This window comes from Mytilus edulis, chromosome 11, assembly GCF_963676685.1.
Source record: "Mytilus edulis chromosome 11, xbMytEdul2.2, whole genome shotgun sequence".
Taxonomy (NCBI): Eukaryota; Metazoa; Mollusca; class Bivalvia; order Mytilida; family Mytilidae; genus Mytilus; species Mytilus edulis.
Genome location: NC_092354.1, coordinates 73,510,491 through 73,582,579, shown reverse-complemented (window position 1 = coordinate 73,582,579; position 72,089 = coordinate 73,510,491). Strand labels below are relative to the sequence as shown.

The window sequence follows — 72,089 nt, the reverse complement described above, 5'->3', positions numbered from 1 at the left end:
CCGGTTCTGAATTGGTACCAGTTCGAGCTTGACTGTTAATGATACATAGTATGGCCTATGTATTCAGTGTTTTATAATATAAAAAATGTTAATCTTTACTCCCCTGAAACCAGGGGGTGATGCGAATAAGACCCGACGTATTTGGGGATCATAACCCTCGTTCTCTTTAGAATTTAACCTGGAGGAACTTGAGCATCCATTGCTACCAATGGTGCACAGATTTGTCAGTTAAAACTAGCATGTCGGCATTCTGTAATCATGTCAGACCTCGTCATTCTAAGTGAACTGTGGCCGTTATTTCCACAATAGCTATTTGTTTGTTATGTTTTTGCCTAAAAATGGATTCTGTGATTAATACGGTTTATCGCTTTTATAAGATAAACCAATTTAATTAAAGAGAAATGATTGTTGCCTCATTCGGATCCGGTTCTTGTTTCCCGCCAATCAACGTCACATGACTCGTCAGCATTACATTGCACTAGCCAATCTTGTAGATATGTAAAAGTTGAAAAAACCCACCCACCTCCGCTTGCAATCTGCCATCTAATAACAATTCTTGTGTCTGCTGCTGTTTTTATTTATCTTTTCAGAATGACCAGAACATGCCGGATTCATAACTTTTTGGACAAAACAGAGGAGACAATCAAGCCGATGGATTTGCTAGCTGAATGATACGTTCGAGAACTATAATTATTATGTCAATGCTAATTTTCATGAATGGCTACAACCTTTATCTAAATATTTAGACACATTCAGTGTGAAAATGGAATTACCAATACCTGGTATTAGTTCTTCGCCTAGATGCATTTAACTTTTGACTTTATTTGGATAAAAATCATGCAGCATTTATTTTAATTACTCGATTCTAATTGTTCATTGTTTTGTAATAAAATCATTCGTCACAATCAAAAAGAATGTCGGGATCTGGCAAGATTAAGGGGTTATGATCGTTTCCCGTAATTGTACGTCGGATCATATTAGGTTTTTACTTTCCTGCGGTACCGCAGGAAGTTCTGTTGAGACCATCTCATGTCTACCCTGAGTGGCCGGTTCTGAATTGGTACCAGTTCGAGCTTGACTGTTAATGATACATAGTATGGCCTATGTATTCAGTGTTTTATAATATAAAAAATGTTAATCTTTACTCCCCTGAAACCAGGGGGTGATGCGAATAAGACCCGACGTATTTGGGGATCATAACCCTCGTTCTCTTTAGAATTTAACCTGGAGGAACTTGAGCATCCATTGCTACCAATGGTGCACAGATTTGTCAGTTAAAACTAGCATGTCGGCATTCTGTAATCATGTCAGACCTCGTCATTCTAAGTGAACTGTGGCCGTTATTTCCACAATAGCTATTTGTTTGTTATGTTTTTGCCTAAAAATGGATTCTGTGATTAAAAAGAAATGGTACCGGTGGTTTGAACGTGGTTTTATGTCTAGCCAAACCTCGCACTTGTTTGGCAATGTTAAATATAACACTAGCATGACATCATTACATGGCAGGAATACAGTACAAATAAATGCAATAACATTAAAGACAGAGACATACACAAATACACTATACACTAGTACAATTCGACATGCTAACCTCAGAATAAAAAATGAACACGTAAAACAGCATAGGACAGGATACAAAACAGCACAACAGAACCACAAACTCACTGTCATTCACACGATTTGTTCAACGCCACAAAAGTGACGTCGACCAAAGTTATACATATCAAAGACTAATCAATTTTACAGATGAGCCTGAACACAACCAAAGCTATACATATCAAAGTCATATTTTACAGACGAGCAGGGACGCCTGAATTTATACGTACCAGGTGTATATATTACAGAGGAGGACGCTTGGACACGACCAAACGGATTACTAGCTGTACAAGTAACAAGTCCAGATTTAGTTATGTTTGGTAGTGTAAGAGTTGTATGATCTGGTGAAAGTTCAGCATGGTATGTACTGCTAGTTGTTCCAACAAACTAAAAATATGAAAACTGATATTATTCTTCTAAAAATATCATGTTAAATTGTGTATTATATTCTCCTATACTAAAATAATTGTAACAGTTTTAATTCGTTTCATATATCGTTACTGGTATATATGTTATTCCAGTGCATTTTGAAAAAAAATACAATAGACATTTTTACATCTGCAACAAAGGAATATGCATTAATAATTTGTAATAAATTGAGTATGATGATTTTGTCAGTCCAGCAATCATCTTTAATTCCATTCAAAAAGATATCTAAATTCATCGTTATCAATAAAATCTAAGAAACACGAAATTGAGAATATTACAAGCATTCATTTGTCTTTACAACAATGCATGTTTTCTATACTCTCTAAAGAAATGAATATATTTTACCGGTTTAAACTCCCAAGTTATTGTAGGAGTAGGATCGCCGGATGCTCGACAGGTAAAGCTTGGAGGATTGTTTGGAGTCGCCATAACAGACTGTGGTGGCGTAGTTGTCAAACTTGGTGCAGCTGAAACATAGAACAGTGGTGGATACAAAAATGTTCAAAAGTGGGGGTCCCTGAATGCCTAAGAGGGTTTCAAGTCATGCTTCAGTGATTCCCTGAATAATCAAACCAATGTACCACAAAAAAAAAGGGATTAACCCTCTGGGCTTATTTGATATGTGATGGAGAATAATGCTACATGGATAGATTTGTGGTTTATCTTGCGGAAGTTTTGGCATAGACCTGGCCCATCATAGAAGTCCCAGAAATAAACCAATAATGTGGATGGAAAAAAAACCTCGACCAGGGCCGTAATTAAAAGTAATTGTCTAGTAATTCTTGATTTAACATATTTTCAAATGTAGACAATTATAGGGTCAGATTTGGATACTGTTGTTATTGTTGCACATCAAAGTTTAGTATGTTCTTTTCGAAATCAAAATTAGTCATTCGATGTTCAAATTAGTCCAAATCAGTCGTTCGATGTTCAAATTAGTCCAAATCAGTCATTCGATGTTCAAATTAGTCCAAATCAGTCATTCGATGTATAATTAGTCCAAATTAGTCATTCGATGTTCAAATTAGTCCAAATCAGTCATTCGATGTTCAAATTAGTCCAAATCAGTCATTCGATGTTCAAATTAGTCCAAATCAGTCATTCGATGTTCAAATTAGTCCAAATCAGTCATTCGATGTTCAAATTAGTCCAAATTAGTCATTCGATGTTCAAATTAATCGCTTAATCTGTATTCAAAAAAATATTATGGATGAAAATTATAGTAGTAAATAAAATCTAGATGATTGTAGCATGTTATGGACTTACTGCCGTGAACTATAAAAACTGCATCAGTCCTACTAGTACCAGCGTCATTCGTTGCCTCACATGTATAAGCTCCCATTTCTGCTAACGTTGCATTCTGTATTTCGTATTTATTTGTTTTTGTTGACAAAGCTTTCTACAAAACATGACGTGTTGAAATCATTACAGAAAATTATACTGGTCTCAATATGAATTTGATGCAATATGGACAATGTAGTAGATTTTGATCATTAATTCTTTTTTTTTATAGCAAAAGTTAAAATCACAAAAATACTGAACTGTGAGGAAAATCCAAAACGGAAAGTCTCTAATCAAGTAAACGCTATGTATATATGAAATACAAGAAACAAAGTAAAATTAACTCTACACTTATATTCAAAGAAAAGAAAATGTTATAAAGAAAAGTACATTGACTGTGGACACATTCCATTAGTTTATCTACAAGATCACTATGGATTAAAATTGAGAATGGAAATGAAGAATATGGCAAAGAGACGACAGCCCGACCAAAGAGCAGATAACAACCGAAAGCAACCATTGATTCTTCAATACAGCGAGGGAATTCCACACCCAGAGGTGGGTCTCAGCTGGTTCATAACAAATGTGTACTTGTCCAGTGGAAATGGACGTCATACTGAACTCCAAACCATATAAATGAACTAAAATTAAAAAAATAAAATGCAAGACAAACAAATTCCGGAGGCTCCTTACTTGGGACAGACGCAACAATGCATCATGGTTTAATATGTTTTGTGAGATCTCAACCCTTCCCGTATACCTCTAGCCAATGGTGAAAAAACAAACAGACATCAGTGCATACAGTAAACTAAGTTTCAAAGAAGTCCGAGTCCAATGTCAGAATAGGTAAAAAAAGAAACTGAGCAAAATGACAATGATAAATAAATTACCAAAGGACTACAAGCATCTACTGATATACATACACATTTAATTCACGACCAATCCAATGAGAAAGTTGGAAGATCAGTAATAATTGATTTTTGCGGCGTATTAATGATAATAGGGTAATTCACATTCTAATCATACTGTCTTTTTTAGCCCGTGTCAATACATACTAAGGATTGGACTTCCTTTTATTTCCAGAAACAGATTACCGAAAATCACAATTGATGCAAGCACTTGGCAATATTGATCAATTAGCGCCAGAAAGTAAGTTGCAGCCTCTTAACCTGGTATATTAAAAAAGATAAGAAGTTCCACCTATATTGACATAGAAGTCTTACAGCAATATTGCCAATAGACTGAAAATAGACTTACGCCATTAAAATACCATTTAATTGTTGGTGTTGGATATCCCGTCACGTTGCATGTTAATGTTATAGTTGTACCGTATGTTCCCTGTAAACTTGGCGGTAATGTAACTGTGGGTTTCACATGAGCTGCAATAAGGTAATATATATACATTTAACGATGTATTTGGGTAAGGGTTTGGAATAACTGTCAAATGTTCGGACTCCTTGACGTGTTTTCCTTACGATACAAGATAACATATTTTGCCCCATAACACCTATTTATCTTTTAACATAAGACTTTTATAAATAGCTCATAAAAGGTCATTTGACAAAATATAAGCAGATTCTTGATTTTCTTTTTTTAGGATTTGGGACCTAAATAATACCATTGCAAATATAAGGTAAAAGTCCGAGTCAGCCTTTTCCCACCATATTTTATAAATCAAATATCTCGAAAAGGAGTTCCATGACCTATCAATATTTTTAAGTTATTTTTATCCTTAACTAATACTCTTCCAGCTTAAAGTATCCATTTTGAATTCTTGATTTATGTAATTTTACCAGGGCCGTAAATTACATAGAGGCATGTAGGCAGTTGCCTCCTATTACGGCTGACAAAAAAAAATGGAAAAAAAAAACACTAAAAAGAAAAAAATGGTTAAAATCATGCATTATTTTTATAGCGTTAGTTAAAACAACAAGGTGGTTAATTATAATGGCATGTAGGTGTGTTCAATATTAGGATCTGAACGGTCGGTACCCAACTCAACTCCTTTGCACACATAAAATTTTCCGACCAAATACTCTTGCATCTGCATACATAGAAGTGACAATGTTGGCAATATTGAATGCATAGAAGTGCTAAAAAGATTGGATTCACTCAGTCAGAAAAAATCACCTTAGCATTTGACAAAGCCAGTATAAAACTTTTGGTGTATAAAAACATTGTTACGTTTTAATAATTTGAACTTGATAGATAAAATTATGAGTTATTGAGTATGCATTTTCATTTAAAGGTTTGAAAATTGTGTCTTTAAAAAAACGAAGTCAAAATTAGCTTGATTTGGACAGCTAAATAAGCCGGATAAACCACAACAAATGACCAACTTCAGGGGGCTTTCATTTTAAGTCTTTGCAAAAGTTTCCCTTAACTCAAGTAAAAATAGCTTGCAAAGAGTCATAAAGCAGGATAAAGCGAAAACAAATCTTTCTCTACCTGGGCATGTAATCTTACTCTTGTTTATAACTTTTTAAAATATATTCCAGGCGCATATTTATTAAAATGTAACAAAAAATTAACAAGTCGTGTATTCTCGGGAGGTACATTGCATACAAGGAAAAGGCCCGAAAAAATATCCTTTTCTGCATGGAATGGGGCCAAAATGTTTTTGCCTCGCTCCGCTCGCCGATAACAAACTGCCTCCCCTTACAGGACAGGCAATTTCATCTAAGGACAGACTTAAAACACCAAGGAGTCCGAACACTTGACACTTATTTCAAAACCTCACCTAAGTACATCCTTAAGTAACTTAAACATGTTAAAACTTACTCAAGATTAACTTTAGTAAATGAATCAGGTTATGTTATAATATTAACAATTGCCGAATTCTTATTATTCGCGATGCTTTTTTAAACGTCATACAAAAGTTTTTTCTCGTGCAGATCGAAGTCAAATGATTCAAATTGAGATATATGTTTTTGTCATTTCCAAGTCATTTTACTGGAAAGAACTTTATCAATATAGTCAATGCAGGTCTATATGTGTGTGCTTTCTGTTAACTTAGACAAATACTTTGAAAACATTTTATAGTTAGAATAACTGTCCATTTCTTTTGTTTATCTTCAATACATATAATGGTAAACGAAAAGCCTTGGTTAATCATATCGTATTCAGAGATCAGCTTGAATAACACAACATATTTTTGTTTTGTAAAAATGATTGGTTATTTTTTTTTACATAAATAAGGCCGTTAGTTTTCTCGTTTGAATTGTTTTACATTGTCTTATCGGGGCCTTTTATAGTCAGCGGTATGGGCTTTGCTCATTGTTGAAGGCCGTACGGTGACCTATAGTTGTTAATGTCTGTGTAATTTTGGTCTTTTGTGGATAGTTGTCTCATTGGCAATCATACCACATCTTCTTTTTTATATTGTGTAATTTTGGTCTTTTGTGGATAGTTGTCTCATTGGCAATCATACCACATCTTCTTTTTTATATTGTGTAATTTTGGTCTTTTGTGGATAGTTGTCTCATTGGCAATCATACCACACCTTCTTTTTTATATTACACGAACAAAGTATCTATAAAACATCTTATGTATAATATTGCTGCCTGACTAACGTTTTGGATGTACTATTATATGAACAGGTTTAGAGGCGTGGCCTTCTGAGTTAGTAGCTGTACAAAGGTAGTACCGACTGTCATCTAGACGGATATTACGGATAATCAGAAATTGTTGATACTGAATAGCATTGGATGGCATGTTGGACTACAAGAAAAACATGTAGGTATATAAGAACAAGTAATATAATAAGGGAGATTTATTATAATCGTCCAATGTGTGCATTTACATAATTTTCAAAAGTTGTTTGTTTTTAAGAATACGTCGGTTTCTCTTGGACATATACCCTTCAAATATCATGTTGTTATGTATGCATCCTGCGGTTGGCTCCAAATCTTTGGGTTTGCACATTCGTGATCTAGATTTATCAAAGAAAGCGCTTTGTACGAACCAAATTTATATAGTGCTTTTTTTCATTTCCAATGTAATCAAACATTTTTGTGTTAATTTATTCTGGTATAATATGATCTATTTGTGGATATGTGTCCTGGTTTCTGAATATGAGCAAAATTTTTATTGTATTAATGAAGCATATCAAGTACATGTCTATATATATTATTTAATTCTTATTTCAAGAACATGAATTTTAAGAGCTTTTCATTTATTGTAAGTCAAAATGTTAAACTAGAAAGATTTTTCAAACCTAGTGTTATTGGAAACCATACATTGCGTTACAGTTTATGCAGCGTTAATGTTTAGACATCATTATCGATATGATATACAAAATATTCAAATTTATTCACTTGTCCTCGTAGCCTAAACACTTATGTTCCACGGTCGTCTGACAACTACAGCTAATTTCATTATAGCATTACTATATTGATTAATAAATAAACCAATCTATAAAAAAACCTGACTTAACATTGCTAAAATCTACGTCATTTAAACTCTATTGGATAGTTTACTCGTTCGCAAACACACCTTATCAGCTTATTTCAATACTTACCAATTGATTTTTTTAAAATAAAAAATAAAAAAGGACATGAATTAACAAATAATGTATTAAAACTCTGTCCGTTCGGAGAGTATCTTGTCATCAAACAAATTAACCCACCCCTATAGCTGACCACGTGATTTTAGGATTTGGTATTCCGTCTGCAGCACATGGTATTGCCAGTATAGAGTCACCTTCAGTCACGTTATGTTCCGTGTATTTTAGGAAAACATCTGGTTTGATCCGCATTGGGATGATAGGCGGTGTAGTAATTAAAACTGGTGCCTTGCTTGTTACTGTAAAGAAATACTACAACTGTTACAAAAGTCATTAAAGATACTAGGGTAAAACTTAAGAATGTCAATCGCAACAGTTTCGGCAGTATAATTATTGGCATTCGGGTCAGATCAATCTAAACAAAAGCGGACAATTCAGAAAGGAAACAAGCCAACAGATTAGATATGAAGTTATTTTTGTAATATGCTATTTAAACAGTGACTTAGTTAAAATTGTTTTTATATCTTTAATAACCTTACGTTTTTGCATCAATTTTCACAAATATTTCCACATATAACAATTTCTAGTGTATTTGCCCCGAAGGAACATTTAGTGCACTGAAAAGAACCACCACCTCTTTTAATTCTGAATATGAATCTTTTTAAAACAACAAAATGCACATGAATATATAATAAAGATCTAACCAGCAAATTGTCAGTGGTTTATTATCAGTGCTAAACATTTTTTTCATAAACAACGTTGAATCACAACAATATTAAGAAACCATTAAGAAATCAGAGTTTAAGATGATAGAATAAAGGAAAGAGTTCTGAATTTATGTTTACACTGCTACTTTGTTTTTTTTCTAAATGAAATCAATGTAAATATAAAAAAAGATGATCTGATGTGATATGATTGCCAATGAGACAACTCTCCACAAGAGAACAAAATGACACAGATATTACCTACTATAGGTCACTGTTCGGCCTTCAACAATGAACAAAGACATACCGCATAGTCAGCTACATAGGACCCTAGATCAAAATAAGTTATATTGACTTACTTCTTCCATACTTGACGATATATGTGTACGATGTAGTTCCTAATGAATTGTGTGCCAAACAAACATATGATCCATGTAGTTCTTTAACCATATTTTGTATTTCTAATTCTACATTTTCAAAGTGAAAACTGACATGGCTCTTGACCAATGGACTCTAAATAAACGGCATAAAAGAAGATAATACATTAATGGTTATAAAGTATGAGTGGTTCCGTTATAATATTTTGTTTTACCCTAATTCACTTGACGTTTTGTATAATTGATGAATATAAATATATTATTAACAGATATGGCGATATTTTGTGTATTTCGACCTCTTTTTATTCTACTATACTTTGGTGTTGATACTTTGACTCTTAATCCCGTTCATCTACCTATAAAGTTCATTAAGCATTATACTAAGTATTCTTTTTCAATTGTCATATATATTTTTTTTGACAATGAATTCGAAATCAGAGCTTCATTGTTAACGAACAATAATCCATATAAATGTAGTTACATTGCAACATCATATTGTTAACTCTTTATTTGTTAATGTCAGCAATTGTTTTTTTATATAGTGTTTGGATTTTCATTTTTGTAATCGAACTCAACTAATGAATGATACACCAGCAAAAAAAAACAACCCGTGTTGTTAGCATGGACATTATATGGTACGGATTTTTCTCATTGCATGACGTCTAACCGTGTCCGGCGATTAAACAAAAAAACTTACATTTCTCGTCAGATTACCGGGGAGATGCCACGTGACCTGGGGTTTTGGATTGCCTTCTGGAACACATTTTAATCCAATGTGGTCGCCATCAGCTACGAACACTTCACTGTTCTCTGATACTGGGAAATATGGATGTATGCCAGTATCTGAAATAAACAAAATTAATTTTGAATTTTTGAATTTTTGTTTAGACTTACGTTTAAAAGGAATATCCTTAAATATTTTTTTTATTCTATAATATAATATACATACAACATAATGCATGGTGAAAAATTATAAGTCTTAGATCTTGAAGTTTACTGTATTACAACGCATACACGCTACAACTCTGTAAAAAAGATTAACCAATGCGACAGCAACCTTTATTTCATTCAATTTCTATTTGAATATCGAGTTTTTTTCCATCTATTAAATGTTTATTTTTATGATTTAATTTGAATGATTAATTTTGTATTTGAATTTGATTCTTATTTACGGCATTCATAGAGTCTTTCGTGTATTTGTTGCTTACCGACAAAAGACATGATATTAAAGTCAATAGTAGTATACAGCTGTTCAATGGTTATAAATCGATTGAGCAAACACAAATCCGATGCCAAACAACAACAGAGGAAGCACATGAATCATAAGACACAAAAGAAACCAACACAAAAACCACACAAAACAATAGAAAATGCAACAAAACAAAGGCCAACACTTAGCAACAGACTAGTTGATAACACAGCCATAGTCCTGACATGGTACTGGACCTTTTTAAGAAAAATGGTTGGTTGAACCTTCGGCAAGAAATATTTTAAAACTTATCTGCCTCTTCTCTCTTATAATATACATGTTTGTACATTTCATCTACTTGTTTTACTCTTTCTAACAAAACATATCTGACATTAAATGAAAGGGGGTTACACTGTAAAATCTAAATAATAGTATTCGATGTTTTGCACAGGGATCAAGAATATTTTACCATTCAGCATTACTTGAATGCCAACGCGTTGATAGTGGAATGCTTGCAACCCACTTCCTATTGACCTTTTCCTTGTAGACATAGCATTGTATTTTCATCGCCTTCTCTCGATTTGCATATGCTTCTTTGCATATTTCTATCTTTTATTATTTTAGTACATATGTAACGTTTTTAATTTGGAGTATATAGATATGATACTTTTGTAAAATATGAAGTTACACATTACTTAAAACGTAATTCTGAACAGAAAGCAATACCCTTTATATAAAGTCTCTACACAAAAACTACGAAATCGAGCCATCTGTAACATAAAAAAAAAGAAAAGAAAAACCACAAGAAATAGTTATTAGTGTTGTTTATGAATAAAAGAAATCATGTAAAAAAGATAGGGATTAAACACTAACCTGCATTTCCGGTACCAAAGATAATGTATCCGACGAGATTATCTAGAAAAAAGTAAAACCTTACTTTTGCAATACAAAAGATAAAGTTATAAATTATACTTTGCAAATTTAAATTATAATTTTCAAACATATTGTCTATTTGATTGGTTAGACTATCAAACATTTAGTCAAATTGTGTCGTCTACCTTAATTTGTTCTGGCCGACAAATACTATCATGGTTGCTGGTCAAACGTTATAACCACCCTCAATGAATCGAAGTGTTTTGTTAAAGAGGCGCAGGGTTATCGACACCTATTTACAAATATTTATCTTATTTTGTCTTTACTCTTAATGAAGGTATATATGTATGTTTTTTTTTTATACGTCTAATTTTCCATTTGTAAATAAAACCTGGTGATGTATATTCAACAGTGTAGAATCTGTCTTATTTTACGGATCAAACGTTAATTCACAGAATGCATTGCAGACCATTTGGCTTAAATAAACAGTTGAAAAACGACATCTCAAGTCAGACCAGTTCAAATAATGTCAAACCAAGTGCTGTCACAAAGTGTTTTATTGTTGTTCTTTTATCTCAAAGCTACACAAAGGCCTCTACATTCACAAACAATGTCCAATATCATTGTTAGCTCGAGAAGACATAATAACTACTTTGAATAAAATTCACATGCACCCTATGGAACGTGGTTTTGTTCTTCTAATAAATCAATATTAGTCCAAATGTTGTTCATGTTGTTAGAGTTGTACCTACTAGAAACTTCTGAACTAAAAGAAAAAGTGTATGTGCCCCTTCGTATATGTCAAAACTTTCAATATCTTCTATAGTAAATACTCACTCACATATTATTAAATTCATGTTCCCTTTGTTGACTATATTTGACCTAGTCTAAAGATAAGGCTGACATTTTATGTGTAACAAGACAGAAGTTTAAGTAATCTTATGGACCATGATACTTCTTTGACACAGATAGCTTGATAATAGATATTATTAAATATACTATAATCGAATAACTAAAATGGAATATTCGTTTCACTTGCAATCAAATGTTTATTGATTTTGTAACTATATCTTCTTTGTAATATATTACAAATGTATAGACTTTATCTACGAAAGAAAGGTCTACGACAATACATCGAATCTTTATGTCAAATAAATACAAATACACATAAACAAACGTTAAGTAATGAACAAATTATGTATAGATATAAGAAGATGATAGTGATAGTGAAATGAGTGCCACTGAGAAAACTCTCCATCCAAGTCAAAATTTGTAAAAGTAAACCATTCCAACATGATATAAAAAAAAGATGTGATAAGATTGCAATTAATCAACCTTCTTAGACACGAAATGACACATTAATTAACAACTATAGGTCACTATACGGCCTTCAACAACGAGAACAGCCCATACCGCATAGTGAGATATAAAAGGCATCAAAATGACAAATGTAAAACATTCAATCGAGAAAACTAACGGCCTAATTTATTTACCAAAAAGTTTGTTATTTGGAAGTGTCTAACGACTTATCATCAGAATATAGAATTTCAGGTTAATCAATAGCTTGGTACCTCATCATGAAACAGGCCGAAAAAGAACAATGATAGCAAAACAAGAGTACATATAAAAAAAACAAAGCATACAGCATAACCTATTTTGAAAACATTAATTCTAAAACGAGTTGTTGGCATGACAGGGGTTTTGTTCTTCTCATATATATACTGATGAAAAAATACCAAACCAGAGGGAATGTGCTTGATACTCTTATGATGAAGACATGATATTTCATAATAGTTGAGCTGCCATATCAAAAACTGATGGTAGTCCTTTGTTAATTTATGTAGCATTGTCATTTTGCTTATTTTCTTTTGTTATCTATTCTGACATCGGACTCGCGCTTCTTTTAAAATGAGTTTTTCTGTGCGTATTGCCGAGTGTTTGCTTTTCTACATTGGCTAGATGTATACGCATAGGGTTAAAATGTCACAAAACATGTTTAGTTTTTTGATTGAGTTAATCCTGCCAATTGATAGTTTATCGTGTGTTTTTCTATGTTGTGATGTTATGCTATTGTTTCAGAAAAAGGGATAATGTTTGGTACCATTAACACGGTTAATCCCGCTGCAAATGTTTGCACCTGTCCTAAGCCAGGAATCTGATGTACAGTAGTTGTCGTTTGTTTATGTAATTTATACGTGTTTCTCGTTTCTCGTTTTTTTATATAGATTAGACCGTTGGTTTTCCCGTTTGAATGGTTTTACACTAGTAATTTTGGGGCCCTTTATAGTTTGTTGTTCGGTGTGAGTCAAGGCTCCGTGTTGAAGGCCTTACATTGACCTATAATGGTTTACTTTTTTAATTGTTATTTGGATGGAGAGTTGTCTCATTGGCACTCATACCACATCTTCCTATATCTATTGACCCCGTCGCATTTTTGCGCCTGTTCGAAGTCGGGGGCCTCTTGACTTTGTTAATCTTGTATAATTTTAATTTAAGTTTATTATACATTTTGGAGTTTAGTATGACGTCCATTATCACTGAACTACTACATTTGACATGTTTGGGGAGGGCGCAGTTGAAGCACGTACCTGGGTGCGGAAGTTTTTAGCAGTGATGAATATATATTGGTGGCCTTTGGCTGTGTTCTGCTCTTTGGTCGGGTTGCTGTCTCTTTGAAACATTCCCCACTTCCATTCTCAAAATCATTATCATACTAAGACTCATAAATTAGCAACCAATCAAAAATACAAAATAATGTTTCCCGGTAGGACTGGTTCGATATCAGGCTCGGTAAGCAATTTTCCTAATTATACAGACATACATATTTGACTTGTATTTTAGTCAGAATCGCATTTGAAACATCCTCAAGATATGGATGGTAAAAAGGGAACTCTAACAACGACTTTATGAATCTCATACATTATTAGTTTTTAAAGAACAAATGATTTAAAATGTAACTACTACATACAGTCGTTGTGAGTATACGTAACTAAGAGAACGGACATACTCTGTAATATGTTTTCCTCTATTTAAGAAATAATTCATTGGCCCTTTATGACAAATATTTTACCCTGAGCGATAGTGAGGGGTAAAATATCGGCATAAAGGGACAACCCGTTGTAAAATCACGATATATTCAAGCCCCCATGAATAATTTCGATTGTAATAGGACACATACGGCAACTGTTTTGGATCGAAGCGCCGCTCTAGGTGAAGGCATAATTTGCCGTTCCCATAAATAAACGCACTACTAAATTGACGTAAAAGAACGGAACAAACTGAATAAGTGACATGCTTAAACTATTTACAATTACATATTTAGATAGGTTTGGATAAATCTAAATAAGTGCTCCACGAAACCTCTTTCTAAATTATTAACATCTATTTTATCAGCAATCAAAGACGGGCTTCAAAGTTATTGTGAAACTGCCTATTCTAGAGGTGGCGTGAATCAGATGTGGATACTTAAAAATTCAAAAGATCTTTTAGAGTACATACAATCTAACTCTCTTTCATCTTGTAACAGTATTAAAACATTTGACTTTTCTACCCTGTACACAAGTATTCCACATTCCAAACTAAAAGACAAATTAAAAGAGTTGGTATTACTTTGCTTCATAAAAAAGAATGGCCAACGTAGATACAAGTATCTTGTCTTAGGGAGGGATAAATCCTACTTTGTAAAGAATCACTCTGATTCAAACAAAAAATTCTCTGAAACTGATATTATCAAGATGCTTGATTTCTTGATTGACAACATATTTGTTACGTTCGGAGGACGTGTTTTTCAACAGACTGTCGGCATTCCAATGGGAACAAACTGTGCCCCTCTACTCGCCGACTTGTTTCTTTATTATTATGAGGCTGACTTCATGCAGGAACTTCTTAGGAAGAAAGATAAGAAGTAAGCAATATCCTTTAACTCTACTTTCCGCTATATAGATGATGTTCTTTCACTAAACAATTCAAAATTTGGTGACTATGTGGAACGCATCTATCCAATCGAACTAGAAATAAAGGATACTACAGATACAGTTAAGTCGGCTTCATTTCTTGACTTACATCTAGAAATTGACAATGAAGGTCGGTTGAAAACAAAACTTTACGACAAAAGAGATGATTTCAGCTTTCCAATTGTGAACTTTCCATTTCTAAGTAGCAACATTCCAGCAGCACCTGCATACGGGGTATATATCTCCCAATTGATACGATATTCCCGTGCTTGCATTTCCTATCATGATTTTCTTGATAGAGGTTTGCTGCTCACAAGGAAGTTATTAAACCAAGAATTCCAAATGGTGAAGTTGAAATCATCCCTTCGTAAATTTTACGGACGCCATCACGAGTTGGTTGACCGTTATGGAATAACCGTTTCACAAATGATATCGGATATGTTCCTTACGTCGTAACTACAATCCCCTTCCCTTTCATGAATATGACCTACCGAATTAGACTATTTACCGGATTTGTAATCACATAAGCAACACGACGGGTGCCACATGTGGAGCAGGATCTGCTTACCCTTCCGGAGCACCTGAGATCACCCCTAGTTTTTGGTGGGGTTCGTGTTGTTTATTCTTTAGTTTTCTATGTTGTGTCGTGTGTACTATTGTTTTTCTGTTTGTCTTTTTTATTTTTAGCCATGGCGTTGTCAGTTTGTTTTAGATTTATGAGTTTGACCGTCCCTTTGGTATCTTTCGTCCCTCTTTTATACTTATATATGTCTTATATATATACAAAAATGGCTTATATAACACATTTTAGCATCGTTTGTTTACGATTCTTTGTTGTGATGATTTTCGGTTTCAAAATCGTGTATTTTCCCGTAAATTGCTTATATTCTGAAGTCATCGTTCTCTGACGTCAGGTAGCTCATTCATAAAAAAGCATATGACGTGGGAGTACGATCGGAATAGCCCAAACAATATATTCATATTTACATCAAGCTAGAGATAAAGGATACTACAGATACTGATACAGTTAAGTCGGCCTCATATCTTGACTTACATCTAGAAATTGACAATGAGGGTCGGTTGAAAACAAAACTTAACGACAAAAGAGATGATTACAGCTTTCCAATTGTGAACTTTCCATTTCTAAGTAGCAACATTCCAGCAGCACCTGCATACGGGGTATATATCTCCCAATTGATACGATATTCCCGTGCTTGCATTTCCTATCATGATTTTCTTGATAGAGGGTTGCTGCTCACAAGGAAGCTATTAAACCAAGAGTTCCAAATGGTGAAGTTGAAATCATCCCTTCGTAAATTTTACGGACGCCATCACGAGTTGGTTGACCGTTATGGAATAACCGTATCACAAATGATATCGGATATGTTCTTTACGTCGTAACTACAATCCCCTTCCCTTTCCTGAATGTGACCTATCGAATTAGACTATTTACCGGATTTTTTATCACATAAGCAACACGACGGGTGCCGCATGTGGAGCAGGATCTGCTTACCCTTCCGACGCACCTGAGATCACCCCTAGTTTTTTGGTGGGGTTCGTGTTGTTTATTCTTTAGTTTTCTATGTTGTGTCGTGTGTGCTGTTGTTTGTTTGTCTTTTTCATTTTTAGCCATGGCGTTGTCAGTTTGTTTTAGATTTATGAGTTTGACTGTCCCTTTGGTATCTTTCTTTTACCACGGGTGTGTACTCAAAGCGTTTGAAGGATGTCATGTTAGAATCAACGTTATACACAAGATTCAGGTTCTTTTTGGAGAAAGGTAATTCACAATTTAATTTAGCTACATTTAAGAGAGGGTTTTCAACGCTGACAACTTTAAAAACTGGTTAATGGAAACACATGCTACAAATTATTCATTTTAATCTAAATCTATATTCATATTAGTATATGTTCATATGTTTCTACGTTTGATCATCTAATTCGATCGTCGTGTTGATGACTTTGTTCGTCGTGTTGGTGACTATGTTCGTTATGTGCCAACCAAGGAAGATGGTGCTGATTAGCAAGCTGGTCAAGTCCCAGTAATCCTGGAGGCCATGGCGCCTTCTTTTGTGTTAATGGATAAAACACTGGTACTAAAGCGTATCCTACAACATGTACAAAGCATAGAATATCTGATGAAAATGAGGTCAAAGAATTATATCATTGCATAAAAAGATAAGAATGTAAGTGCATGCGGCAGAATTGACCTTAAGGTCCTGATAATAATATAATCAGTTGATTTATATACAGTCAATTTTTAAGTGGTATGGAATTTCTAAAACGTTATAGTATCGAGGTTATCCCCTGAAAGCATAATATATGAGATTTTGCTCTATACAAAACAGATAAAATTATAATTAACCTGATAAATGATTTCATAATGTTGTCTATCGTTTTATCTTGTATACTGGATCTGTATTGTTTATAACGTGAACCCTAAAGAACGAACCTAGAATAATATATCTTTATACTTACTGTTTTATTTATTTATTTCATCTTGTACAATATCTGATATGACTTTATGTAGAATTTATTATATTGAATAACGATTTTGAAATACGAGTTGCAATCGATAAGTGTCCACAATCTATTTATCATTAGTGTTTGCCTCTAATAAAAAATGTACCAGGTGACTTAATTAAATTCTATCGCTTCCAACTTTAAAATCTGTGTGTGATGCATTCTTGATAAATGTAATAAAACAACATGCAATCAAAGGTATAATGAAATGAACATTACCGTACGGAATTAATGTTTTTGAAATCTCTTCCAAACTACAAGGCTGTTTGGTAAGCTTGCTGCCTTCTGTTTTAATAATAAAAAAATCAAGTGAATATTATTTAAAATATACTGTAATATTTTTTCTGTCTATGAAGAAACAACATAAAAAATGTGGTGCACACTGAATAACCCCCGTAGCGGGTTATCTAAAAGTGTGCACCACATTTTTTTAATGTTATTTCGAATAGGCAGAAAAAATATTACAGTCATTTCTTATAGTTTAATTCCGAATTCCATTTTATACAGGAGTACAGGAGGAAAAAACATTGATGACATCATTGTCACATGACAAAATTATGTCTATGAGCTAATAAACAAAACAACGTCAGCCAATAAGAAGACGCGTTACAACCAAAATTAAATTATTACAATAGAACAACACTTCCAGTATGGCAATTATTTCATCTGGTTGGTGAGTTCCAGTGAATCTTCTATTCTAAATAATGCATGCGTGTTTTATTTTGAAGCTTGAAATTAGTCATTGGTAAATAGAGAAATTGTGCTTGGGATCTGTTTTTCACGATACAATTATAGCAGTATACCAATTTGGACCTTTTTATGAATGAGTTATTGTAACACCGGTTTATCTTATGTCACTCGGAGAATATCAATCAATTGAACCTTCAACCATTACTGTAACGTAGTAGCATTTATAAGCATTGTGATATGTGGAAATGTACGGAAAATGTACGGATGTATAGTCCCATCTTGTTAATTGAAAGACTTACTTGCAACATTACAAGCGTCATCTACTATCCTGTCATTAATAGTAGCCAACTGGTCAAAATCCGTAACATTAAAAACATATTCTGGTTTCGAGGCGATAGCGAGTAATTCCGACATCAACACCTTCGGTCCAACACCAATTACAAATATGGTAACACCATCGTACTTCAGTGCTTCAGCTTGTGGTTTTGGCAAGGCTCCAAGATTATGTTTTCCATCAGTAAGTAGTACGAGGAATTTGTTAGCACATAGACGTTCTCCACCATATTTGGGTAGGAAACTTTTTTCTCGCACAAACTGTAATAAATGTAATATTAATTGATACAGACAAACTGTAATAAATGTAATATTAAATGATACAGACAAACTGTAATAAATGTAATATTAAATGATACAGACAAACTGTAATAAATGTAATATTAAATGATACAGACAAACTGTAATAAATGTAATATTAAATGATACAGACAAACTGTAATAAATGTAATATTAAATGATACAGACGAACTGTAATAAATGTAATATTAAATGATACAGACAAACTGTAATAATTGTAATATTAAATGATACAGACAAACTGTAATAAATGTAATATTAAATGATACAGACAAACTGTAATAAATGTAATATTAAATGATACAGACACTGCTAGATTACATCACCAGTATGTGGCTTCACTTTTTGGAATTTTAAGTACTCAAAGATCTTCAACTTATTACTCGTTTGGCCTTCTAACTATTTTAATTTCAACATTTAATACACGCACTTACGTCATGTTTGTTTGATAGATATCAAAGCCAACACGGATAAAACCGGTAAAATAACGCTCTTAACAAAGTTATATTCAGGGTTGAATGTTTTATCCATTGCTTATATATTGATATACGACAGTTTATCCAGTCGCTCCATTGGTAAATAATGTCGAGCGTTTGGTTTTGTCTCTTTAATTTACATTTGAGGTCGGTGTTTTTGTTATTGCATTTTTTAACCACTTAAGGTGGTACCTAACACTACAGGGAGATAACTCTGTAAAGTCAGCTAAACGTTTTAATTACGTTGTGTTGCAAACTGAATATTAAGCTTCTCAATGATCAAAATAAGTGTTTGTCAAACTCCTATATAACCAGTGTATTTTTTCTGATTAAACGGTTGGTTCAATTTTTTTGATTTTTTATATTTTTGTCAAAGGGTCAAAGTAAATATTTTGTCAAAATTTCATGAAAATTAAACGAGCCAAATAAATTTTAGTCAAGGTGTTGGGTACCACCTTAACTTTGCATTGTCATTTTTTCAAACGACATTTAGATCTAATGTCAAATCGTATGAATATGATAATTTTACATGTAAAACAAGAAACTTAATACATATAAAAAATTTAACCCTCAAATAGCATTAGATTTATTTCTAAATTGAAGAAGCGCTAACTGATTTTTGTAGAGAGAATATTTATCTAAGTTCAGACTTCAGTGAAATCAAATAAGATAAGAAAGATCGAAATTAAAAAAAAAAAATACTTGTAGGTAATCGAGCATAATACTTTTAAAATATTTTGAGTCAGTTATTTGGTGATACAGGATCAGCTACTTAATGCAATTAAACATAACCTCAATGAAATGTGTTGTATCAAAACTGTTACTTTAACGTTCCATGCTTCAAGAGATAAAACTATTATAACAAAGAATGATCTTTAACTAAAGTGACTTAGGAATGTGACAGAAAAAGATCGAAAAACGGAGAAACTAACCTTTAGTCCTTCACCTATTGCTGTAGCACTTCCTTTAAGTTCGGGAAATATTTTCATGTGGTGCACTATATCTGCTTCTTGTGTGAAGTTGTTAAGGTAAAAATAATTTCTGACAGTGTGAGCTACCAATACCACGGAAACCTGGACCCCATTTGGTGGACCAAAATTAGTGAATGATTGGACCACTGCCACCATGAAATCTTTCATTTTATGGAATCCGTGGGGATCTGCTACTGGTATAGATGAAGAATCGTCGAATAGAAAGACTATGTCGGCACAGATATCACATCCATGGTTAGCTATAGATACAAAAGTTGGAGCACATTTATAGAAATATAAACAATTGTATATAGTTATAAATATTACAATGCGAATGATGTCGTATAAAACATGCTGCGTTTGCAAATTTTATGATTCGTCACGATAAAAAAAACGATGTCTGCTTTTCTCTTATCTCAGAAGTGTCTATCCAATAACGTATAATAATTTAGCAACATTATATTCAGCAATCGAATTGAACACAACATATAGCTTAATCTGATACCAGTACCTTTAATACAGACTGCATTACGTCTAAAATACAGGTCAAATTTATTTTAGAGTAGATTTTCAATTTCATCCTTTTTTCCATCTGGCAACTAATCTAAATAAATGGTTCTTTCTCAATGAAAACTGACATGTCTTGAATTTTGAAGGTGACTTTTCCAAAATATCTGACAACAATTGATTTATATCGTTACTATAGTTGTTTTGTGAACTTAATACAAATACTTTAATTCATGAACAATAAACGTAGTAAATGTACTAAGAGGGAATCAGTCCTGAACTGCATAATTTTTCGAAACTGCTCAAATGCGTGTAATTTGACGAAACTGTATCTTGTGGGGAGAATATGAAACACAGAGGTACGTGTGTTTTGTTTGAACATAAGCTTGATAAATGACATTCGATTTCATGTGACAAAAAAAACATATTCTATTTTATAATTTGTACTGGATTCTACTCACAAAATATATCATTCGATATACAATGTATATGTCTTTTAAAAATCTATTACAGTACTTTGGAAATTGTAATACCTCACTCCTTGAATTTTGTGGAAATTGTGTTGCATAATCTATACTTGTATCAGTATTGCTATACGGACTCTAGGTGATGTTTTTATTTGGCTATGGTATTTCCTGCTTTTCTTTGAGTTATTGTAAGATATAGAATCTTTTTTTTTCTAAAGCACAAATTGTGTTCTCTTAATTTATCTAGAAGAACTTTGCACGATCAAGTAAAAAATATTAGATATTATCAGGATGACGACTAGCCAGAAATCATAAAAATGTCAGATAATCATATAGTGTTGCGAAATACATTTCAATGTATGAAGATGTAGAGCTGAACATGGCTACAGCCTTGTTAGGAGGTTGCAATAGAAATAGAAACAAAGTAATAATCTTTAGAAAATTATACATTCTTCAGCGATAGATTTACTCCCATTTTCTCAAAGCACAAGACAATACAATACCCTAAGAGGGCATACTTACATTTAGAAGATTGAAAGTGATGTGGTAACTTGAAAGGAAACCCGATACACAGACTCAGGGAACATATCTACAAAGAAAATATATGGTGTAATGAGGAGCTAAACTATGAAAATTAAAATTTGATTGGCAGTTTTGTTGTTTGTTGTTGCTTGCTTAATGTCCAATGAAAAAAATATCATCCATATTTAGGACCAAAGACAATTAAACAAAACCCAGCAGGATACAGGTTGGGAAGAAAGACTGCTACTTGAAAATAAAATTATGTTGGGTATGGGTAAGAAATTGTACCTTGTACGGTAGGAACCATCAAAAAGATATTGAAAGATTTGTGACCTCATTTCCTGACATAAATATTCTGACAATACGTGACTGCGTGAAAGTACAACTCGTACAGCAAAACGTGTACCCCTTTTTTGCATCGGTTATCCCAGGCATAGATTACCTTAGATGTATTTGGCACAACCTTTTGGAATTTTGGATCCTCAGTGCTCTTCAACTTTGTACTTGTTTGGCTTTATAAATACTTTGATATGAGCGTCACTGATGAGTCTTATGTAGACGAAACGCGCGTCTGGCGTACTAAATTATAATCCTGGTACCTTTGATAACTATTTACTGCCAGACTGGAGAATTCCAGGAATTAAAGTATTTCTTAACGCCAATCGGTCAATGGGTGGTAGTTTGCCGCATAGATATGAGGTATACATTTTTACATATTGTCTCTGATAGTGTATTGAAATGCTAAAAATGGTCAGCTAAAGATAAAGTATAGGGATCGATTTAGTTGATATAATCGATACGATGTAAAGCGTTGTTGACTAACTTGATTCAGGTCATTTGTGTTCCGCCGATCTCTTTGAATCTGATGCAATGAACGCAGAATGACATCAAATCTGTATCGCCTATATTGATTTTTATATAAGTCTATATTCCTGTGTTCAGACTCCTATCATATCTATCCTTTAAGTAGACGGACTAAATTCATGCATCGTCATATCATGTCTGTAAGGGTTGCATACCGAACTATGTGTAAAATGTTTTAATTATATAAACCACTGTCTCACAAAAAGAAGGTTGAGCTAGCTTGTAGCAAGCTATAAAATCAGGTTAAATTCACCATTGACTTCGGAAAATGTCCCAAGTCAGGAATATGGCGGTTGTTATGTATCAAGTCGTTCTGTTAGTTGGTCATGTTTATATATTCTAACGTTGCAAATCCCATACCTGAATTTTATGTAAAATTAGGAATCTTAATCATTATGAGTTATCATTACTAACTGCTATTTAAACTAACGTTTGTCAGTTTTAATGAACGTACGTTACCGCATTGAATTAACTTGAGTTCAATATATTTGTTATACATTTTATTCATATCCTCACAGCACAAAATCAATAGCCTTATGCAGAGCCAGAATCATATCTTTACCCATTACACGGCCGACACTCGGCTAACCGAGAGATTGGTCGGTTAATCTATATTGAGTATGCGGCTATATGGGAGATTGGTCTGTTAATCGGGTTGGCTAAAGTCTGTTAATCAGGTGTTATCGAGAAAATCATTGAAAGTTCAGCATGTTTCACTATATAACTTTTTAAATATATGTTTATCATACAAAATATTCATGTCTAACAAAACAATTCAATGTACTGAATCCAGTGGTGTAATTATTATTTTTCTAGCTTCAATGTACGATCTATAAAATGAAAAGGCGGGTTACTCATCAATAAATGTATACACATTTTACACACACAAACTGTACACAAAATGACACGTTGGTTGAATTTACGTGCATGCAATATTTTAAACATCGAAAAAAGACAGGCATTATGTTTGTTAACCATACTGAAATCATTGTGTGAAAAATCTTCACGAAAATCTGTATTTTGGTGACATAAATCAATCTTTAATTAAAACCTGGTCTGTTAATGGGTCGGATGTATAAAACCCGGTCTGTTAATTGGTCTGTTAAGAGTTATGAATTGCAATAAAAGTAAAAAATTTTTGCTAAATGGGGTGTTATCGGATCAAATGGGTAGGCTCAAGGCGAGCGGCTAAAATATACGGAAACAACACATGAGGAATGAAACATAAAATATACGGAAACAACACATGAACCAGTGGCGGATCCAGGGGGGGGGGGGGGGGTTCCGGGGGGTTGGAACCCCCCCTTTTTTTTTGCCGATCAATGCATTTGAATGGGAGCATATAGTTGGAACCCCCCCCTTTTTACTCTGGGTTGGGACCCCCCCCCCCCCCTTTTTTAAAATGGCTGGATCCGCCACTGTGAACAATGAACAATTTAAACTATGGAAATATAAAATTGATAAAAACGGTTTCAAAAAGTGTTATATTATTAATGTAATGTTAATTTCATCCAAGAATGGTCGCATATGTCATGTGGATTCTGTTTAATTGTCATGCATGACACCAACTTGTCATCTACATTGGTAACCAGTATATAAATCAGAGATAAACGTCGTAATGTACCTAAACATCAGTAAGTAAAATATATTGGTATGCTAAAATATAAAGAATAGAGAAAGAATAATGAGTAAGATAAATAAAAGGTAAAAGGAAAAAACGTCACGGAAGAAACGTGACATAACAATTTAAAGAATACAGAAATAAACAACACCCCCAATCCGAACCCTCATGGTATACACGATAATCTGGATGGAGTAGCAGAATATAGAATAATAGATAAGGACAGTAGAGAGTGATGCATTGCTAAAAAAGAGAAAAAAAATAATAATTGTTTAAGAATACACACATGAAACACCCCTGGGTGTTGAAACAGTAACGGATTGCGATGTACTATTATTGGTGACAAATGCTAGAAGTTTACATGCGGACAACTGCCGTTCTCCTCTACACTTATGAAGAAAGGAACTAAACGGAATAAAATGTATTAAAACTTAAGATGACCAAATGTAGCTGCATTCGCTCCTTTCCATTTACTTCTTGAGAATGACTAACATTGCCTATGTGAAATTTTAAAATCGTTTGTATGCACATTGAACGACAAATGTATGTGACGTACACAATTTTCTGATGTCAGACACTCAAATCAATGAATGTGTTCGTAGATAGTAGATGTTTTTGTGTTCTGTTAAATTGTTCCTTTTAAAATTGTTATACGATGATGACTGATGTACCCATAATTTGACTATTTTATTTATTGTGTCTGTTTATTTAACGCCATCAATGTAAATATAACGGAATTTATGAGACTGTCATTAAAAAGTGAGAGGGTTAGCGCTATAGAACCTGTTGAACAACACACTAATCATATGATTAATTTTAATCGAATGATTAAGAAATTTTAACGAGTCGTTAGCACTAACGACAAGTTGAACAACAGACCCCAGGTTTAATCCACCATTTTCTACATTTGAAAATGCCTGTACCAAGTCAGGAATATGACAGTTCTTGTCCATTCGTTTTTGATACGTTTTGTTATTTGATTTTGCCATGTGATTATGGACTTTCCGAATTGATTTTCCTCTAAGTTCAGTATTTTTGTGATTTTACTTTTTTTTGTAAACAACATATGATTAAGTAATAGAAATAAAGAACCAATTGGAGGATGCTTACGAATTAGGGTTTTTCGTCCAGTGACAAATATCATGTGCATATGAGAATGACAACACGTTATATGCACTGGACAGATGTACAGTTTATATTTATTTTACCGGTACCCTGTGTTGTATTAGAAAGACACTTTCAGTAGGATTTGAAAACGTTCTACTTTGAACAGACACAAAAATTGAGGCTGATTGAAAACATTAATAATAAATTCATGCATATTCCAGCGGCCAATTTATATCACGCTATATTGAAGTGACACCCTTCAATAAAATGCAAAGAAAGTCAAAATAAAAATGCTCTTACTAGTAAATCACAACCGAAGTGAATGACAGACGGACATTTTTTACAAAACTTAATGAACAATTGCAATCAAGATATTTGAGGTTTACAACGCAAATATAGGAAGAAAAATTTAAAAAAAAATGTGTGGCGCTAATTCGCTTCCGTAGGATACTGTTGCACCGTATTATCATTTTTTTATTACTTAGGAACATCTCATTCTTAACTTTTTCTATGGAAAAATATAAAGGTAGCAAAAATAACTGTGGCTAAATAACTCTTAACTGACACAATTTCAATTGTCCAACCCATTAACAGACTTTATTCCCATAATTTTCACTAAAACGTGGTAATATTCACGTTATATTACAATTATGAAATATTCACCAATGCAAATTTATTTTTTAGACCCAAAGTACTATTTTGTGTCCTTTAAATGATATCTAAAATTGTTTGTTTCGACTTTTATTAAAAAATTCCTATGCGTATAAGCATAAATACTACATACTTGCGCGACGCCTTTTAATTTTACTGAAAACTGCGTAGACTATGAAATGTTTTTACAAGTGGAAAATGTTCTATGATAGATATCATTTTGTCAGACACTTTTCTTTTTTTGATTTGGTTCTTATAATATGCCAAAAATCTGTATATTTGATACAGTTTAACATTAAATTGTGCGTTTTACTCTTAACAGACGTATAACCAACCCGATTAACAGACCAATCTCCCATATAGCCGCATACTCAATATAGATTAACCGACCAATCTCTCGGTTAGCCGAGTGCCGGCCGTGCATTATGCATTCTCAAAAAGGTTTGATTGGTTTTTTAACAATGAATGCTACTTATAATTCCCGTAGCTTAACTATATTAAATAGTTTAGTTATAGGTTGCATTTCTATAAATATTGACAATGCAATTTCCCATAGGAACTCCTTTTACGGCTAAAACAGTACCACTTTTACTATGAAGTTTTGAAAAAAATCTTATCCTAGAATTGAAAATTTATATGCACCACAATTTTTTCAAAAGTCAAAATATAGGGCTGTGCGGTTTATTTCAATGTTTATATCCCTGAACTTCTCAGAGTTTAAACTAACACTAATTTTCTTAACTATCCCTACCTCGAATAAAAGGTTACCACAGATGTCAATGATAACAATATGCACATGTTTATTTTCTGGTAACATTCCCAAGTTATGTCTCTGTGAGATGGAACACAGAACGCATAACTTGGAACCAGTGTGTAAACACAATTAATTTTCTATGAATATTCAAGATCTCCCCCCAAAAAAGGCCTGTTTTGAGAAACAGCTGTATTTACAAAGTGCAACCTATAAAGATCAGAATATCTTCAATCCTTTCCCTTTCTATATTGTTTCAGAAAATTAAAAAAATAATGATAATCTTTTGTTTCATGCTGTGAATGATCTCTTCGTAATGGAATTTTCGGGAATTATTCGCAAAGAAATGTATTTACGGAAAACGTCCAATATAAACTTAACTTCGGTAAATCGAACTTTTGTCATGCTTTATATAGATTTCAAAAAATGGAAACATCCATCGATTATCAATTCGACATCCGAGATTTCCGAAGCAAAGCAAATATAAGGTTCAATAGGCATACATCACGATGCTAACTAATATCCAACCAAAAGCTGACATTTGCATTCATTTTATATTCTTTTTAAAAAAAAAGCGTTAAATTGCATGAATATATTTATATATATGAATACCAGTACCTCAAATTGGTCTGTTTGTTTCATTGCAAATAACAAAAAAAAAATTTAAAGAGACAATTCCGTGAAAAAAAACCAGTACACCAAATGGAAGAAAACGATTAAAAGAAGGTTCACTACCACACGCATTACTGGCCTAATAATAAAATGTCATCGTGTACTCTTGGAAAGACCCGTTGTCAGTTTGTTAACATGTATATTAAGGAGTTATCTTACCATGGAAAAGGATATATCACTTACTATGATTGAAATATATGCTAAATAAACCATATCTATGTGCAAATATACAAGTGCTAATTTCCTAATGGAAGAATACGTAACAACACCGATATAAACTGTATGCCCTTTGAAAGACAAACTATGTTTAATCTACAGCTCGTTGGCTAAAGCATTGATGTTATATGTAATATAGATATTTTGTTCATAAACAAGATTTAGTAAACACGTGGATTATTTGTCAAAGCGTAATAATAAAATCCGAAGAGGGCGGGGAATTATTTTTTATTAACTGAAAATTAATGGAATATCAAAGGAAAATAAAAGAAATTATTAAATCTTCTTAGAATTTGTCGAATTTAATTACTTTTTGTACTATGAAGTCAAACGCAACCGTAATGATTAATAGATCGTTATGCAGCTGGCCAAGGTTTTACTCAATAGAAACCCAAATAATAACCAACGAAAAAATATGTGTAGCTAAAAGTGTGCGTTTGTGTGGTTTTGTTTTTATCGATATTTTCATACTTGGATATATTGTTGTTTATGCAATATTGCACTCATGTATAAGCATGTTAAACGGTAACCTTTAAAAATTAATCACAAAAAAAAATTCAGATACTGTATACAATGGAAAAATTCTCAGAAAATCGGTATTCACTCTACGATTAAACACTATAATCTGTGCCACGTGGCCCTTTTGTTGAAGCTATTTGGCGAGTGGCAGCTCAGATTTTAAGTACAACAGTATAGGGTCTGTCTGGCCAATTGAACGCCTGTCTTTTTCTTGGATTTTCTGTCAGATTGGAAAAGAAAACATAAACAAATTCTATGGCCCTGTAAACCGTTTCATTTTGAAGATCAATAAATTATAAACAACGTTTTAACAAAGAGAATTCATACTTTCATAAATAGTCTGCATGTTTAAATCGAATGAACGTTTCAGAAGGCGTATAAAATTATAATCCTGGTACTTTGAAAACTATCAGAAGAAACGATTTTAATGTAACTATGAAAGTAAAATGCTGACTTCAGGGATCTCAGCTACGTGGGTTTGGCAGCGTTAAAGCGATAGCTAACAAGCTTCTGACACTTTTAAGACATAAGGTTCACAACTCACTTGAAGTAATGCAAACTCTACATAACACGAAACCAATTCCATAGACTGAGAAACTTTCCATTCAAACGAAAAAGTTACCGTTTTTGAAAAATGAAACTAAGTTTCAAAACAGCAATCCTGACTGAACAACTATATCTATTTGTCAAATTCCTCATGACTGGGATTTTTTAGACGATTTGCACAAGATATTTTGAAATCGTGCGTTGATCCTATATAAAACAGCCTTGCTTTGTTATGGTATACTTGTGGAGTTTTTGTAGAATAGTATTCTTTCCCGGAAGTTTATCTAGTCAAAAAGACATGCATTGATGACATTTGTAAATGGCCCCTTAACACGAATGACATTAGTTTTGTAGTTTCCAATAAACTGTTATCACAGAGATATGTCTCACTTTTTTGTAATTTCGGTATTGCAAATGTTGAAATTAAAATAGCCACTTTAGCATGGAAGTTTGGAAAATATTCAAATTCAATGAACCATCACACACGGCTAGACAATCTCCATGGAAATGCGATATGCCAATGATAATACAACTGTATACCAATGATAATACAACTGTATACCAAATACAATTGACTTATCTAAAGAAGTTCCCTTGAAACAAACCTAAACAAATACTATTTATAGATATCAACTTAGCAAAATTTCAAAGTCAATAAACCATATCTGAGGGGACGTGGTCAAATAATCTCCATGTTAATGAGATGTGCCAATGCTTATACAACTGAATACAAATATCATTGACCTACCATTTTTCCCCATAAATAAACTCATCATAGATACCCGGAATAAATTATGTATTTACGCCAGACACGCGTTTCGTCTACTACAAAAGACTTATCAGTATAAAAACAAATATAATCACAAACTAATACATGACAAGAGTGCACACGCTGAAATGTCTCGCCTTCTATACTAATCATTGATATTATGTTGATAGTCCTAAGTATAAAGCTAAGCTTTAATACAACTGTCACATAAACTTAACATTAACCAATATAACTAAAAAAAGACCAATGAACCTTGAAAATGAGGTCAAGGTCAGATGAACCATGCCAGGCAGACATGTACAGCTAACAATGCTTCTATACAACATATATAGTTGACCTATTACTTATAGTTTAAGAAAAATAAAAAAAACACTGTGCAATGAACCGTGAAAATGAGGTCACGGTCAAATAAAATCTGCACGACTGACATAAAGATCATAAAATATTTACATACAGCAAATATAGATGACCTATGGCATATAGTATTAGATAAAAAGACCAAAACTCAAAACCTTAACTTTGACCACTGAACCATAAAAATGAGGTCAAGGTCACATGACATCTGCCCGCTAGATAGGTACACCTTACAATCATTCCATATAACAAATATAGTAGACCTATTGCATATAGTATGAGAAAAACAGACCAAAACACAAAAATTTAACTATAACCACTGAACCATGAAAATGAGGTCAAGGTCAGATGACACCTGCCAGTTGGACATGTACACCTTACAGTCCTTCCATACACCCAATATACTAGCCCTATTGCTTGTAGTATCTGAGATATGGACTTGACCACCAAAACTTAACCTTGTTCACTGATCCATGAAATGAGGTCGAGGTCAAGTGAAAACTGTCTGACAGACATGAAGACCTTTCAAGGTACGCACATATCAAATATAGTTATCCTATTACTTATAATAAGAGAGAATTCAACACTACAAAAAATCTCAACTTTTTTTTCAAGTGGTCACTGAACCATGAAAATGAGGTCAATGACATTGGACATGTGACTGACGGAAACTTCGTAACATGAGGCATCTATATACAAAGTATGAAGCATCCAGGTCTTCCACCTTCTAAAATATAAAGCTTTTAAGACGTTAGCTAACACCGCCGCCGCCGCCGAAGCCGCCGGATCACTATCCCTATGTCCAGCTTTCTGCAACAAAAGTTGCAGGCTCGACAAAAACTAAGCAAAAGTTTCGAAGTCAATAGACCATGACTGAGGAGTCGGGGCCAAATAATCTCCATGGAAATGAGATATGTCAATGCTTATACAACTGCATACCAATTATCATAAATGTACCACTGGTGTTTCCCCATAAACTGACCTTATAGTGGATAGTCATAACTGATAGGGTGGGTCCAAGAAATTAACAAAAAAGCACAACCTCATACAATGGTGCCGCTGCTGCCGACGACAGAAACAGCATACTTATGTCTACCTTTTTGACTCTGTCAAGCAAGACAGTAATATTACTTTGTTGAACTTGCGCCAACCAAATTTTAAATACGTCTGTTCGGCAAGTTCTCTACTATCAATCTACATTGTATATTGTGTTTTTTCCCTTGTGCAATGAAAAATTCGTACTGCAATTAACACTTAGATAGGCACACTTCATTAAATATTAAAACATTTAAAAATTAGTCGACATATTTCCAAAAGGTTTGAAAAATAATAATAGAGATATTGAGATCATTAAAGCTGTTCCCTTGTTATTAGGGCATCACAATGTGCAACAACTGGTCATCAAATTTTTAATTTGCTATGATTAACTGAAAGAGTGTCGCAAGTGGAGAAAGAAATTCTTACTTTCCTTTGCACATATGTTCATCCCTTACTCTTGTCGACTTTTGTTTGTCTTTTTCGTTTTTTTTACTTACTGCCATTTCAACTGATGTTATTACTAACATTATTTTGTACTTTTTATCAGTGTGGCCATTAAAATACTTATGTAGTTTGATATTCTTTTTTTTATTACTTCCCGATTGCAAAAAGGACAACGAATTCATGTATATCAAAATGATGCATATATAATATTTATAAGTTTTATAAAAATAAGCATCAGTGAGTAAAATATAAATATAAAAATAAAATCACAAATTGCGTCCGACAAACTAACACAGCATATAACATGTATTACAAAATAAAGAAAAATATTTTTCTGTAACCATACAGCCTATCAGAAAGCAGCTCTTATGATTTGGTGTGAAATTCGTTCATTTAAATTATCATTTCAAATAATTATAAAAGTTATGTTATTTTTCTTCATAGTAAACTATGTAGCAATTTCAGCAAGTGATATTGAAATATCAAATAATTTACACGTTTGCTTAAAACCATTTCATGCAATAAATAAAGATGGCATGTGCTTAGAGTATCTTCAAAAAAGTTCCTTAATCACCAAAACGTAATGTAAACTAAGGAAATAGGGTTTAGGTGATATTTTTTCTTCCTAAAGTATCTGAGAAAGGAACCGAGTCATGAAAACTTTAAGTTAATCATATGAGCTTATGAAATGAGGTGAAGACGGTATTACGAATATGAGTATACATAACAATGATTATTTCACAATATATAAACGTCATATTACTTATAATAAAAAATAATAGTATCCCTATTTTTATCAGAGGTACCAAAAATTAAAAGTGTAAAAGCTAAGAAATTCAACATAGGGACAAAGCGATTGCAATTTGACATGTAAACAATATTGAGCATCAACAATCTAAATACAATAATGTGTCAGTAGAATCAATATTATCACAACTATACGTACAAAGAATCATAAGATTGGCATGGCACAGAATGACAAAGATCATGAGTTTAATGTCCATTTCATTATGCATTCTGTGCAAAAATGTAATGATATAAATTTCAGGTAAAATGAATCAATAAATGTAAATACAGAAATTATTGCATGCATTAACATGATAATAATTGAGATATAAGAAAAATTGACAAAAATTGACAAAATGTGAGATTAGTTATTGCATTTCTCTGATACAGATATACAAATTATATATCAGAGTGTGAGTTCTTAACACTGCAAATAATAAACCCTCATAGATACCAGGATGGAAATTTTGTATTTGCGCCAGATGTGCATTTGGTCTAAGAAAAAAGACTCATCAGTGATGCTCGAATAAAAAAAAGTTAAAAGGGCCAAATAAAGAACGAAGTTGAAGAGCATTGAGGACCAGAAACTAGTACTTTTAAAAATTCAAAGTTTTGTAAACAGTTAATTTATATTTATTACCATATTAATAATAATTTATGTCAACACAGAAGTGCTGACTACTGGGCTGGTGATACCCTCAGGGAATAAATATTCATCATGGCGCATTAATCACATTAATAATGTTAGACCATGAACTTATTTTCTGTAATTACAGTACTAGAATAATGTGACATTCCTGAAAATAATTTTTAAATAGTAATACAAATGAGATTATAATAAAAACTGTATTTTTTAGCTGTAGGAAAAAATTATGGCACTAAAATAATTTATGGCAAATTTCCTGAACAATAATTGCTAATCAATGGCATTTAAACAAAACACAATTATCAAAAGAACAATCAGTTGTGTTTGAATACAAACTATAATTATAGAAAATAAAAGTACTGGTAAAACATGATTCATATGTTACTGTATGGCTATGCAATATTATATCAAATAAAAGAATATCAACAAATAAATCAACTATAACTAATTCACATGTATAAAAAGTTAATATTATGCAAATCAAGATACTAGATATCATGGATATAATGGATACATTATTCAATACAATAAGCGTAAAAATTTTCAAACCTAATGTACTAAATAAAAAATTCTTGATATATTAAATTGACCATGATCCTAAAAATAATTTGAACCGTTGTTGAAAAGGTGCAAGTATTGAAGATGAAACCAAAGATCTGTATGAGGGAGACATTTTCCTTAAAAAAGGTTGCTTAATTAGGTATAATTAACATTCTGGTCAAACTTTTTGGGTAACATTTATGAAAAGTAAATTCTTCTTAGCAAAGTTACTGATTTGAAATGTTTCTGTTTAATGACAAACTATACTGATCAATTTAAATAAAAACAAGCATTCATCCACTTAACGAAAAGAGACCAAAAATAGTCTTAGTCCTTCTTAGGTATCCATAGATGATAAATGTCAATAACATGAATATTGAGGAGCTCAAACAATTTAAAATTAACAAGTTCAAAAATACATTCATATGTAAAATAATATAATATATGAAAATGATATGATATGCATAGGAATACAACAATTGTAATGGAATTCAAAATCCTTCAAAAAATTATTTACAAGTCATCATAATAAGCATGATATATACATGATAAATAACAACCAAAAAATATATTAAACGCTTTAAAAGAACGGCTAAAAATCTCAAACAAATATGAGCAGATACATGTATTTATCAGACTGTCCAGTATGGTACATTAACAAATACATTTATCATGTTTATCAGATAACAAAATCTCACTCTAACATTGGGACAACAATTTAAATTATATAAACATTGTTAATACAAAACACATATAGAACGAAAAATCTGCATAAATACAGTGTATGGACATCATGTATTATCATATTATATTATGTAAAAAACACTTTTTTTCCCTGAGTATCTATCTTGAGATTTTCAAACTTGTATTTAGACTACAGTGTCAAAGTGTCCTGTCTGAGGATATCATAGACAGTGTTACATGTGTTATTGTTGGCTTTTTTCAAAACTACCTCTACCCTATTTTATTGGGAAAATATGCGTCATTTTTATCAAATTGGAAAATTTATAATAAACCATGAATTTGTATGGAACTTCAATTTGCAGACCCCCTTTGTAGAGGTAAACCCTCTTTTAAGACCCCTTATTATCAGTGATGATACATAAATAGACCCTCAAGTCTGCACAAATAGCCATTTTAGTCATGAAAAATTAGTATTTTTCAGTTTGTATTCATGCACAATTACTACTAAGACTGCATTTGTTTGGGAAAAAAGTTGTCTTTTTTGGAATAATTTTAAGCCTTTTTTTTCAAATTGGGATTCTTCTCCAGGGGAAAAAGCCTTTATTCTCCATATAGTTAATGCAAACAAGTTCACTTATAGAAAAGATATTGGAATCGTTGATGAAAAGGATTTAACTTATACTTACTTAGAAGATAACACAATAATTTCTATCACTTATTAAAGGTTGATACACATAAAAAGATCATTCTTTGAGCATCAGCAGCAACACATATTTCTTTTATACATCCCTGAAGAACTTTTGCTAATAAATTTCATGCACATTTATAAACATGTTGTGTTAAGGAACAACACATTTAACTATCAAGTCTGTCCAATGGAACGTAGGCACCTTTGTAATAATTGTTTCTCTTATAAACTGGTACCTTAAGTATTGATGATTCCTTTGCCTGGTTCTTCTTCAAACTATTTTTCATCAAATCTCCAACAATTGAACCCATTTTATCTTTCAATTTCTGTATGATGCATGGTTTCACAACTTCATTTTTGTCAGCGTTTTTATCATTCTTATTTGTATAAATAGTTGAACATGTTGGATGAAAAGTACTTCCCATATTTGTGTCTTTTTTATTCATACCTTTATTCAGTTTTATGTTTCCACTTTTATTTGACACAATGTTTCTTTTTTTATTTTCAACAGCTGTTTTTAAGTCCTCTCTTACATTATCATGTGTTATTTGCATTTCTTTCATTAACTTCTCTCGTTCCTTACATTTAGAACGAGTATTTTCAACAGTGGGTACCACAAATTCTGACACAGCTGTCTTATATCCTTGTATATTGTATGGTAGTGCTTGTTCTGACTGACAGATTTTATCATTCTGTTGTCCATTTGCCATTTGTATAGTGTTTTCATTTATTCCTCTACGTAACAACGGCATGGTTAATGTTTCCAGCTGTGAACCTGTTTTGTATTTTTCAAACTTATTTCTTTCCTCAGTTTTTTTCTGACCCGCCATGTCTAAATTTCGTCCAAATAATTTTAAATCAGACATGTATGTATCACAGCCTCCATTTTTAGTAAAATTTTCCTGAGAATCTGAAGACTCATTGCCAATATATCTGTCTAAATCAACACCTTCATAAACTGCTATACTACCTATGCTACTTGTATCATAACTTTCTTGTCTCTTAAGTTTGTTTCTCATAGAGCAATTTTCATCAAGTTCTTTTTTCTTCTCTGACAAATTGTTGGTACATTCTTTATTCAACTTATTTCTCTTTCTTTTAGGAGACAATGTTTTATTTTTTTGATTAAGAAAGCTAATTTTATCAGTTTCTCTGATTTGATTGGATAGTATTGTTTCGGCCTCTTCAATACCAATGACTTCAAAGTTTTCCATGTTGTTTCTTGATAAATCTTTCTGTGTTTTTCTTATTGAGTTGTTCCTTGTTTTTCTACTTTTGCTCTTTTTCTTTTCTTTCTCTGGAATATCTAGGAATGGGGTATCCTTTTGCAAATCATTGCGTTGTAATCTTGTATACTTTTGTCTTGGAACCCTGTTTAATTTCACAGTACATTCACTTATCTTTTTATATCTGTCAGGAGATTTTACAGGTCTGCCACTTCGGGTTTTTGGTACCGTGGGATCTACAAGTGTATTGCAGGTTTCCAAATTACTTTGTGATATAAGTTTTGGTATTGGCACTTTATGTACATGACCATTTTGTTTTGGCGGTTTCCTACGACATGCAGCATCATCTCTTTTTCTTGGTCTACTTCTTGGGCCTGTTGATTGTGACTTACTTTTGACGTTTTTTGTAACATTTGATAGATCTTCATTCTTTGTTGATAGTTTTCTTTTCTTTGTTTGAATAGTTCCTACTGATGTCGGTGTTGGTCCATAAACAATTCCTTTTGGAGGCTGTTTTGTATTGAAATTCGTTAATTTTCCTGACTCAATTGCCATTCTTTTCTGTGCAATTCGGCGAGTTGCAAATCTTGTCTTATATATTGGACTTTTCAAATTAAAGAATGGCCCTAATGAGGCATATTGAGTGCTGTGTATTGGACTTGTTAGTCTAAATGAACCTTGAGACTTGTGTGATGAGGCATATTGAGTGCTGTGTATTGGACTTGTTAGTCTAAATGAACCTTGAGACTTATGTGATGAGGCATATTGAGTGTTGTGTATTGGACTTGTTAATCTAATTGAACCTTGAGACTTATGTGATGAGGCATATTCAGTGTTGTGTATTGGACTTGTTAGTCTAATTGAACCTTGAGACTTATGTGATGAGGCATATTCAGTGTTGTCTCTTTCATTCCTCATTCTTTTTTTAGCTAGCCTTTGTGATGCGTATCTGGTCTTATATCTTGGACTCTTTATATATAGCGGACTTTTTATAGAAGATCCTTTAACACTTCGATTATCTTCAGAAATGTTCCGAGTAGATTGCTTCAAAAGCCCTTGTTTACATACATAATTGTCAAAAATATCGGGTGGACTCAAAATACAGACTTCTTCAGTATGTGATGCTTCATTCTCTGATGTACCAACATCTGAACTACCAACATCTGAATTATGATTTAGTTTTTTCTTTGCTATCTTTACCTCTGCATATCTTGTTTTGTGTATAGGACTTTTAATAACAGGCATTTTTCCTGATGCAACGCTAGGTGTATCTCCATTGTTTGCCCTTTTCTCCACTAAAGGCTGACATGCTCTAGTTGTTGGTTCTTTCATCATGTTCATAGGATGTATATCTAACTTTGGAGAAAGGGTTTCAGTAAACGAATAATCTGTATCTCTACTACTTTCTTCTAACGACTGAGAATTTTTCTTTTTCCTTATTCTATTCATGTTTAAACATTGAGAGACTTTCGTTGGGGATGTTTTTTTATGGTTTTTAAGTTTAACATTAGATGACGGGGATGCCTTTACAGGAGAAATTTTATTTGTGCTACTTTCTCTACTACTGTTAGCACTTGATTTCTTTTTCATCTTGAAATATCTTCTTTTTACTATTTCCCTAATGTTGGCAACCTTGTCTTCTAATATAGAATTATTCTCACCATATTTTTTTCTAATTTTTGAGACAGCTGAACGAAGTGCTCTAGATTCGTCAACTGAATCCTTTTGGTAGAAGGCATTAGATATAAAAGGTCTATTATTAAATTTGCTGATCTCAAATTTGAAATTCCTTTTCAACCACATTTTTTTCTTCTTCATACATCTTTTAGAATGTAACTTTTGATGTGGAATGTCAATTTCTATGTCACTTTCTATACTAGAACAGTTATCGGTCATTAAATTGTCATCATCTAAAATACTACCATCCTCAGATTGACCACTTGCAGGACTATACATACAACTAGCACCCTGGAGGGTATTTTCCATGCTTGAGTTTTCGCCCTCATAACCAAGATCCCATAAATAATCATGGTCGAAGTTGCTTTCTATGTCTGATGAGCTACTATTTTCTGAAGGTGTCCTCTCTGGTGTATCATCATCATCAGGAACAGTACTATCATCAGCAAGATAACTTCCATGGCTACTCATTGATTTACGATCATCGCTATCTATACTACTACAATCTTCAATAGTAGTCTGATCAGCCAGGTCGTTATCTAAGCTGCTACATTCTTCAACAGAACTGCAATACCCCAACATTGGTTTTGCAAGAAAAAATGACACATTTTGATCAGCTTTGATAAAAACACCATCTTTATGTTTTTTCTTCTTACTAAAACTAATTTCATTATCACTGGATTCAACATTCTTATCAGCTTTAATAAAAACACCATTGTTTTGTTTTTTCTTCTTACTAAAACTAATTTCATTATCACTGGAATCAACATTCTCATTTGTTTCCTTTGGTGCCCTAATAGTTATTTTAATATTTGGCCTCTTAAAACTTATTTCAACTTCACTATCACATGTATCAGACTCTCTAGTTTTATCAAAACCTCTTTTAGAAGAACTTTCTTTTTTCACAATGTTTGGCCTTGCAAAACTTATTTCATTTTCACTGTCATATCTTTTAGAATTTAGATGACCATTTCTAATCTTTTTCTTGATGTCTGAATTCTGAAACATCCTTTTTTTGTAAGATTGAATGAAGGATTTAAATGGGCTATGTTTGTTATCTTCTTGAATGTTTCCATGGTAATCTGACATGTCTGAGCTATAATTAGACTTTGGAGAGAGACAAGCACTTGATTGAAGTTTGGGTTGAAATTGCTTACAAATTTCAGTTTTGCCTGAGAAATATTTTCCTGATAAGTTTTCTGACATGTTTTGACTAAATTTCCTGTCGCAATCAGTTACATTTTCATGAAGGAGACTTGACCCCTTTCCAGTAAATTGTCCCTTGAGATTGTCATTAGGTTTCATACCATACATTTCTAGATTCTGATTGTTCATCCTAGACTGAGAAGAAACATCATTTCCAATGATATCTTTAGTAAATCTGCCTTTAGTGGCAACAGTGTGCTTAGACATGTCTGGAAGTAGACTAAAATGTGAAACACCCTTTTTTACATCCTCTTCTCTTTCAGAATGGAATTTAAGCATGGTATCCTGTTTATCAATAGCACTTTTTAAGTGAAAGTTAGGTGTGTTAGAATTTTTAGCATGGTCAAGCTGGCTTAAATCACTACCCAAATTCTCTTCTTTGGTCATGTAAGTACTATTATCTGGGTTTACAGCTTTCAAACCAATATGGCTCCCAGAAGACATAATACTTCTGCCGGAGAATTTCCTTCTTCTAGGTTTTGAATCAGTACTATCATCAGAAAATTCACTTATATCAATGTTTTCAAACAATGTGATATGCTGTGGTGATGGCCAAGATAATAAATTGTCAGTTCCTGCATAATTAGACAATTTCGGCAAATCTATCATTTGATCACCAGCCTGATTCAATCTTCCATATTCACTTAAACCTGATGAATTAAAACTTCCTTGTAATGACTGATTTATTTTATTCATATGAAATGATCTGACAGTACTACTTACTCCATTTTCCCATAGTTCAAAATGTTCTTCAAATTTGTCGTACCGATTCAGACTGATATCTGGCTGAGTTGAAATTTTGGGATTTGTTCTATTTCCATATAAAAATTCATTCTGTTTAAGATCCTCTAGCTTTCCAAACAACAAAAATGAAACTGGACCTTTTTGAGAAGAATCTATTTTTTTTCCCATTTCATCAGCTTCTCTTTGCCTACTTTTTGACATAGGATTGAAATGTTTGACGGCTTCATTGTCTGTATCCTCATCATCCGTAGACACGGTAGATATACCCTGTTCATCAGAGGTGGCGAGAACATAAATGTCTGTCTCAGAATCCACCACAGAGGAGACTGTTACAGTATCTGATTCATTGTCTTCTGTTGATGTGTCTTCTGTGGAACACGTTGAAGGTGACCTTGTCAACTGAATCCTACTCAAACCAGTATGCATATGTCTGATGTGAGTTTTTAATTGATTGTGCTGTCCAAACCTTGCATGGCAAAGTTTACAAGAAAATGGTCTTGGATGTTTGTGTGTCCTCAAGTGCATTTGTAATTCATTGGCAAATTGAAATGAACTTGAGCAAAAGTTACACCCAAAAGGCTTCTGGCGCGTATGTTGTAATACATGAGCATCTAAAAGAGGCTTTTGAATGAATTCTTTGTTGCAAATGTCACACTTGTATGATTGAATATTATGATTTCCTTCAGAAAGTTTTGACGAGTTTCTGTGTGTCAAATGATCATCTATTTCATGTTGTTTAAGATCAGAAATACTTTCAAAGAATCTGTCACAAAAACTACATGGAAACATTGTTATTTCATGTATTTTCTTGTGATCTTCTAACCACCTTTTATTTTTAAACATCTTATTGCAGATATTACACACATGCTGTTCAGGTGTGGAATTTACTAGCTCAGATGATTCACCCGACAACTCATCTGAATCAGTGGGGTCATCAAAATGTTTCATTCTGTGTATATTTAGTTTGACCATTGAAGTGAAAATCTCAAAACATTGATCACAGCGATGCTTCTTACTGTTTTTATGCATTCTATTTTGATGTATGCGTAGATTTTTTATAGTTGAATAACTTTTAGAACAGAATCCACACTGATATGGTGTATTTCCTGAATGAACTCGTTCATGGATAAGGAGATTTTCCTGATTTAGGAATTTTCTATTGCAAAGATTACATTTGAAGTGATCTTCTCCATTCTCATGCCATTTCATGTGTGTTCTAAAATTACCTACCCTTATAAAACTTTTATCGCATTGATCACATTTATAAGCCTTTTCTTCCTTGGAACTTCTTATTTGTTCTGAACTTGAGGTGTCCTGTTCAGTGTGTGCGCTGGCCTGATGAATTATAAGAAACTGTTTATTAATAAATGAAGCTGGGCACTGTTCACATCTAAATCTAAATTCAGCTGGCTGATTTTCATGACTGTCACGATGGCTTTTCAGTTCATTCAGCTTAGAAAATCCAATGTCACATAAGTGGCAACCATATGGCTTATCCATTTTTTAAATATGCTGCTAGTTTTGTAGTTCCTGTAAAAAAATGTAAAGATCAATTATTCATTGTTTTTCTAGGATATCAAATAAATGTGTTGTCAAATAAACAGAAATTTGAGAAACCTTACTTGACATAAACATAATGCTGTTCAATAATATAATTATCTTGTTTTTGAGATATAAGCCATTCAGAATTTCAAAAACTATGAAAAATAAATGAAAAATTTGTCCATGGGACACAGATGATGCCCCACATGAATATAATTTTATAAAGTGGCATATTTGGAGAACAGTAGAAGTGATGCCACTTAAATTTGATCTAGATTTTAATTTTCTAGTAATTAGCATTGTATATAAGTTTCATAACCTTTGGTTGAGGCAAACTAAACTACTACAGTACCAAATTTAATTTGGACCCTCTGGACCATAATCATTTGTTAATGACCACCAATCTGAAAATGGGAATCAAGATAAGGAATCTAAATTCACTGTGACAACAACTATGATGACACCATATTACATGTATAATTATAAGCCACAATTTTTTACTGATGTATAATCAAATTAAACCTGAAAACCCGGTTAAAAAGTATGTAAATTTGTTTTGGCTTCACATGAATGTGGTTGTATGCAGATCTAAGAGGATTCAGAACATCTGACTAAGTCAGGAATCTCATGTTCAGTAGTTTGTTGATGTGGTTCATACATGTTTCTCGTTTCTGGTTTTTTAAATAGATTAGATTAGACAGTTGGATTCCAGTTTGACTGGTTTTACACTAGTTATTTTTGGGGCTCATTATACCTTGCTGTTCAGTGTGAGCCAAGGCTCCATATTGAAGACCGTACTTTTATAAATTGTGACTTGGATAGAGTTGTCTCATTGGCACTCATACCACATCTTCTTATATCTTTGAGCACTCATCCATAACAGATTGATGAGATTTAAGCATGATACCTCAGTCTTGCTTTTTGACTCCCTCTAGATGATAATTTTAACCATTTACTTTAATTCCTAACTATTTTACAAACCTATTTAAAATTTTATTAGGTCAAAAGGTCAATGATTAAAAGTCAATTAAAAAAGATTAAGTTAAACCCAGTCAATAGAATGATTTTTTCTTAAAGGTTTCATACACCTGTTCAAAATTTTATGGGGTCAAAAGGTCAATAATTAAAATCCAGTCTAGAAAACCTAGTCGATATAATGATTTACATTCATAAACATGTGACAAGAACTTTGAATATATATAAACAATGTTTATAAAACAATGTAATCATGGTAATGCATTGTATAATTATCATTTTAGGATATCCAGCATGTCCAGACTAACACTGTATTCTAATGCAATTTTTATGTAACAATTTTTTTCATTGGCTAAAAGTTACTGTCAAAGCCATCTTTATAGTTGACCAGGTGTAACTAAGGAGGGACCCACCACTTTGAATTGATGTATCAACAATGTTCGATTATCATGATTATTACAATATTATCGAAAATAAAATAACACCTACCTCGAATTCACGGTTTTTATAAAATTTAATCCAAAATTTGAATCGTAGAGGTAACATATTAAACTCCAGTTTGTAAGTTTTCATTTGCATGACGTCACGTTTAGCCATAATGTATTTGTGCATAAATCATTCATGTAGTTTCACAGAATTTGTTTGTATGTCAAATTTATACATTTTTTCAAGCTTTAACGTATCATTTCTTTTTGTAATGCATTAGAATCGGAATAATAGTAATGTAGTTGAAGAGTTGCCACCGTCAATTTTGATTTGACGGTCTCAAATATCTGTTTTACTGTCTCCCCCATACATTGCAAGTAAAACTGCATTTGTGAACGTCAAATCAACAATTGACAGTGGCAACTCTTCAACTGCAGTACTGTTATTCCTTGAATATGGTTGAAATGTAAAACAGCAGTTGTGCAATAATGTTTTGTTTAATAGGTTTTTTTTTCTAAATTGATAATATTTTATTGTTTTATTAGACAGGGGACTTTTCAAAGTCAATGAAAATCATTCCTAAACAAGTGAAACTGCGAGCTACTGCCATGACTGCTCACTGATGATACCCCCGCCGCAAGTGGATTATATTAATAGTGTAAAAATATGCAAGTGTTCGGTAAACAGGAGGTTGTCGAGTGATGAATCTGAAAACGCATGTGTTCTCCCCAGGGCGATATGACGCTGCAGTGACGCAGCACCTTCATAATATTTTCGTAGATCCTGCAGCGTCTTAATTGGCCGCTGTCTCTTAATACTTGATCCCCCAGCATGTTAATTTTCACATTTTCATTATAAATATGTAAATGTTGGTTAAAATTGTCAAGTTGCTGATCACCGCTGAGAGGTCGGTCAGTGTTACGCAATAACTGATAATTAGTTTTACCTGAGCCACGCTTATCTCAGCCTTATCGAACTATGTTATCATGTAATAGCGTAAATGATCATCAAGAACATCGGTATTTTCAGAAGAGAATTAAAAAAAATAAAAACTTCAGTGCAGAAATTGAAGAAATAGATAGCAAATACATTGTATTTACACATCGTGTGTGTGATTACGTGACCATTTAAATAAGGAATTTTTTCATTAGTCGAAAAGAAGAATCTATTTATACATGACCAATGAATGTATTGAATATACACGCGATAAATTTGAATACACATTGCTAAAGATATTTACGATGAAAATTATGAATGAGATTATTTGTAGTTGAAAAAATTAAAATAAACTTTGAATAAAGATAACGAGGAGTGATTTAAATTAATAGAAAGTGAAAAATGTTGATTGCAAGCTCAAATCGTCTCAAACTGTAATGTTTTTAGAAATAAAATGATCATTGAACATCGATCGCGAATCCGTCCGTCGGGAAATATGTGACAATCCAATCAACATGGGTAGAATCGCCGCAGCTTCTGTTTAATGTCATAAGTAAATAATTTCAATGGTCTTAACTTTAACGAATTTGTAAAGTTTCGTTTATATCTACCTGTCAAAGATAGGTTTTAACAATAATACACACGGAAGCGTAATGTCAAACTACGGAAACTGTTCAGCTGTTCATTAAAATATTTTAATAAAGACTTTTTTATTTATAAACTTGTATACCAAATATCTAAACCATATTCGATTTTAATAATTCTGAATAAACATGTTCTCTGCAAATAACAAAGGGTGACTTCTAAGCAAAAGGCAGATGATGGAAGTAAAAGTTTTGTTTTTAAGACCAATGACTTCTAATGAAAAGGGGAATACCTATACAGCACCGTCAGTATTATAAGCAGATGGCATTGCTTCTCCCAATCCCAACCGAGCTAAAGTTATGGCAAGTGATAACAGCAAGCACCATGTTTCTGGTTTCAGTGACAAGTGGCTCACTGAGTTTTCATGGCTTAGAAATTTTAAAGGGATATAAGCAAAAGTTATTATGAGAGGGGGTTTTCAACCCTAAACATGCTAAAGAGGATAAAGACAATGTTGAGGAACAAAATAACACTATCTTGAACCAATAACCCTAGAAGGAGCAGAGAGTACAGAGATGAATATTTATATTTTGACTTCTTTAATTGACTGAATATAAATAACTTTTGTGTTTAAAATCAATTTATTTGATATATATATATTCTTGTAATTCATTAGTACTCTGCATTATTAAACACATAACACAATGCATTAAAATTTATATTGCATGTCATGATTTATGACTAAGTTCCCTCTAAAAGAAATGTTACATGCCCTTGAATTTTGCGCTTTAAAAAAATCCTGGGGAGAACACTGTGCATCACACAGTATAGCTGACTTATATAAATCCTGAAACCAAATTTCAGAAATCCTTGTATTGTAGTTCCTGAGAAAAATGCAACGAAAAATATTCATGGGACGGACGGACTGACTGACGGAAGGACAGACAGAGGTAAAACAGTATACCCCCCCTTTTTTAAAGCGGGGGTATAATTAAATACAATCATACAGACTGAAAGACTGGTCAAACACATTATACCCTACTGCACTTTGTTATGAGGGTAAACACTGAATTCAAAATTAAACTAACCAATATCTCTATAACTTACAATTCAATAATAAGAATTTTAGTAGTTTCATTTGATATTTCCCTAATCATTTCTAATACAAAAGTTTCAGTTAAACTCTTAGTAGATATAGGAAGATGTGGTATGAGTGCCAAAGAGACAACTCTCCATCCAAATAACAATTTATAAAAGTAAACAATTATAGGTCTTACTTATTTATGTTTTTTTTTAAAACAAACCTTTTTCAAATGCTGACAATCTTTTTCTTCTCCATTGAGACTTTTAAACATTCACCAACCATTAATTACAACCTGCAAAAGATGATAAAACAGATCATGTAGATGTTTCAATAATTCTGTTTTCGCTGTAATATATACATACTACAAACAACCTTTGAAGGATGTTAGATGTTTCGATAATTCTGTTTTCGCTGTAATATATACATATTACAAACAACCTTCGAAGGATATTAGATGTTTCGATATATATATATTCTATTTGCTGTACAGTATACATGGTATAAATTAAATAATAATAATACATACAACCTTCGAAGGATATTAGATGTATAAATTATTCTAAGTTCGTTGCACAGAATAAATAACCTCAATGACTGCTAATACTGTTTCAGGGTGATTGTCACAGATGTCTACAACCTTGAACTTTCTATATATAATATTTGAACTCGGCTGACAATCTCTCAAGGTTGTAACAGATGGCTACAACCTTGAAGTTTCTATAAATAATATCATATTGGTTGTTATCATATTTTGTTGCAAATGTCATGTACATCTCTAACGTAACGGTACTCAAATTGCACCTATTTAGCAAAACTAGCAGAGAAAATCTTACAAGATTTCCGAGAGACTAAACAATTTGTATTTTTATGATTTGATACTAAGCACATCTTTCAACATAAGTAAAACTTTTTAGATATGCACAAAATGTTCACAGTATTTATCAACAGATGAAGTATTCACTGAAACGTCGCCATGCGACGTCATCAAAACGTCATCTTTTTAAAATGAGCAAATACAATATGTTAATTACAAGTATCCACTTAAAAAATAATGAAGAGTAAGCATGGACTAATATCCAATTGTTCAAAATATTTGAAGAAATTAAACAAAAGCTCTGTTATTAGACTTACGACGATGTGAATTTAAGCATGGATGCAATTTGGGTACTCCTCATTTCAGAATCATTGATGGTTTGGAGGTCAGTTTAGACCAATTTTTCTATGATACCATATGGAATAAAATTCAAATTGGTACGTGTACCTTTATAATAAAGAAGGATACGGCTACAAAATAAACACAGAATGGACATTTTTGTCTTTATCATAAAAAAGTAGATGAAAAAACTGTCAAAATAGGTGCATTCTGGGTACCGTCACGTTATGTTAATTATGTAAAATTCGTTTAAATGAAAATAAGAAAGTTTTTTTTTAATTTTTAGCTTCAATTAAATTAATGATCTCTAAAATTATTTTTCCTAATCTGAACTTGCTTAAAGATAAAACAGCCTATTGCCATGATTGCAGGGGCGGCGATTTTTTAAAGGGGTTTCCCAATCGAGGAAAAAGTTTGGGTTTCAACTACTGTAGATTCATTTATTTTCGTGGAAATTTAGTTTCATGGTTTTGCCGAAATTTATACATGCTATATACAATATCCTATAGGAAATTTGTCATTCGTTGAACATTTAATTTCATGGTTCTTCTATACACACGAAAACCAATTAAGAAAATTGGTTTCCAACGGATAATAATGAATCCACAGTATATTTCCCCATTCAAATGCATTGATTGTAAAAAAAAAAGGGGGGGTTACGGTTCCAACCCCTTGAGTCTACCACTGTATTGCTTTATAACTTTATAACAACATGAAAGAGCTATTGATTAAAATAAAGCAGTGCACTATCCAGATTCTATTGATCAGCTAAGTCAAGAATTGATATTTTATTACAAAAAGGAATTAAGCTAATAACCTTATATAAATATCTTTATTTCTTACCACAAAACTATTTAGGGTTCCATTAACATGATTAAAGTGTAGTAAATCATGCTGAGAGTGCCCTTTGAGAAAACAATATAATGACTCTTACTTTTTCAAAAGCTGCAGAAACACTTGTACATCTATCATAGCATGTCTCCAAGTTTTTCTTTTTAAAAGCATGTTAAGATACTGTATATACAACCAACTGCCCAAGTTCATTAAATAGCTCATAAAAAAAATATTTAAAGGAAAGAAAACCTCCACGGTTGTATAAAAAAGCTGTAACACTATATTGTATGATGAACTTTAAAAAGGTGTTAAAATATATACATAAAGAACTTTACCTCAAATATTGTCCTTTTAAATCCTTTCTTTGTTGATTTTCTCTCACATTAATCATCCTGTCAATGAACTCAACTTGTGTTGGTTAATCTTCACATCTCCTGATCATCTGAAATTTAATTTTATCACATTAATACACTATACAATGTACAAAAAACTTTTCATTCATGATATTTTAATTGAATTCAGATAATCAGAAAATTAGAGATTAAATACATGAAACACACCTATTATTTCTTTACTACTATCATGTCTATATATCATGTGTGCTTACAAAGAAACCAATGGATTATTGTCATGATTGTTACAACATAAAAAAAAAGTTAAACTGTTATAAAAGAGCAAATATTTGCTCCTTCAGGTGAACTTCCTATTAATTAACTTGGTTTATTTAATTAGATTTTTATGCTGCATGACCAGTATGCTAGTTCTGTTTAGAAATATAGACTCAACAAGTGTGTAATATTTCTTCACCCCAGACAGTTAATAAGGCTTGCCGTTTAGGTTTGGAGAATGAGCCGTGTGTTCCTGCTATATCGAAAATACCCATATATATATGATCTTAATACTCATATGGTTTGGCCATTTAAATTACCAAATGAGTATAACACTTACATGGTCCATATGAGCATATGCATATGGTCATGACAAACGTGTATGGTCCAAATACTCACCTGGTCTGGAATATACTTTTATGTAAATGATGAATAAAGGTGGTACATACATGTATATAACACTACAGGGAGATAACTCTGTAAAAATCAGTTGGCAATGCATCTTTTATTCATGTTGTATTGTCAAGGAAATATTAAGGTTCTCAATGATCTACAAAATGTAAATTAGTGTTTGTCAAACTGCTATATTATATAATAATAATGCAACAAAATTTTTACAATAAGGTGTGTGGTACAGTTATTACAATTTTTTATTTTTCTCTCAAAGGGTCAAAGGGTCGAAGTAAATATTTTGTCAATTTTATCAAAATTAAACAAGCAAAATAAATTTTATTTCTTTGTTTGGTAACACCTTAATGTTTTTTATTATCATGATTATGTTACAAAATAATACAGTCTTTATCAGAAAAACTTTAGTAGTCATATGCCAGAAAGCTTATTGTTAGAGATATAAATTAATTTATTTCTTCTATTACCATGATTACTCTGTTGACAATGGTTGAAAAAATTGCTAACAGCATAAAAACATGCCTAATTAAAACATTGAAAAAGATGCTGTACACATGGTATATGACTGCTTAAGAAGTTATCATGTAGGTCACTGTTTGTCAAATAATTTATTTTAAACAAGAAACTCAATTAATGGCTTACTTATTGAAATTTTAGTCCTGAACTGGTTGGTTGATTTAAAGACCATGAAGCGGGAATACTGCATATTGTAATAAAAGATGAGACATTTCTACCATGTCCTTGACTGTGCTAAAAATTGATAGTTTTATTTTACCTGGTTTTAGTGTTCATAAATTTAAATATTTAGTACATTTAATAATGAAACTTTCTTACAAAACCAATTCAGTGTCAATATGTCATTTTAAAGTCATACATTTTATTTAAAAAGTATGTCAAACAAATTTTAAATTTTTGATAAAATTCTTCAATACTATGATGTTTAAAATTCATAAAATTGTTAAATACGGGTGAAATTGGTAAATTATTTAATCTTTAAAACATCTTTTGTACTAAATATTGTATATTTAATGTATGAAACCTTACATTACACAAATACATAATTTTAAAAATGTTTCCATAACATTGACATATCATGCTAAATACAATACACCATAATATGTACATAATATCTTTTAAAACTATATTTAATTGCTTTAAACAGAAATAAGATTTAATCATTTGTTATGCACATTTAATCACTAGCTATCATGGTTATATGCACATGATGCATTAAATATAAGAAGGACAAAATACATGAAAATAAAAAAAATAATGACTATAATTAAGCTTAAAAACGATCCCAGGCTGTCCCTAAATATTGCAACATGTGTGAAGTCCATGAATTAAATGGTACATCATTGTACATGTGGTACATTTATATGATTTGGTCAAACAACTTTACATTACAAATTGACTGGCTGCTTTTTTTTCCCTACTCTTTCTTGTAAACCATTGGGGTAAATTGTTTGTATTCTTAAGTCTGCCTATTTATTGCATGTTACAGTGTAATAGTCCACTTTCGAGTTCATCCGTCACCGGAAAAACTCGTCAATTAATTTTTGCGCGCTTTTATGATGTCATTTACCAGATAGAGGGGGTCGCCTGTATCCCTGCACTATTTACGTTCATCAAGCGTCTTAGTGATCGTCATTGTGCAGGATAAACTAGAAATAATATTTGTTCTGTAGGTACTTTAAGACAATTCCCTAATGACAGCAGTGCTAATTGTCAATTTTGAGAATTCAATTTGCCAAATAATTCGTACAATAAAGATTTAAAGTTTTCCAACCACTCGCTCAACATTGGAATGGAAGTGACGACGCCCCTAAACGCACAAATGACGTTCACTTAAACCAGAGTTTTTGACGGACATGCATCAAACTCGAAAGTTGTCTATTGTATGAATTGTTATTGTCCGGAAACCAAATGTGTCTATTGACAACGAAGCAGACAACAACATCATAGCCTTATACAAACCCCAAAAAAATGTTGCGGTCGTATAGAAATACACAAGTAAATAATAAAGACTATTTTTGTTTGTTTTGAAAGCATGAAAACAAAATGAATGATGGAATCCAAAACTCTTAATTACTCCATTGTACACTATTCTTTCATCCTTCATGAATCAGAGGAGTATATGAACTGTATTTCATTATATTCCACCTTATATAGAAACTAAAAACTAGAATTTTGGTTCAGACCATTTCACTTTTATCAACAAATACTTGAATGAACCTCAACTTAGACTGAAGTAGTTTTTTTTCATTCGTTGTTGGCCCAAGTTCAATCCAATGCCTAGTGTTAAGAGAATGCCACACACAAATGCATATTAAGAAACTTACAACAACACTTAGAGGGATTAGTAGGTCGTCTTCTGAAAGCCAAATTTCCGATCCTATCCAATATATATTAACCCTTATTTTCCATTGTTTTCCAATGCATGGCATTTCCAAATTTCCAGACCTTCAGCCTGGACGAACCCTATTTCTTTTAGTCCTGAATAGACACAAACTATTTGCCACTGGACATTTAGCAATCAATCAACTTAGCTTTAAGTAACTTCACAAACTCCCAAATCTGGGTGTAATGACCATAATTGTCATAACTGACCCACAGACCCCCTGCCACAATCTGTGCCTTCAGTGGTTTGGATACCTAAGCTACACCCTTGGCAAGTATAATTTCTGAACATTTGTAAAATTTCTCTATGACCATGCTTACAATTTTTTCAGATAAAAGACTATACCCATGATACCCTTAATTGCACTTTACACTTAAAATCTTATTCCCCAAATTTGGTTCAATTTCCTACTACCATGACTACCGCTTAGAACTTGAAATGAGCAGACGCTCATACTTTGGCTTGCAGATATGGAACCTCTATTTATACAACAAGTAGACTGTAGCCACCTCTAATGTAATAGATATTTTGTGTAAACTTTTTTATTTTATTAAAAATTATAGTAATTACTGAGAATTTTTTTTATATATTTCCAAGATTTTATTAATTTTCTGTTCTTAACGAATTTAATTTATCTAAATGCTACAATTTTTGATAGTTTTGAGAACATTTTTAAAAATGCTGTGTGTGAATCCATTTCATTAGCCTAATAGATGTTTTTATTGTATTGGTTGTTTCATGTTTTTGAAAGTAATTTGTTCTGAAACCTTACTGGTATATACAAATGTATATACATGATACATAAATTTGTTGTTGTTTACGTAGTTACAAGTCCAATATCCAAGAACTTGGGTAGACAACAGGTATAGACAATGGAAAGACAAAGAAATCAATAAGAAAACACACTCTCAAAACAAATTTCCAAAAAACAGAAATATTTATGTATCATGCATTGTCATGTGTATAGTTCATGTAGTTCATGTTTCATTCCAGATCTTATGACATTTGATCATAAAATGTTTAACCAGATGAGGTCATTGAGGTTATATAGGATTAATTAGTGTCCCCTATGAAATGTTGTCCCATGGACAAATTTTCACAGATAGGACCTGTGAAATTTTGTCCAGGACAGAATTTTATTATAGGATTAAACACATTTTTTCTAGAGGTTATTGATGTGTAAACCGGGGCAATTAACCCAAAAACTTAATAAAAGTCCGAATTATTATAAAATATTGTCCACTTCTGTGTAAAAATGTCCCTTGAAAAGATATTCTATTTTGACCTTTGTTGGATATTTTTTCATTCATTTCCAAATAATTAATTGCATTAAAGTCTTGTCTAATACCAATTTCCAAATAATTTAATTTACCAAAAATAATAAGACTAAATCAACATTTGCTTTTAAATATATATATACATGTATACAGTACGAATCAATGATTTGTTTTTTACATCTTTGGATTATCATGTATAACAACATGAACAAGATCCTATGTTTTTTTCTCAACATGTATATAAAAAATTCTATTGTTTTTAATTTTAAATTGCTTGGCCTTCCTTCTACATGTTCTAAATGATGTTCTTTCATTATTATTAAACTCTGGAGGGTATAAACCATCACACAGAAAGTCATATAGCTGCTTTTCATTTGTTGTCTTGATTTAAATTTCAATTATGATTTAACTAATTGATTAAAACATTTCAATGATTGCTTATTTCTCTTCTTAAGGGACAGAAAAAAAACAGCTTCACTATGAAAAATTGTCCCTTGTGGCATATTTTTATAAAACATCCCTGAAATTATGTCCAAGGGCTAGGGACAATTTTTCACTAACAAATGACTAAGGGAGACACTATTTTATAGTTTACAAACATGAAAAATGTGATATTTTGTCCAGTGAATAAAACTTCACAGATTACAAAAATGGATGAACTGTGAAATAAAGTTCAAGAAGACACAATTTCATGGGACACTTTTTTGTCTTGTACAGTAACAAGTAGCCTAGGAAGGTCAATTTGGCTACATTACCCCACATGCAGAGTCATGCAGTTTCTGCCTACATCAAACATGTCAAACATGTCATTGCATGTAAACATTTCAATGATGAATTGATGTCTGAATACTATGTAGGTTTATCCTTGGCTTTTCTCATGTAATTGAAAGGCTCTTAGATGACTTAGGAAGGCCTTCTACATCAACATTCTACGTTGATCTGTCAAATATGACCAATTGATACTCAACGCTTCCGGTAGGCGCAAGAAAAAGAGTAATTTTGTAACCAAAGAATATACAAGCGAGTTTGAAGAATGACAGAGGAAAAAAACAAAAAAAATAAAAATAACAATAAAGCAATGTATAAAAATAGAGGGGGGGGGGGGGGGGGGGGGGGGAGGGGGTCCCATTTGCTTTTCGTTCATCTGGCTCGAACCAATCAGGCTTCTGTGGCGGTACCAGGGAAAATAATTTTTGCCGGCACAGTGCTACATTATCGTACAACCTTGGAGTGCAAATAGTTATCTATCTGGGAAAGGCTATTTTAATGTGTTGCAGTGCCTAGTTATATCTCTACACCGCGTCGGTATCGAGTAGCGAACCATGACAGATGACCAATTTCTACTTATTTACCTTCTTATCTGACGTGACAAGCATTTATAAATAAAAATAAACAATGTTTAATATAGAAACTGTAATAAAAACTTACCTTTAATAGCATTATGCATGCTAGTCAAGTCAAATCGATCAAATCTTGACAAATGCACTGTTTTTTCTCGATTTTTCGCGTGTAAATAAAAGAAATAAGGGAAATAACTCAAATGAAAAAATAAAAATAAAACCAGTCCGGTGTAAAATAATTGTTTTCCGGAAAGATAAGAAAAATTATAATATATTGGTAATTTAAAAAAAAAAATCGAATTTCCAGTACAGAACAGTTCACCTTTAATAGCTAAACAAAAAATAAAATAAAATGACCATGAAACATAAATGAACAAAGGACTTTCACATATCACAAAGGAGTATTAATGTATAAGTGCGTAAATAGTCTTGCACATGATTATCAGGGCTTTGTCAGTTATTTAATAATAACCAAAATGTTAATGCAAGATATTCATTGCGTTCATCGGACAATAATTGTCTTTTCATACTTAAGCCGAGAACAAATTTTATGAAGAAAACATTTCAATATTCCTGTACAGTTCTTTGGAACATTATTCCTGTTCAAATAAAAAAGATAGAACTTGACGATAGAACAGTTCCGCAATTAAGTTTTTATAATTTCTTGTTTCTAAACTAAAAATGTAAGTTATCAGATGAAATCTACCAATTATATACAAGTCCATATATTTATCTTGTACATCTGACATTAACAAAATATGTTCATGAACCTATTCTCGATGTTTTTCGCCTTTGTTTTGCATAAAAAGAACGGTATGTATATATCTATACTATTTTATATTTTGAATTATTCACAGGAGGGCATCAGTGGAGATTAGTATTGTACTAAGATTTTACCCTCTTTAAATAAAGTATTTATTATTATTTATTATTATTTTGCTTATTATATCATAACTATATAACTGACATGCCAGCTCCAGACAAAAAGCAGTCAAAATTTACATACACCCTTTGGTTTTTTATTTATTTTTATTTTATTTTACCTATCTTTTTTTATAGTGCATACAAAACATCTCACTAATTATTTTTGCAAAACTCACATACACAAATTTAGGCTTATTTCGGTTTATACAAAATATTTGGCATATAAATTCACATACACAATTTGGCATATCAAAATTATCCGCTCTTTACTTGGCTGCTGGTGTACCAGGACAACGTTGCTGCCGTTCACTGCTGTTTGCTTGGCCTAGCTTTCCTCCTGTTCTACTTCTGGTGGCACCATGTTTATTAATTAATTATTTATTTATTTATATTTTATTTATTTTTATTTTTTATTAAACAAAATTATTTGTATATTATTTTATTATATTTATTTTTATATTCTTTTCTTTTATTTATTTACTTATTCAAATATTTTTATTCATTTATTTATTAAATTTTTTGTTTATTTTAAATTTTAATTAAACTTATTATCATTCTAAATTATGTCTATTACACATGGTAAAAATTAAATTATTTAATGCCCAAAAAGGCGCAAGCCAGGGCCGACCGTGCAAGGGCTGCATACCAGTCAATGTCGTTAAAAACTTCCATTTGTTGTAGCTCCAGACATCAATTAAACTGATTGAAAGATTATGTCTTCATCATATGAATATCAACCACAAACCCTCCCGTTAGGGGTTTAGTATTATACCATCATAAAATATATCCGGAGAACATAACCCGTATCATGCCATCAACTGGCTTAAGAATAAAATTATGTGTTTATTTCCGATGCAAAGACCAGAGGTAGATTTGGGGGGGGGGGGGGGGGGGGGGTCTGGGGCGCCACCTTTTCTGGTACACATTTGGTTGATTATATAGGAAATCACCGAAGCATAACGTGAACGGGTTCCCTCTTAGGCAGTCAGTGGGCCCCCACTTATGAACAATTCTGGATCCTATGAAAATGAAGCTGCACGACCTGCATTTAAGAAAACACATATCAATTTCAACAGCGTACGAATTTTTTGACCACAGGGTTAACAGGTTTTTTTTTATCTATCTTTTTTTCTGAAAAAAAAAATCGTATTTTCTGTCTATTTGTGTTACATTATGAACGTTTTTAACGTTGGCATCACTATTTCTTTTTTTTTCTAGCAATGTGCAGTTTACTATCCATATCCATATACTCAGGAACATATATTGAAAAATCCTATACGGATATGTGATATGTGATTTATAAGTCTTTCGATATTAACATACTCGACCAAAAAATGGTCCTTGTTATACTATATCTATAATTTGATCTGGAAAAAGTAAATCCTGATTTGTAGTAAAAAAAACCTTTAACACTATCAAAAGTCTAAAGAGTATATCAATTACAAAATGAAATAACTATTTTCTGAATGACGACAAAGCAAACTCTCTGTGTTTAATTATTATATTATGTAATATTGATGAATTAATTGTTACAACACTCAAAATTGTTCGCAAAAGTATGGATCTCATATCCCAAAAATATATGACTGTTCATTCATTTGACAAGTCCTTTCGGAATATTTTATCCTCAATGCTCTTCAACGGAATTTGTTGGCCTTTTTTAAAACTCTCTTGACTCGAACCCCACTGATCAGTTCTGATATAGTCAAAATGCGCGTCTGGCGTATTTATAGTACTGGCATATTTGATGAGTTTATTCAGGGTGTTTTATGACCGACCCTTCCTTTTCTTTAAGCTTGTCTCTCTGTAACACATGGTGAAGAAATACAAATTGTTTGTGAAATTACACATTGATTAGACATGTCCAGTTTTTTGCAATACTCAAACAAACAGTTATACCATACCTGACGTTTATTCCAAGTGTAATGGAAAACATACCTGCAACATCACTACAAACATTGGATTTGGGACATTTAGTGTTTATTTTCACTGTGAAGGTAAGTGTGCTATATAATAATTGTATTGATGAAGTAATGCGCTGCTGATAACAGTTATAGTTGTACATTCATGTAGAAAGGAAGATGTGGTATGCTTGCCAATGAGACAACTCTTTACAAGAGACAAAATGACATTATATATAATTAACAACTATAGGTCAACGTTCGGCTTCAACAATGAGCAAAGTCAGATAAATAAAGCCCCTAAATGACACATGTAAAACAATTAGAACGAGAAAACTAACGGTCTAATTTATGTACAAATAACAAATATGCAATACAGCAACAAACGACATCCACTGAATTACAGGCTGTTGACTAGGGAAAGGCATTTATAGATGTGGCGGGGTTGAACTATTTTTTAGTGCCAAACACTCCCCTTGTCTGGTACAGTCAATGAGGTCACTTTAATGTGAATATGCCCTAGTGTCATGTTTTCGCTGACATAATACCCATGAAGACGACAGAGAGTTTTGACCGCTGATAAGTAAGACGGGTGCAATTAGAAGGCTGACATTGTCAGATTGATTATAGATTGTAGTATAAAATCGTCCATCAAACAGTGTTTCAATATTATCCTTAGCCTCATCTTCGCAGGGATAAATAAGGATCAAGTACTGACTGTAATGTGGCTCAACTATCATGATTTGTTACATGAGACAATATCTGAAAAAGTCTAATTTTTGGAAATAAGAAAAAACAAATTTTTTTTTTAGACCCAGTATTTTAATAGCACAAATCGAAGAACACACATTGGGGATCTAGGAACTGTTGTCTGTAATTCAAACAATTGTTTAATAAGGAAACAATGGCTATTTTAAAAATGGTACAAAACAAATGCAGTTCTTTCCTGTTACCAAAGTGAATAAATTTTAAAAAGTTTCTAATGGGAATAAGGAATAAGTTTAAGACAATATTTGTGGTTTACTAGTATATCCTGCAATAGTTTATCAAATGCCAATTATTTATTTTAGCATTTGCAATACAAAAGGTTTAGAAATATACTTAAATATCAGGTAACATGACAGAACGTAACAGAAAGGAATTACGCGATAGTTTTTGTCCTTTTTATCACATTAAATGTAAGTGTATTTCCTGTGACATATAACTTTTAAAAAGATGATATAAAAACACACTTAATGCTGTGGTGCACACTTAAAAATATTCTCAGAAAGCGTAAGAAAAGGCTGTAACAGGATAGAACACCAATAAGTACTTTTCTATAAATTCTTACCTTGGATGGGCTTGAATTTTTAAACCTGGCCGCCTTTCCAACTATTTCTTTGTACTAATGCATTCAGGAAATGATGCTCTTCACAATACATAATGGGAAAATAACTCTTGGTCTTGTAAACGTTTCCACAGGTAAAAAAAACCCAGTGGTAACAGGAGGGAAATCACCCCTGGGGACAATTTTTTTTTCTCTTAAAATTTGCAAAATTTTATTACATGCTATAGTTATAATATAAAAAGACAAACTAGGGGCAAGTTTATTATATAATATATCATATATGTGAGAATCGGACGCCTGTTTAATTAATTTGGATATTATTTGAATGATTAAGCTTTAAAAAAAACACAGGGGACAACATGATTTTAGGGGGGGTTGAACATTTAAATTACAATATTTTATTGGAAGAAATATAAGAATGAGTGTTTAATTGGCAGGCCATGGTGCATTATATAATTTAGTTTATACTGAAACTTAAAATTTTCAAAAAAGATGGTTGAATAAAAAAATAATTGCTGGTGAAGTGCGGGACATGGGAATTAGACTTTTTCAGATATTGTCTCACATATAGACTTCTTGTACCTACTCCATTTACTCAAAGCAATCAAAAATACCCATTAGTTCCCTTACATTGGCAAAACTACACGGATATCTATCTGGTATCAATGAATACCGCAGTTGAATATTGCAAAACCTTTTAAACTATAGGGTCCTCAATTCCTTTCAACTTTGAACTTATATTTAATTAATTATTGATGATATTTTTGAAGATACATAGCGTGGCTGGCGTATTCAACTTTCATCCAGGTGTCTAAATTTAGTATCCATATGAACATACTTAGACGATTTGATGATTTTTATCAAAAGATATGTATTAGCAAATCTGTTTATCAAGAGGAAATACAAAAGGAGAAATAATGTAATAATTTACACATCAATTTTTCAGGTAGTGCTGTTGCAGGTGTAATTGTAGTGGGTGTTTTAATTATATTTGTCCCGTGTGGTGTTCTGTTGTTCAGGTATTACGTACAGTACTACAAATCTCATGTATTTAACAGTATCCTGATTTGGTGTAGAATATGATATTACGATGAGAAAAAAAAAAAAAAAAAAAAAAAGGAAATACCAAAAAATACCAAACGATAATTCTGTACCATACCTATTTTCAATTTGGACATTCTTCAGAATTCAATATTCGCCGCTACTAAGCGTTTTATGCTGATTACATTTACAAGTTATGTCTCTATGAAATCATACATAGAGATAATATCTGAGAAGCAGTAGGTTAAGAAAACAAAATATATATGAATATTATTTATTTTACCTCCTAAACATTTCTAGGAATATGATTGGTTAAAAGCGACCTCGTGGAAACCGTGTATATTTGATATTAGGTTAGTAGGGAGGCGGGGCTTATTTCATACACGGTTAGTAGTGGAGTTACGTCCCTTTATATTCCATATAAGGTAGTAGGGAGGCGGGGCTAATTTCGTACTCGGTTAGTAGTCGTGTTACGTTCCTTTAGAAAAACAAAACAGTACTTAGAAAAAAATCTTAAAGGTTTCAACAGACGAAGAAATTGATGATTAAGATTGAAATAAATTTATAAAACACTAAAAATCTAACAAGTTGTCATTGTTGGCATCTGTTTTTGTAGGATCAATGGAGTAGTTTCTTAATCATGTTATTACTAACTGTAATGATGACTTGCTCACTGGTTTAAATTTTACACGTTAAGATAGTCGGTAAGATAAATTCGTTACATAGTGTGCTAGTGACGTAATACGGTATATATGGGAATATACTGACCCCATATATATACCGTATTAGGTCACTAGCACACTATGTAACTAATATTGTCTCCCCAAACAGCGGTATTTACAAAGTCCAACAAATAGGCAGCCATTTCTTTAAAAAAATGAAAAGTAAGCATGAACTATTGCGCATCTGGTGCAGAAAATTTGGTACCGTTAATGTTAATGTTAAATTGTTCTAAATGTTTGAAGAAATAAAACAAAACACGATTTATACGATGTAAATTTGAGCGTGTGTGCAATTTAGATACTCATCACAGAACCTTGGGTGTTTAGAGGTAGGTTAAAATTCATTTTCAATGATTCGATGGATTAAAAATTAAAAAATCGGTATACTTTTCGATGGATCAGAATTTAAATAAAATTGTATTTCATTGAAATTTATAATGCAATTTTACTTATCTGTATGAAATCTCTCATAGTATATTTGGGACTTGGACTACCCTATTTTTGTCCAAACGCGAAGGGAGAGGATTAAATCCAACATATGAGTCTACCACAGTTAAAGAAACTAATGATGGACTATATACACACTTTGATAGTTCACCAGATGCAACACATCAGACATCAGAAGATGAAAAAACCAGGGGCACCACACGGCATACTTATGTAAATGCAGAATTTGTTATGCACGTTAATGCAAAAGAATATTATGTTAATGTTTTGCAAAATAAAGTTAAACTCAAATAGCAATCGAAATTCAATCAAGTCGTTAAGATAAGTACTCGAACGAATAAATTACTATATGTTAAATAAATGTTCAGGGATGGATGATATGTGACATGGAGGGAAACGTCAGATTTATGAATTGCTGATTTTTGTTGCAAGTACCTACCTAAATTGCTGCGTTCTTTTACATTTTCTACTGATAAAAACTGGACAAGTTTTAAGGTCGTCGAATGTTTGCAATAGTATAATTTGACACACGATTTCAATTATAGAAAAAGTTAAATCACAAAATTGCTGAACGCCAAATGGCAACATAAAAAAATGGATAACAACTGTTATATATTTATTTATGTAGAAAATGGTGGATTAAACGTGGTTTTATACTGTAGCTAGCTTAACCTTTCACTTGTATGACAATCACATATAACTCCATCATATCTACGAATAAACAGATATCGATGATAATAGGTAAAAATGTCAAATATTGGCGTACAACAGTCAACATTGTGTTAAAAACTTAATCCCTATTACAACAAAGAAACACAAATGAAACACACATCACATTAAAAAAATGAACGACAATAACACAGGAATTTAACATAGTACATCACGGTGTGTATAAGTACAAAGCAACGTCGAATGGATATAACCAAAACAGCCTAAAAAGTAAAAATAATATATTCATAAAGACAAACGAAAGCATAGTATATTATCAAAGATGATAAACCATATCAGCACACACATTCTGTACTTCTTCGTTTATTATGTAATTAATACGTCAAACGACTAAAAACTTGTAAGTGAGAAATTATTTCGTACTTGTACATGTTGAACGCTTCAAATTCGGATAATATATCAATAAAATGCAGTTTTTTTCAGGTACATGTAGTTACTATTCCATTTTATATTATGTCGAATTATTGAACATTTATTGATTTAAAAAGTCAAAATTGCGACTGACTCCTTTGTCACAACATATGCATTTGTTGGTAAATAAAGTAGACATCAACAAAAAAACTTAATTAAAAATTGCAAATGTTTGGCTGAAGAATTATAAGGATTTTTATTCAGTTTGTGAGTTAACCCCCCCCCCCCCCCCCCCCGTTTACGAATCAAAAACCTGAAAAAAATGTATATGCTTACATAAGATTGTTGACATCACGAATATATACAATACACGTTGTGACAGACAACAATATATACAAATGAACGCTACTTGTTTATAACATGTATGATATGTAAATAACCTCATCATAGATACCAGGATTACACTTTGTAATTACTGAATTCCGACGAAAATTCAATCGGAAAGTCCCTAATCATATGGCAAAATCAAATGACAAAACACATCAAACGAATGGACAACAACTGTCATATTCCTGACTTGGTACAGACATTTTCAAATGTAGAAAATGGTGGGTTGAGTCTGATTTTATAGCGCTTAGCATCTCACTTTTACAACAGTATCATCAATTTCCGTTATATTTACAACGATGTGTGAACAAAACAAACATAATAAATAAACTAGTCAAAATATGGGCACAACAGTCATCACTTCGTTACAATCTCAAAACAAACAATTTTACAAAAAAAGCACACAAGCATCTATCATATTAAAACACAAAGTTGAAGAGCACTGAGGACCAAAATACCTTAGTGTTAGATCATATTATCAAACATATGAATGCATTGGTTTCATGCTTTGAAAAGTACTAAATTTGGACCATTTTTTTTTTATTGTTTTTTAATGTAAATACACTGACACCTAACATTTTAAGCTATAGAAAATTTGTAAAATCACTCAATAATACACAAGCTTACTCGAATAAGCCCAGACTGCTCTCGAAAAACACATACAGAAATGAATTTAGTCTCATCATAACAACAAGAATAGTGTAAAGTGTCTGTATATCTTAGAATACACATTTATATAGATTCCATGTATGCATTTACTCCGACATTTGCATATAAAAATGGCTTTATTCTGTATTTTAGAATAAAACCATTGTAACTCTAAATTAATATTGTTTAACGAAAAATAATGTCGAATTGATATTATAACACAACTTGCAAAACATTGTATACAAAGCTATTCGTTTTTTTCATAAAGGAAGTCTGTTTGTTAACATTTTTGATCATATTCACTCGAAAAAAACCGTCACACTCGAAAAAATTCTATCAAATCAACCGAAAAACCATGATCCAAGCCGGACACTATACCTACCGTCATATTCATCCCCTATCATTGTAATCATTAATATTTCCTTAGTAAATATGTTGAGTGATATAAAACATGTAACTGTTTTTGTTTTTAGTAAATTATCTACTGTCATTTATTCCGTTATCAGTTGTTTGTTGACAAAATACAGAAATCGATACCACTTGATCTCAATATGACAAAGATATCTAACCAGCATATTGAAATGAATTCAACTATTTCATGTATTTTACTAGGTGCAGTTTTAATCGGAATAACAAATTTCTCGGATGGACATTCAACATCTGGTTTGTAAAGTCAATATATAGAATAATTCGTACTTTGTTATACTAGTATCTTAATTTTATTTCATCATTAGTTTTTGTTAACTTTCTATCTATTGGTTATTAGAATGTTTTGAATAATTTATACTCTGTTACACCCGGAAAGATTCCACACTTGAAGTAATCATGAGACTCGTGAAAAGTGTCAGGGCGGATCCAGCCATTTTAAAAAGGGGGGGTTCCCAACCCAGAGTAAAGGGGGGTTCCAGCTATATGCTCCCATTCAAATGCATTGATCGGCCAAAAAAAAGGGGGGTTCCAACCCCCGGAACCCCTCCTCTGGATCCGCGCCTGTGTCAGGGCGGATCCAACCATTTTAAAAAGGGGGGGTTCCCAACCCAGAGTAAAGGGGGGGGGGGGTTCCAGCTATATGCTCCCATTCAAATGCATTGATCGGCCAAAAAAAAGGGGGGGGGGTTCCAACCCCCGGAACCCCCTCTCTGGATCCGCGCCTGTTTATCATTGGTGTAGTTTGGTTGACGTCTAAATTGACAACGCATCTTTTTGTAAACGTACTGTTAATGATCATTTGATTATAATCACCAATTCCAATCTCTTATTTGGGAAGGCTGTATGAGCAGAATGATATAATTCTTAAACGTCAAATGTCCGTTTTAAATTATAATGAGAGCACACAAACGAGTTGAAGGAAGGAAATCGTCTGTGCTAAACATCACTTCACAGTAATGTTTTTTTTAATTTGCTCAATAGAAATATTTCCACATATAAGAGTAATATATATTTTTACATTTATTTTTAGAGGAATGTGTCAGTATAGCCAGTAATGAATCTGGTAAAATGCAGTGTGAACCAAGTAAACACATCCATATTGAAACTATTTCGTTAGACAACGAAGTATGTCCGTCCAAACCATGGAAGTTAATAAGTTCAATACCGATCTTAACATGTCAAGGTATTAGATATTGTAGTGTCCCATTCAAAACGGGTGGTAAATACAAATACCTGAACATCCGGTATAAATGTACAGGTAAGAAAATTAAGTGAAAACTAATTTAAGATTTAAGAATTGATATAGTTTTAATCAAACAATTTTGTTATTGTAAAAAAGGGTACAAGATGACACACCATGTACGAATGGCAACTGTAATGTTTTTTAAAGACATTAAAAAGGGGAAAATTAATGCTTTCCTCTAAAATGAATAGATAATATGCTTCTATTATTGAACAAACAAAAATTACATAATTTAGCAAGGATTGTATCAATCAAATTTGTTTTCAAATTTAAAAAAGGTGATATTATAAAACAAACTTTTTATCGTACAACCTCTTCTTGCATGTAAAACAATAGTTCTTTCAAGCGTCTAGTATAACCAAGATAACAATTGCAGAACATAACAAGATACGGACAATTCACTGAAATCACAAAAGGAAATTACGTTTAATAATGAAAATATATTTTTATAGACGTTTTTCTTTTTCTGTATATGTAGGTTGTCAATCAGCTAAACATGGCTCGTCAGTAAACATTACTTGTCAACAAAACACTAGAATCAAGATAGAAGATGTGTGGATGAACTGGAAGACTGCATGTCCAGCTTACAACGATACTCATCACCAACGTTATCATAGCATACCTACAATGTGTAATTCGAAACAAACCTGTACAGTTAACAATAGCAGATTTAAAATAATGAGTATATATTTTAGCTGTGAAGGTTTGTAAAACATCTTGTGATTAATATGTTGTGGAGCGATATCCTTTTCTTGATAGTCGTTAGTTGACCTCCTCTTTCTTAATTTGTCGTTACACAATGTAAATATCAATATGTTTGGATATTGGAAAAAATATCTTTCAGTTGGAACAACTACACAACAAAAGTTCATTACGATATAATTTTCAAACATTAAGTTCAGTTGTCGATATTTTTGAGAATGATGGCAGGCATCACTTATTATACGAAGAGGGTAGTCAAAGGTCATAAATCAATTGAGAGAAAACAAATCCGTGTCACAAACAAAAACGAAGGAAAACACGTGAGCTTAAAGAGGAAAACAACGGAACAACGTATACACTAATTTGCAACAAAAGCAAACGCAAATCATCAGTTTTTCTGGCATGAAATGTTCAAAATGTAGATAGAATGTACATCAATATAAGCTAGTGTTTTGAAAAAGTTAATTTATTTTGAAACTGAGAAGCCAACTACATTAATTGATAATTTAAAAAATATCGTATCGCATTTACTATATATCTACTATTTCGATTAATATTAGTTAGAAGAAAACAATTCATGTTTTGTAAAATTTACAATGTAAAGCTTCCAATTTGATAATTATATATTTATTAAAAAATATTAGAAGTGACTGTTAATACTCCTTTTTGTATTACTTAAAAACAAATGTTATTGTGTTCCTTTAGCAAAATTATCCTAGTCTTTAACAGGGTTTTATAACTGTTTGTTCTCCCAGGGGTTATATAAGTTTATCTATCTTTGGTCCCTCCATACTCTTATTTGAAAAAAAACCAACATAAATATTTCAGTGAATATCATTCATTAATCCATTAGCGAAGATAAGCGGACGTCACTTTAAAAAAAAATTGAAACATAAACCAATAAAAATTGCACATAAATCAAAGGATAGAAACATTTCATTTTGTGCACATTGAATTTACTAATACATATACTTCTTATAAGTTATGTTCTATAATTTTATGCATTTATTTACTATAGTATTGACGACAACAAAAAGAAGGAGTACGGCCCAAACCACAACACTATCTGTTAAAACTAAGAAACTGTATTTAATCAATTCAAAGACAACATACTCACATTTACAATTTTAATACCATCGAATACTACTGTTCATATTTTAAGTAAGTTATACACTTTAGAAGGGGATTAAATGAATTAGGAAATAGTAGTAAAACAGTTCACTTTAATCGTGGCAATTGTACAAAAAAAGGTTATACATTAAAACGCAACAGGTGAAATTATCGGTTTATAATTTCTACACAACTCAATCATCTGTTTTCATGATATTTGTATATATATATATATATATCAATATGTCTGAGTCAGTGACAACTCTACATCAAATTTATCCATCGGATCACCAGCAGTGATGGTGATACATGGCTATGTACATTATGTATCTACAACTCGTCTAAACATCAACCCAACAATGTTAGATCTGTAAATTTGCTTTCACAAATCTTTTTGTTCTTCCCTCGCCGGGATTCGCTGCTGGTGATCCGATGGATAAATCTGTTGTAGAGTTGTCACTGACTCAGACGTACTTATAAATACAATTATTTTCTTTGACTGTATCTTACATTTATTTGTTAGATCCTTTACTATAGATAATTTAGCTGATCTGTAAATATAACATCTCCATGCCTTATATATCATGTACTGTAGTACGACGCTAGATTAAAACTGACGTGGAAAGGTAACACCAGGCCACCGAAAGCTTCATTTTTATGAAGCCCAGGTGGTCGTGTGGTCTAGCGGGACGGCTACAATGCAGGCGATTTGGTGTCACGATATTTCAGTAGCATGGGTTCGAATCCTGGCGAGGGAAGAACAAAAAAGTTTGCTAAAGCAAATTTACAGATCTAATATTGTTGGGTTGATGTTTAGACGCGTTGTATATATATAAATATATATATAGCATTTATACTTTTAGTATAATACTTATAAGGTGAGATAAATGGTTTGAATACAAAAATATTTATAATTATTTTATTGGACTCTTTAATCATGTTCAATTCATATTTATTTAAGTTAATTGTCTTTAAATTTATTTTCTAATCTTTTTAAAGCATTACAAAGAAATTGTGTTAATTTTCTTATTCAGGTTCAATGCACGCAAAAACAACAACAACCAAAAGTGCTTTAATGTTGTAACACTTAGCGGAGTGACTGTAACATTAACAAGTTGAAAATAGATTAAGGCCTGTAATATGGATAAAAAGACTGTAGAACTTTATGTAAAGTCAGTGCTGTTATCGCTTATACCATTTCGTATCTATCGAGTTGAGGATTGTTGCGACCTGCAACCATACCCGATTTTCTTATTGATCTATTATTAGCTTACTATTTATAAAACTGCATATGTGCTTTGATACTGGATAAATAAACTCATCATAGATACCAGGACTAAATTTTGTATATACGCCAGACGCGTGTTTCCTCTACAAAAGACTCATCAGTGACGCGTACTTTATTTGGCCTTTTTAACCTTTTTGGATTCAAGCGTCAATGAGGAGTCTTTTGTAGACGAAACGCGCGTCTGGCGTATATACAAAATTTAGTCCTGGTATCTATGATGAGTTTATTTATCCAGTATCAAAGGCTAAATAAAGTACGAAGTTGAAGAGCATGTAGGACCAAAATTCCTTAAAGTTTTGCCAAATACAGCTAATGTAATCTATGCCTGAGTTAGAAGAGCCTTAGAATTTAAAAAATTCAAAGTTTTGTGAACAGTTAATTTATAAATATAACGATATCAATGATAATTCAAGTCAGCACAAAAGTGTTGACTACTGGGCTGGTGATACCCTCGGGGAAATAAATCTCCACCAGCAGTGGCATCGACCCAGTGGTAGTAAATAAACTCATCATAGATACCAGGAACGCGTTCAAATCAAGTTTCCATCTCTAACCCAAATCAGAGAAAAACGTACATGTATGTCACAGCTTATTGTTTGCCCCTGCAATAAAATATGAAAACAAATCAAATTGTTATTCATATTTCATACTATGTCAGAAAAAACCTAAACAAAACAAAGTGTTTGCCAAAAATCTTTTACAATCGGTTTTCTGAAATCAGTTTTGTTATTGGCATATGATATCTTGTATAACAATAGTTATTACAGCTCTATTGCATTTGTTCAATATGCTTATATAATATATTATCATTTCATACAGTTCCTATAGGAAATACCTTAAAAGATCAAGCAAAGGAAACATTTCCAGGTAAAATAATGAGTCTTTAAGTTTTATTTAATACAAATTATTATCCCAATTGCATATTCAATTTTTATCATCGTTAACATTCATAATAAGGATAACAGGAGTGCCCAACACATCGTAAAGTATAACAGAGCACATCAACTATCAACATTCAATTGTTTGATAAATAACACAATCATAATTGAAGTATAAACGAACAACACATGATCGTGATAAACAGATTTGACAAAGGCCCAATATATTTCTATCGAGACATAGATGAGTATTTGAACATTAGCATATTGCAGCTACCTAAAAATACCACGAAAATGGAAACATCAGAGACATGTTTAACAATTGGTTCATATCAACCTCAATGGACCTATCCTGTTAATTTGGCATCATGTCGTAATTCCGTGATTTTTACATTGGTTAAAACAGACGAAACGTCATCTGCACCAGATGTCCAAATGCATACAAAAGGATCAAAAGGCTACATTATATTTTTTTTTCTTTCTGTAACTCAAAGAATATCATAAATAATATAAAATATACATATGATTAAAATAATAACAAAATAGATATACAATTGCATATTTGACAGCTGGCGCCGTTGCAGGAGGAGTTGTAGCAGGGATCATGATAATATGTCTTTCTGTTGGAGTTCTGTTGTTCAGGTACAGTTGTATTATAATGCATTACCTTTATAAACATATAAACAGATTTACATGATATAGATCCAACTCCCCTAACCTTGGAAAAATAACAATTATCAACTTGTTTACAATTTCTTGAGAAAATTGTGCATTAAAACGCAACGGGTTAAATTAGCGCTTTACAATTTCAACACAGCTCAATAATCTGTTTTTCATGATATATATATATACTTTTAATATAATACTTATATTCGTAGAGAATATCTGAAAACGTTTAATTGCCGTTATTTGTTTTGAGAATATATTTTTTCAACATTATTATGTTTAAGAATTGTATGAAAGATATGTAATCATTCACAAAAAATGGAGGATAATGATTTTCATACTCAATGTCGAGCTTATTTAAGTTTGAGTGAGGTATGAAAAAACATTGAATAATTATAACTTTAAACGCGACGATCATTCTTTTTTACTTTTCATTCCGTTTACATATCAAGGCATTTAATTTCACTGACAAAACTAGACTCAGCTATCCCTTATCAGTTAATATTTTCAAACACGAAAGGTTTAAGGAAAACAAACATATACCTTTATAAAGATATTTCACAAATTTTTGCATACATGTCATACTTCTAAGTTAAAATATTTGTGCATTTTCTATTCAATATGTAGCAGTAGGTCTATTAGAACCTATTGCCTAGAAAATGCCATAAAAATCCGATTGAAATTTCAGCGTTCGTTTAATCGGTTGTTTACTGTGTGTTTTTTAGTTTTGTATGTTTTTATCAATTAAAAAAGTACATGTTGTTGCTATCAAATTGTCTCAGTGAGAAATGATTCACCATCGACTGACGTTCAATTTTACAGACGAAGAAACAATGATCACACCAAAAGCCCACAAAAACAGTTTGTCACACGGTCAAACCTAGCTTATGAATCTGACATGGATGTAGGAACAGATGGCAATCCAAATAAAAACAAGGACAGTTCATTATATCATCATTATTTTGAAGTAGAAAATGATCCGGATATTGTAACACCAACACATAATTATATTAATACAGATACCATGACGTATGACTATGCAAGTGGACACGGTTCCTTAAAAGATGACACATATGACTTAAAAGATGACACCTATGACAACGTGAAGCAAGGAATAAATGTCAAACAGAATTCAGAGGGGATTGACTTAAATACGTATTCTCATTTGCAAGACACTTTTATCGATTCCGATGAGAATACGTACAATCATACAATACATGACAGAGTTCCAAGCATGCCGGAGAACGATAACTCCATGTCACGAGGTCAAATGTCAGACGATGATTATGATGTGTCTAGAAATCATTATCGTGGTCATCACATAGATGGATCTGAGGCTGTATATAACTAAACTGTATAGGAAAGTTTTCAGAAAAAACTATTTTTACTGATTGCCATTTGTATTCAAAAATAATTTAAGCATTAATGAACCGAGAAACCATTTTGTTATGCGGATGGTGCTTTTGTATAATAAAATATCCTCTTATGATAATGTTGTGCTCAAATCGTAAAAAAGACAAGGACATAGAGGATCTGAAAGGTGAATGTATACATCATTATCAGATTATATGCCTTGTAATTCGTCAAAAACGTTTGTTATGAAATATTTATATTATCTCGTTTATATGTTATATGTCAGATATGATATAAAACTTCCGTCTATATTGCATTATCATTATAGGATCACATGGATATTTAGCTATTTTGTTTTTCTAAATATATCTTTTTCATCGGACAGTGAAGATTTGTTTGTGATATTTGACATATTTATTGTAAAATTCCTATCTTAAATCGACTATATTCTACTACAATCTCAAAAATTGTTTTCAACTTCTTTAAAGGGCTTTGTACATTTATCATACAAATTCAATATATTAGGAATGTCAACTCCGTAAAAGACATGAAAGAATAGTGTTACTAACTGATACTCGAGAACTCGTACGGTTACATATCTACAAAAATACAAGCCTTTTTATTTTTTTTACATTTTACATATTTTATCTCATACTTTTTTTTTGTCAAATGGACGTAAATAAAGGGCTACAGTATTATACCGCTATTCAAAAGTCATAAATCGATAACAAGAAAACAAATCTTGGTTACAAAACTAAAACCGGAAAGAAAAACATCATGTTTTTGGTGGAAAACAGCGTATGTACTCAAATACTCTTTGCAGTCTTGGATCATCGTAAAGAAACCACATCTTAACAAAAGAATGCGTGACACGAATTGATACTTATGAAGAAATATTATCTTGACCACTTGTTCTGAACTGATTTGGTTTCTCAGTTTTGTTACGTAACTATCAGTTCTGCAGACGAATATGTTTGTTCTTCATATATTTGGAATCAGATATAAATAGAAGAAGTCAGAATAAAACAATAATCAAATTTAAACACATTACATTACAAACCACATAATCTGTGTAAAAAAATATATAACAAAGATGACACATATGACTATTTGAAACAACTAAATTGATGCAAACGGGAATACAAGGCGTACCATACTAATTAACGTTTGTGATGTCATTCCGATGGTGAACGTGTGATCATGGAAGGTTTGACAGAAATCAAGGATTGTCATGTGTTTACTATCATTTGTTAACAAATCAAAGAACAGACATTAATCAAGTACAACTGTTCTTATAGAAGAGACAGATCTTACACTGTTCACTAAGTCTGATACGTGTTATTGCCAGAAAAGTGGAAATTCAATATTCTCGAAAAATATTTTTCAATGGCCTATATTTATAATATGATAAATAGTTTAATTGACTTATTGTCAATTTATTTGATCTTCCTGAATTCGAATGTAATATATTTTAAAAGGAAGTGACAATAAACAATTTCAATCATAATTTTTCCGGGTGTTTTGTTTTTATAATTTTAATAAGTTGATTTATCAATTAATTTATAAAATGATAAAACATATCCTTTCCAAAAGATAAAGGGTTCAATTGGATTAAATGCTATCTCGAAAGTATGCGAGTTGAAAGTCTAAAAATACTTAGCGATAAATGAATGTTTCATTTGTGTGGGTTTGTTTAATACTGCAAACACAATTTATTATATTTAAAGCATACACCTTTCATTTCTCATTTATGCTAATACGAAAAGATAACGTTTTTGCTGCTTTTCTTCTATGAATCCACTACATGTTAACAAAAGACTTTGCATTTACAAGTTCATTGCTTAACACTTTGTATTAACAGGCATTATCAATGACTGGTTGGCTCAGGGTCCATATAAAGTGTTCAGATATGTTGCTATATCAGTTGGCTGGTTCTATGAGAACTTTTATACAGTGGAGTCCGACTTACAGTATTAGTCTGTTACAAAGCAAGGTCTATTCTGTCCCTTTTTTCTTAATTTTTTCTTTCCATTTATCCTTTATGATGAGACATATAATTTGCAACTGATTTTTATAGTTTGTTTTCACGTTGTACTGTTACGCCACTTTGATCCACTTTCCTATGTTATGAAAATTTATATTATTTTGAATACCGAAACTTTATATTTGTGGAAGTCATAATTAAAGAGTCTTTAATTCATTGGCAACTTGTGGTTGCAGTGTCATGTTCGATTTTCGCATATTGTTTTGTCAATAATCAGGACCTTGTTTTTTTACCTTACATGTTTCCAATTTAGTCATGTATTAAAGATGTTATGATTGATAACACACTGATGGGTATTGACGAAGGCTGTACGAAAACCAGAAACTGCACAAATCCGAATCATTTTTACTCTGTGATTGTCGTCTCGTTGTGACTCGTACAATCAAATTACATATTATTTTATATTTATGTTCAAGTATTATACATATATAGTAAAACATGTATTAAACAAAAACCTGTTTGAAAAGACCACCAATTTTAAATCCCTGTTTTAAAATACCACCTGTCTTAAGAGACCACTTGTTTTGCTCTTCCGTAAGTGGTCTTTTAAAACAGGTTTGACTGTCGTCTGTTCTTGAATATTTCTTAAATCAATTATCTTATTCCAGTTAACTTTTGTAAAATATACAAACGAACTTGAGACAAAAATTGCTAATATCATTAATGCAATCTTACATAACTTATGCACTCCCATGATAATGAATAAGTGGTTAGTTATTACTTAATGCACTTTTCGTTTGACGGTTTTTTTAAGTTTCTACGTGTAGAGTATGGACTATCAGCAGTGATGAACACACTTTAACTTTCGGTTACAATTGCATGTTACATTTATTCTCATCTTGATTAAGTCGAGTGATTTGACTTAATGTATGTGTACAACTAAAGTTAT

The 72,089-nt window shown here is 32.1% G+C and overlaps 4 protein-coding genes across 5 annotated transcripts in view; 1 reads left to right on the top strand and 3 right to left on the bottom strand.

Annotated features, from left to right (window-relative positions):
- The window catches only part of LOC139496250 (peroxidasin-like), a 14,845-nt gene extending 2,948 nt beyond the window's left edge, over positions 1 to 11,897 (bottom strand). The window contains exons 1-10 of the mRNA XM_071284743.1: positions 11,795 to 11,897; positions 10,954 to 10,995; positions 9,589 to 9,734; positions 8,874 to 9,027; positions 7,934 to 8,109; positions 6,879 to 7,026; positions 4,564 to 4,685; positions 3,292 to 3,424; positions 2,371 to 2,492; positions 1,827 to 1,983 (exon numbers count right to left, since the gene is read on the bottom strand). Of these exons, the coding sequence (XP_071140844.1) occupies positions 1,827 to 1,983; positions 2,371 to 2,492; positions 3,292 to 3,424; positions 4,564 to 4,685; positions 6,879 to 7,026; positions 7,934 to 8,109; positions 8,874 to 9,027; positions 9,589 to 9,734; positions 10,954 to 10,995; positions 11,795 to 11,810 (1,216 nt within the window). The 5' untranslated portion in view covers positions 11,811 to 11,897. The remainder of the gene's footprint in view (positions 1 to 1,826; positions 1,984 to 2,370; positions 2,493 to 3,291; positions 3,425 to 4,563; positions 4,686 to 6,878; positions 7,027 to 7,933; positions 8,110 to 8,873; positions 9,028 to 9,588; positions 9,735 to 10,953; positions 10,996 to 11,794) is intronic.
- A 4,870-nt stretch (positions 11,898 to 16,767) lies between these two features.
- Positions 16,768 to 27,724, bottom strand: LOC139496249 (collagen alpha-1(XII) chain-like). Its single transcript, XM_071284742.1, has 6 exons — positions 27,542 to 27,724; positions 21,693 to 21,759; positions 20,158 to 20,456; positions 18,416 to 18,710; positions 17,646 to 17,711; positions 16,768 to 17,011 (listed from the first exon to the last, which is right to left on the bottom strand). Exons 1-6 carry the CDS (start codon positions 27,569 to 27,571, stop codon positions 16,836 to 16,838), a joined length of 933 nt encoding a protein of 310 aa, XP_071140843.1. The 5' UTR covers positions 27,572 to 27,724; the 3' UTR covers positions 16,768 to 16,835.
- Positions 27,725 to 31,369: 3,645 nt separating this feature from the next.
- Positions 31,370 to 53,212, bottom strand: LOC139496247 (uncharacterized). Of its 2 annotated transcripts, XM_071284741.1 has the most exons (5): positions 53,099 to 53,212; positions 47,312 to 47,418; positions 45,210 to 45,281; positions 36,681 to 40,971; positions 31,370 to 36,617 (listed from the first exon to the last, which is right to left on the bottom strand). In XM_071284741.1, the coding sequence occupies exons 4-5, from the start codon at positions 40,939 to 40,941 to the stop codon at positions 34,756 to 34,758; spliced, it is 6,123 nt and encodes a 2,040-aa protein (XP_071140842.1). In that variant the 5' UTR covers positions 40,942 to 40,971; positions 45,210 to 45,281; positions 47,312 to 47,418; positions 53,099 to 53,212; the 3' UTR covers positions 31,370 to 34,755. The 2 variants fall into 2 exon arrangements, with proteins under 2 accessions (XP_071140842.1, XP_071140841.1); XM_071284740.1 differs by having other exon boundaries at positions 31,370 to 40,971; positions 53,099 to 53,208.
- Positions 53,213 to 62,034: 8,822 nt separating this feature from the next.
- Positions 62,035 to 69,491, top strand: LOC139496246 (uncharacterized). The gene is made up of 6 exons (XM_071284739.1): positions 62,035 to 62,150; positions 62,947 to 63,174; positions 63,638 to 63,862; positions 67,079 to 67,126; positions 67,707 to 67,779; positions 68,626 to 69,491. Exons 1-6 carry the CDS (start codon positions 62,039 to 62,041, stop codon positions 69,152 to 69,154), a joined length of 1,215 nt encoding a protein of 404 aa, XP_071140840.1. The 5' UTR covers positions 62,035 to 62,038; the 3' UTR covers positions 69,155 to 69,491.
- Positions 69,492 to 72,089: the final 2,598 nt, after the last annotated feature.

Coding starts and splice junctions, on each gene's coding strand:
- LOC139496249 (XM_071284742.1), bottom strand. CDS start 27,571: ATGGTTTATTTAGCATATATTTCAATCATA. Junction 21,760..27,541: donor TAGCATATATTTCAATCATA/GTAAGTGATATA, acceptor TTTTCTTTGTAG/ATATGTTCCCTGAGTCTGTG. Junction 17,012..17,645: donor AAAAACATTAATTCCGTACG/GTAATGTTCATT, acceptor TACATGTTGTAG/GATACGCTTTAGTACCAGTG.
- LOC139496246 (XM_071284739.1), top strand. CDS start 62,039: ATGACAAAGATATCTAACCAGCATATTGAAATGAATTCAACTATTTCA. Junction 63,175..63,637: donor CATCCGGTATAAATGTACAG/GTAAGAAAATTA, acceptor CTGTATATGTAG/GTTGTCAATCAGCTAAACAT. Junction 67,127..67,706: donor AGCAAAGGAAACATTTCCAG/GTAAAATAATGA, acceptor CATATTTGACAG/CTGGCGCCGTTGCAGGAGGA.
- LOC139496247 (XM_071284740.1), bottom strand. CDS start 40,941: ATGGATAAGCCATATGGTTGCCACTTATGTGACATTGGATTTTCTAAG.